Source organism: Lycium barbarum, chromosome 5 (genome assembly GCF_019175385.1).
Source record: "Lycium barbarum isolate Lr01 chromosome 5, ASM1917538v2, whole genome shotgun sequence".
NCBI classification, from domain to species: Eukaryota; Viridiplantae; Streptophyta; class Magnoliopsida; order Solanales; family Solanaceae; genus Lycium; species Lycium barbarum.
Window position 1 is genome coordinate 119548957 of NC_083341.1, and position 72089 is coordinate 119621045.

General features: G+C 34.0%; 5 protein-coding genes, 1 long non-coding RNA gene, 3 other non-coding genes and 1 pseudogene across 10 annotated transcripts; 8 read left to right on the forward strand and 2 right to left on the reverse strand.

Moving 5' to 3' along the window:
- Positions 1 to 2392: 2392 nt before the first annotated feature.
- LOC132641270 (subtilisin-like protease SBT3.9) lies at positions 2393 to 9556 on the forward strand. The gene is made up of 11 exons (XM_060358195.1): positions 2393 to 2584; positions 3122 to 3213; positions 3497 to 3594; positions 3733 to 3888; positions 4623 to 4966; positions 5165 to 5503; positions 5934 to 6001; positions 6119 to 6376; positions 6791 to 6911; positions 8089 to 8275; positions 8740 to 9556. Exons 1-11 carry the CDS (start codon positions 2486 to 2488, stop codon positions 9321 to 9323), a joined length of 2346 nt encoding a protein of 781 aa, XP_060214178.1. The 5' UTR covers positions 2393 to 2485; the 3' UTR covers positions 9324 to 9556.
- Positions 9557 to 10000: 444 nt separating this feature from the next.
- On the forward strand, positions 10001 to 11501 carry LOC132639690 (alpha-amylase 3, chloroplastic-like; annotated as a pseudogene).
- Positions 11502 to 25211: 13710 nt separating this feature from the next.
- Positions 25212 to 29827, forward strand: LOC132641271 (large ribosomal subunit protein uL22y-like). The gene is made up of 6 exons (XM_060358197.1): positions 25212 to 25383; positions 25478 to 25514; positions 26196 to 26236; positions 29044 to 29377; positions 29470 to 29537; positions 29623 to 29827. The coding sequence occupies exons 1-6, from the start codon at positions 25381 to 25383 to the stop codon at positions 29662 to 29664; spliced, it is 525 nt and encodes a 174-aa protein (XP_060214180.1). The 5' UTR covers positions 25212 to 25380; the 3' UTR covers positions 29665 to 29827.
- Positions 26733 to 26861, forward strand: LOC132643118 (small nucleolar RNA snoR74). The gene has a single exon (XR_009583562.1). It is a non-coding gene; the product is annotated as a small nucleolar RNA snoR74 (small nucleolar RNA).
- Positions 27419 to 27552, forward strand: LOC132643119 (small nucleolar RNA snoR74). The gene has a single exon (XR_009583563.1). It is a non-coding gene; the product is annotated as a small nucleolar RNA snoR74 (small nucleolar RNA).
- On the forward strand, positions 28112 to 28258 carry LOC132643125 (small nucleolar RNA snoR135). Its single transcript, XR_009583569.1, has one exon. It is a non-coding gene; the product is annotated as a small nucleolar RNA snoR135 (small nucleolar RNA).
- Positions 29828 to 38053: 8226 nt separating the features above from the next.
- Positions 38054 to 44330, forward strand: LOC132641272 (65-kDa microtubule-associated protein 8). The gene is made up of 11 exons (XM_060358198.1): positions 38054 to 38393; positions 38859 to 39062; positions 40036 to 40293; positions 40394 to 40606; positions 41289 to 41444; positions 41525 to 41684; positions 41772 to 41923; positions 42007 to 42094; positions 42340 to 42413; positions 43378 to 43452; positions 43678 to 44330. Exons 1-11 carry the CDS (start codon positions 38310 to 38312, stop codon positions 43999 to 44001), a joined length of 1788 nt encoding a protein of 595 aa, XP_060214181.1. The 5' UTR covers positions 38054 to 38309; the 3' UTR covers positions 44002 to 44330.
- Positions 44331 to 45274: 944 nt separating this feature from the next.
- LOC132641273 (uncharacterized) lies at positions 45275 to 45887 on the reverse strand. The gene has a single exon (XM_060358199.1). The coding sequence runs from the start codon at positions 45842 to 45844 to the stop codon at positions 45431 to 45433; it is 414 nt and encodes a 137-aa protein (XP_060214182.1). The 5' UTR covers positions 45845 to 45887; the 3' UTR covers positions 45275 to 45430.
- A 5467-nt stretch (positions 45888 to 51354) lies between these two features.
- Positions 51355 to 56404, reverse strand: LOC132641274 (uncharacterized). The gene is made up of 3 exons (XR_009582791.1): positions 56116 to 56404; positions 52776 to 52882; positions 51355 to 51950 (listed from the first exon to the last, which is right to left on the reverse strand). It is a non-coding gene; the product is annotated as an uncharacterized LOC132641274 (long non-coding RNA).
- Positions 56405 to 57458: 1054 nt separating this feature from the next.
- Positions 57459 to 62868, forward strand: LOC132641275 (mitochondrial import receptor subunit TOM20-like). Of its 2 annotated transcripts, none has more exons than XM_060358200.1 (6): positions 57459 to 57808; positions 58791 to 58869; positions 59363 to 59532; positions 59650 to 59697; positions 61337 to 61417; positions 62302 to 62868. In XM_060358200.1, the coding sequence occupies exons 1-6, from the start codon at positions 57698 to 57700 to the stop codon at positions 62425 to 62427; spliced, it is 615 nt and encodes a 204-aa protein (XP_060214183.1). In that variant the 5' UTR covers positions 57459 to 57697; the 3' UTR covers positions 62428 to 62868. The 2 variants fall into 2 exon arrangements, with proteins under 2 accessions (XP_060214183.1, XP_060214184.1); XM_060358201.1 differs by having other exon boundaries at positions 62378 to 62868.
- The last annotated feature ends 9221 nt before the right edge of the window (positions 62869 to 72089 follow it).

Sequence of the window (72089 nt, forward strand, 5' to 3'; positions counted from 1 at the left end):
TAATTTCAATCACTGATACATGTCATGACCAAATAATTTTTATTGAAACTCATCCTTAATCTTGCAATTTTTCCCTAAAAGTTCATTACTAAATCAGGTCTGAGGAAGTTGTCCTTCACATAATTATTTTGGTGTCGTTCGCCCGTTTTACCCCTTAAAATAGATTTTACATTGGACGAAATTATAATTTAATAATATTTCTAATATTTAGGACTTTGAAATCACCTAAATTTTTTATTGTTAAATCTTTCGTTATTTGAATTATGTTAGAAGTCCTAATATTTAAAACTTTGAAATTAATTTAATTAAATATTTCCTTATCTGAATTATGTTAGAAGTTCTAATATTTAAGACTTTAAAATTAACTAAATTTTTACGTATTAAATATTTGAATAAATAATAAAGTGCATCAACTGTTTCCTATAATAACTGCACATAAATAAATTAAATCTTGGACTCTATAACCTATAAAATAATATTACGTTTGTTTACTACATTGGAGAACAATCAATAGTCTAGAGTTTTAGCCGGACTAATGCCTCTTTCTCCCCAAAAGCCTTATGGCTTCTCTTTGTATTATTCACTTCTATATTTACAAATTCTTATTTTCTTCTTAATCCACTTATCGTTAAGTCTTATGCCAAGACATATATATTCTCTCACCATCTTTATCTCTATTTCATATTTTAATTTTGTTAGTGGACTCAAGGTACACACAATATCCATATTAATGAGTACATATTTTTAAAAAGATAATGAAATATTATTAACCAATATATTTGAGTTAAAATGTAGGAACTTAGAAAAAAAGTGTAAATCCTAAAAATGATGAACTTATATCCCATTTAGCTTAGCCAGGCTTATAAGGGAAGAAATCTTGCTCTACAAAATTTCTTAAATGTAGTTCTGTATCCCCCATTGTTCCTGCAAATTTCAATTTAATTATAATTTGATTAATTGCAGATAGAAAAATTCAATACCTTACTTCATAGAAGAATCTAATTGATTAGGTACTCGTCACTATAAATTTGACAAAGACATTATTTATACCAAATAAAAAAATCGAATAATCTTGTCTCAAACACTAGATTAAATCAGAATTGAATAAAGAACTTACAATCAACATCAAGAAAATCGGAGAGGAAACCTATTACTTCCAGCAATTGAAATTAAACATATAAAATATAGATAACATAAGTTGTAAATCTGATAAGGTATTTTTATAAAGATAAGTAAAGGCGTTTAATATGAATTGTCTCTTTAGACAACATTGAAATTGAAATAGTTGAACTCACCTTAGAATTTATAAGAAAATAAAAGAATGTTAAGTCAATTAAAAATCACTATTATTACCAACCTTAAAATCTGCTTCGCAGAAGCAAGCATTTTTTTTTTTATAACTCATCAATATCTGGATGAACCATATAATAATTTTGTTCCTTTGAGATCTTACACGGGATGCTCTTCATGAGTTTGTCCAAATGTAAAAATACCGCAAATACGATGATGGCTAATTGTGACTTTAACAAAGTTCAATTGGTGTTAATGCACGAAACATACACAAAAAATTAACAAAAATACTACATGGTAAACTATAATTGTGAGCAAGGAATATTTATTTAGATGTTAATACAACCACCTGTAACAAATTAACAATAAGAAAAAGGATGAAGATGAGTTTGATTTTCGACTTTACTTTCTTCATAAAGCAATCAAATTATTTATTTAGTTCTGACCCTGACAACAATCAATAAAAATTAATCTTTAATTATATACAATTCATATATAATCTTAAACGTTATTAACTAAAAGAAATAAAGAACGACAAAAATAAAAATACAAAGACAAAAATCAAAAATCAAAACCAAAATATGAACTAAGAAGAAGGAAGCAGAAGAAACGTATGTTTACGGCAAAGTGTATGTTTTCCCTAAAGTATGATCCAGAATACAATACTTAAATAGAATTGGAGTGATCCTTATTATATAAGTAAAATTCTAATTGAGTAAAATAGTAAATAATTATTTTGTCTATTGTAGAGTGTTTTAATGAAGGGCAAAAAGTTCAAATAATATTTTTAAGATCCTTCGTGCTTTTAATATAATATAGATTATATGATTAGGATTATTGAAAAGTTGTGCAGCAAAAAGAAAGTGACGAATGTAACTGACGAATTGTTACATTCGCTAAGAGGAGCACATGCCTTGTCACTCAAAAAAAATTGAAAGACACAGACGATTTTTAAAGGAGTAAAAGTAGGATCATAATTTACTTTTATCCGAGTAAATGGCTAATAGTTAATACTTCAAAAATGAGCCACACATTATTTTTCTCCGTCTGTGTGGTGAGTGTCGGCTATATAAGGCTTGAGGTATGCAAGTATTATCTAATTTAATTATCCAAAGCTGTTTTTGAATTCATCCAGAAGTTGGGTTATCTTCTCCCTTTCACAATTTCTCAAAGAAAGGAGAGAATAGGAAAAAAAATGAATAATCCAACTTCTTCTATTGTTCTTTTATTTTTCTTGTTAATCTTCACTTGCATATGTGAAATAACCGCAAAAGTGGACAAAGCTGATTCTAAGGTATATTTAGGATATTATTAAATTTTATATAAAGTTTTCAGGAAAAAAGTCTTTGAAATTTGTACTCCTTTTTTTCCTTTTTGCTCGCTGTTTTTGCTTTTTAAACTTCATTTAGAAGATGATAATTAAAAGGATAATTTTTCTAAATTATCCTTATTTATCATTTGATCTCAATTTATAACCATTTCCCACTTTCACCATATTAATCTCTCTCGACATGTATTAGTGTGAGCATAAAATTGAAAAATAGAACCAATTCTTCTACGTTTTTAAAATATTAAGCATTTGAAATAATTATTTTTAGCAATAGTTACAAGCAAAATGGAGTGGAGGCAGTATTATTCTTTGTAGTATGTGAATATTGCATGAGTGGTATGAAACGTTAGCTTTCTTATGATTTTGTAAAGAATATTCTTCCATCTGTTTCATGTTGAGGATGGCCATAAGGAACAATTGTCTTTAGCAAAAACAAATGTTACATACATGTAATCAATTATTATTTTTTGGCTCTTGACTGTATACTGTTTGAATCTACAGCTTTACATCGTCTACTTAGGACACAAGCCACACGATGACCATGAACTTATCACCGATTCACATCATGACATTTTAGGTCAAGTGGCTGGAAGGTACGTATATTACGTTAGTATGAATGTCTATTAGTAATAATTAAAACTTTAATATGGTTATATCATTTTTCTTCTACCACACGTAAATATATTTCACACAATCAATGTAATTTAATCAATAACATATAGGGAGTAGTATATGTTAGTTCCTATTTTAGCCAACTTTAATTTCTTAATAATGCTTATCATAGAAATATCTACTTGTAACTATCTTACTAGTGACCTGATTGTAAAAATAAAAATATTTATGCTTTTGCTAAACTCGTGTATTCTCGTCATGCAGTAAGGAAGAAGCCAAAAAAGTAATGGTGTATAGCTATAGGCATGGCTTCTCTGGGTTTGCTGCTAAGCTTACTGATTCTCAAGCCAAACAAATTGGAGGTATTGCTTTTGGTTAAAAAGAACTCCGCTATCATGCATTTGTACCTTATATACTTAGCACAAATAAAATTTATAAAAGAAATTAACTTTCCCACAAAAATTTAAGCAGTTGATATATGTGTTTTAATTGCATTTCAGAATTACCTGGTGTGATCCGAGTTATACAAAATCCTCTTTATAAGACTCATACGTCAAGGAGCTGGGATTTTTTGGGTCTTTCTAAAAGTGATCCCAACAATCTTCTCAACAAAACAAATCAGGGTGATGGAGTAATCATTGGCGTTTTAGATTCAGGTTCAATTTTCTTTTAATTATTCCTCGCTCCCCACCCCCAAGAAAATTTGCACTATGTGATAACCTTATTTAAAAAATAATTTAATCTCTATTCATTGATAGAGTAAAGATATTTCATACAACTAGGATTCATTTGTTCTTATAAAGATTATTAAGTTTGAATCTCAATATTAAGATGTGTATTAAGATTAAGACGATTAATTTTGAATAGATATCTAAATATTTAAGTTTGAATATTGATAGCCTGTTTGGTCAAATTCCAAAATCTGTTTGTTTTTGTCGGAAGTACTTTTTGAGAGTAGCAATTTGCGTTTAACTTACCAATTTGAAAGTACTCTTGCTAATAATAGAGTAGTAATTTGTGCTTGGTCGAGTTTCCAAAAATTGTTTATGCGAAAAAGCTACTTTTTAGTTTCTGGAAAAATAATTTCTGCTACTATTCAAAAGCAATTATTTTTCCTAAAATCTTGGTCAAACACCTCAACTCACTAAAACAAAAAGAAATTTAAAGGAAAAATAAGCACAGTTGGGTTCACAGAGCTTGGCCAAATAAGCTAAAAAAATTAAGATCGTTTGTTTTCTCAAGACGTATAAAACTTATCTTTTATATTAAAAAATAATAAATATAAACTTTAAATAAAATACTAATAAATCTATATCAATAAAGTAGTTTAGAATAATTATATCGTGGTTGGCAAATATTTTAAACTCTAAGAAATACAACTTTTTTATAGGTATATGGGGAGACTCGGAAGCTTTTAACGACAATGGTCTAGGTCCAATTCCATCTAGATGGAAAGCTAGTTGCAAGTCTGAAGGAAATTTCAATGCCACAAAACATTGTAACAGAAAAATCATTGGTACTCGTTGGTACATAAAAGGGCTGATGGAAGAAAAGAGACTAAATCAGACAATGGTCGAAAAAATTTATAATTTATCACCATTAGATGACACTGGACATGGTACACATGTTGCCTATACAGCTGCTGGTTCTTATGTTAACAATGTGGAATATTATGGTCTTAACATGGGGACAGTACGAGGAGGAGCACCACTTGCACGGTTAGCTATTTATAAGGTATTGCTGAAGCTTTGATCTATCTCATTAACAATTTCAACTTTTTAAGAGATCGAGCACACTAAAATATTGTTGTGATTCTTTTGTACGGGTCAAACATATGGAATTTTTTAGAAAAATACATGACCATCTCATCTAGAAGTTTAGAGAACGCACATACTTTTATTTATTTAGTTATATTTTCTAACTTTTGAACAGGTATGTTGGAAAGATAATGTAACTGAATCACACTGTGGTGGTGCTGATATTCTTGCTGGTATTGATGATGCTATAAAAGATGGGGTTGACATATTGTCAGTATCTCTTGGTGGTGGTGGTGGTCCTAACTTTGCTGAAGTTAATGTGGAAAGTCTTTTGGGGATAGGATCTTTTCATGCAGTATCTCATGGCATACCTGTTGTTGCTGCTGGAGGAAATAGTGGACCTGACTCAAATACAATTGGCAATACTTCTCCATGGGTGATAAATGTTGCTGCTAGCAATTCTGATAGAGAAATTGTTACTCCTTTAATACTTGGAAACAACAAGACAATACTAGTAAGCGTTTTGTTCTGTTGCAAGCTATATGATTGTAAGTTAAAAGCGTTAAAACGGAAAGAGATATGCTAAAAAGTAAAAATTAAATATAAGGAAGCAACCTCAAAATGCCTAGTGATATCAATAATAAGTTTGGACTAAGTTTTAATCATACTGGTACATTTACTTCATCTCAAAGAATTGCTAGAAATCTTTAAATCTTGTTAGGGATTTATATACTACTAGCGAAATTAATTTTTTCATATAATATTATTTGCAAACGACTTTAACTAGAGCATCATAGATAGTAAAGATTCATATAACTGACTCTATCTTTATTGGGTGAATTAAAAGCATACCTAGTAAATATTATTGGTGTCGTCTGTTAAGATTTTAATCTCTAAATTGATAATTGCTTGTTTTTCTTTTAAAATTTTTTGACTAATTGTAGGGTCAAGGACTTTTTAAAGGGAATGAGCAAGCCTTTGCTCCTTTGATCACTTTTGCAAATATAACAAGGTAAGTGAAATGTATATATATTACATCATCCAACATAGATTACTACTTAATATGGTCTAATTATTTTAATTTTTACTGTATATTTAAGTTTGTTAATACTTTTTTTTTAATATGCAGTCATAATCAAATTCAATTTATCGCCAATGAAGTGAAAGGAAAAGTTCTAATGCTTTTCTTTCAAAAAGAAGAGGATATGGTTATTTCTTTGTCGAAACTAAGGGCTACTGGAGTTTTGGCGTTTATTGTTGTTACTCACCCTCTTGCTCAAATCACTGACTACAATCAAACTGTTTTTCGTGTCCCTATACCATTTATTTCCGTCGATTTGGAGCAAGGAAACCAAATATTTGATTATTTTGTACAATGTGAATCAAAGTAAGCTCTATTTCTCTTGCCCTTTCTTGTATTTCAATTCTTCTTCTTCTTTCTTTTTTTTTTTTTTTTGAATCTTTCTAAGATTTTCAGAGTGTGTTTGATATGACGAATAAGTTATTTTCTAGTGGTTGGTTTCCGAAAATTATATAAGGGAAGACTAAATACTAATTTTATACTAATAATTACACTATTTCATCAAAACATCATCAAATGCTAATATTATGATCATTTTTTATAAAAATACTTTTCAATCTCCAATTAAATGTGGGTATAATAATTTTGATAAAATTATTCTTTACTAAATGAGTTGTTTTCCGACAAAAAAGTTGGAAACTCAATTCCATCATATCAAATCACCTTTAATTTTTTTGGTTGTTATTATATTAGTGCATATTGATTTGTTGTTTGCAACAGTAACCAAGATCCTACAATTAAATTGGGTCGACCTGAAGTTCGTGAGGGCAACAAGATAGTCTTAAAGGTGCCTAGGTTCTCATCTAGAGGTCCGAATTCCTTTGCCCCCGAAATTTTGAAGGTAAATATATAATTATACGTTGTTTGACATGAAATTTCGCTCAAATATTACACATCGACAAGGGTCCCTTAATCAGTGGCGAATGTAGCATAGATTTTACAGATTCAACCGATTAGTAATTTTGATGCGGAATATAAATATATATTTGAAAATCACAAAAAAAAAAAAAAAATCAATAAACGTTACATTCTCCATTTCAATTTGATATGTTACTTTCCTTTCTAATCTTTTACCGATGAATGACTTTTTATATTTGGCAACTCTCTTATTCTAATAATAAATTACATGGCTTCACCTGCGATACTTTACTGTCCAATAATATGCAATACATCACTAGATGCAGGACACTAGAACCATTTTATATCAATACTAGTTTATGCTGTAATTTTTTTATTTTATTCATTAGTAGCCTTTAAAAAAATACATACTCAATAGAAGCATAGCCTCTCAATTTCTCAAGAGCTAAACATTCCAATAAAAAAAGTACCAATCGTCCTTCCAAAATCTCCAAATATGCCTATACATACACACACACACTCTAATGTATTTCAAATTGAGGAAATGAACTCATTAATTTATTCTAAATATTCCCTTGAATCGATTTTTTTAAAAAACAAATGGTGAAAACCCAGAATGCAAAGGAGTGGATCAAGGAGGAGAGAGAAAAAAAAAAGATTTAGGAAATGGCTATCTAGGTGTATCTATTGAATTCTTGGATCACTTTCCTTTTGCTAATAAAAGAAAAGTAACTAACAAAAGATATAGGCTGAGACTACTGATTTTCAATTGTCCACATGTCCTGCATCTAGTAATGTATTGAACATTACTAGATAATCAAGTACCGGAGGTGACCCCATCCCGGACCACACTATTCGAAGAATATTTTGCTACATTAATCATTTCTATATTTTAAGATTACAAAATTTAAAAATCTCATTTTTTTCTTAAACTTTATGCTAGTCAAATAATGTCACTTAAATTGAAGTGAAGCGAGTAGTAACTTCCGAATTTATAATTTCGGATGCACACTGAATTCAAAACTAAAAATCTTAAAATTGACCCCAAGAGTTTAAATATTTTATTAGCCTATAATCTTAACTTTTACGATTTCTCTTGTTGAATTATTTTTCTCTAATTTTTCCAATTATTTATAAGTTTTATCCAAATATTGTTGTAGCCCGACATTGCAGCTCCTGGTGTAAATATACTCGCAGCAGTTCCTCCTCCCAAAGGAGACAATGGATTCCAAGTCCAATCCGGAACATCTATGGCAACTCCTCATATCTCAGGAATTGTCGCACTCCTTAAAGCTGCACATCCTAATTGGTCTCCTGCAGCTATCAAATCCGCAATTGTAACTACAGGTAATTATTTTTTAATTTAATTTATATATATATATATATATATATATATATATATAGAGAGAGAGAGAGAGAGAGAGAGAGTATATAAAATATTCTCCATGAAATTTAACCTGTTATAGTTCGAAGTTACCGTATCATTAAAATCGAAGTTGCTAAAAGGTTCTACACTATTAATATGCAAAAGTTCAACTATTGAGATGTATAGTCTTTCCTCATTTTCAACATATTTGCTAATATTCGTATTTATTTTGACTTATGGATATAACACTTTTTGAAAAAATTAATTCTAGTTTTGAACTCTACGTATAAACAAATAATAAGAACAATAAAATGGATAGCTGAAATAGCTTCTTTCTCGTTTGATGACATTAAAATTCACAAAAAGAATCTAATAAAAAATTTAATTATGTTCCATTGACATTAAGATTCACAAAAAGAATCTAACAAGAATTTTAATTATGTAGCATGGAACGAGGACACATATAGATCTGAGATCTTTTCGGAAGGAACAGGAGGCAAAATTGCTGATCCATTTGATTTTGGAGGTGGCATTTGCAATCCAAATGGAGCAATGGATCCTGGCTTAGTCTATGATATGGATAAAAATGATTATTTGAATTATCTTTGCAATTTGGGTTATAGTAATGAGAAGGTTCACAATGCAACTACACATTTTTCCGATACGAAGAAATCTATTGTACCAGGCATTATATGTCCCAATGAAGTACCTTCTAGGTTGGATTTGAATCTCCCTTCAATATTTATTTCAAATCTTAAGAATTCAGTGACTGTCAGAAGAACTGTTACTAATGTTGGAAATGTCAACTCTGTATACAAACTAGTGGTTAAACCTCCGAGAAATACTGCAATTAAAGTAAGTCCACATGTCTTGAAGTTCGATTCCAAGACAAAGAAGATTTCGTTTGAAGTCACAATCACATCTACTCACCAAAGAACGAGTAAATTCACCTTTGGAAGCTTGGCGTGGATTGATGGCAAGCATTTTGTTAGAATTCCTATTGGTGTGAGGAAACAAATAGATGTCTAAAGAAAAAGGTAGCAAATTTAACTTTGGAAGTGAGAACTTTTTTGCTACGTAGACCCTATCTTTTGGTAGAAAAGAGAAAGCAAGTGAATGTCAAAGAAATCAAAATATGCATGGTGAGCTTGTTGCTCAGACCCCCTTCCCATTAGTTCTTTTTTCTTCATGTTTTTATTTTTCTTTATGATGTAATTAAATAATGTTGCGAAGAATTAAGAACTACATCAATAGTTATTTAATTATCGAAGTAGTGTTTTATTTTTTGAGTTTATGATTTTCTGTTGTTCGTGTCGCCTTCAAGTTGGTTGAACACTTTGGACACCATTTCATATGGGTATAAAACTTCGTAATATTTCACATCTCAGTTCTAAGTTTATTTAACCTAAAATAATGTTTTACATAAAATGACTTAAAGACATTGAATATTTCCTCAATTTTGTAATGTCAAACCATTAATGCAATAGCTGATTATAGTAAAGAATAAGAGCCTAAATCACACTCTCATCGAAGTTGATAGCTTGGAAAAGTATCTCTATGGTATCTTTGAACATATCCCAACACCCAATACCTTCTATTTTTATGATAGCCATATATACATACGATGATAACAATATCGAAATACGTAAATTCCTGAAGAAAGATGGGTCAAAGCAAACTATCTTGGGTCATCACTAGACATTGACATGGATTTTGACCCTGGAGATTTAAGATTTCTTCGGGGCCACAATCATAGGTGCAACAGATACGGTGTTTCATAATAAAAGTAGTGAAGGACTTTGAGAAAGAATCCAAAACACGAGGCTTAAGAAATATAATTTTGGAGGGCCGCTAGGGCAGCTGTCGAACATCCTCCTTAAGCCAGAAGCTGCTCCTTCTAAGGAGGAATCAAGCAGCAATGATGGGCCTAGTGTGAAAAACAGGCGCCTTGAAGGATTCTATGAGGAGCATGTCATAGGAAAAGAGACTATTGTTGATAACACATTGAGTGTCTCTGTTAAGCAGTGTCCAGAGACTGCTAAGAATATTTTGTATATAGATACCGACTTACCTGGAGATGTAATTCTTCACTGGGGAGTCTGCAAAGATGATGCTAAAAGATGGAAACTTCCTGCAATTCCATATCCAACGGAAACAGTAGTGTTCAAGAATAAGGCACTGCGGACTTTGCTCCAGAGAAAAGAGGGAGGCAATGGTTCTTCGGGACAGTTCACTTTGGATGGAGGACTTTCCGGATTTGTTTTTGTGGTGAAGCTAGATGAAGATACGTGGTTAAATTGTAAGGGAAACGACTTTTATATACCTCTGTCAAGTAGCAAGCATCACTCTAGCACCATACATTTGGAGGAGAGAAAACAAAACGAGGAGTCAAATTCTTCCCAGATAGTCAACAGTTCACCTGAGGAGAATCAAATAGTCTTTGTGTATACTGATGATATAATAAAGGAGATAAGGAATTTGGTGAGTGACATTTCCTCTGAAAAGAGCCGAAAGACAAAGAGCAAGGAAATACAATAAACCATTCTTCAAGAAATTGAGAAGCTTGTTGCGGAAGCTTATAGTATATTCAAAAGTTCAAGCCCAACAATGTCAAAAATTGTGGTTTCTGAAGCTGAGGTTTCACAAGCTGACGTGAAAGTATCTTCAGGAACTGGTACAGGATTTGAGATTTTATGCCAGGGTTTTAATTGGGAATCTCATAAATCTGGAAGATGGTACAAGGAGATGCATGAAAAAGCTGCAGAGTTATCTTCACTTGGATTTACTGTCATCTGGTTACCTCCACCAACTGACTCAGTGTCACAGAGGGATACATGCCTAAGGATTTATATAACTTAAATTCCAGATATGGTAGTTTTGGTGAATTGAAAGTTACAGTAAAGAAATTCCATGAAGTGGGCATCAAGATTCTTGGTGATGTTGTCTTCAATCATAGATGTGCAAGTGAACGGAATCAAAATGGTATATGGAATATCTTTGGGGGTTGGTTAAATTGGGATGAGCGTGCAGTTGTTGCTGATGATCCACATTTCCAGGTATGTATTTCTCTTTAGATTTTTTCATGTTGTTGCAGTGATGCTTGTCCTTCACTGGAGAAGTAGAAATAATCACAAATTCAGAGAGGACGAAGTAGCAAACTGGAATATTTGAGAATGTGCTGGTCCACCACTGGGAGAAGTAGAAATAATCACAAATTGCAGTGATATGAAAAAGTTTACATTAAAATATTTTTGATATGTGAAAACAAGGGTTTTCAAAGGACTGTTGTAGTTGGAAAAGGTGAAAGGTCTAAATGTTTGTGTGTATTGCTCATCGTAATGTGGCACTAGTGATTTTGCTGTATCAGTTGGAACTTCATGGTAGGAGTAACTGAGATTCTTGTTCAAACTAACATTACGGTTCTTTGGCCTTCTCATATGCTGATAACTGAAAAACTAGAACCATGTGCTCGACATATCATTTAAAACACATTTAAATCTTGAAAACTGAATGGAGCACTAAGTATATTTTGTGTGTGTGTGTGTGTTTTTATATAAACACATATGGTTGTAGTAGGTTAGCATTATTCCCATTTTTTATTCTCAAATTTGTCATTTACATTACATTACTATCTCTTTCATTAAGCGTGTGTTCTAGTGCAACGGTGCAAGTGGGATCAAATTTCACTTTAAACTTTTTTATCTGTGTCGCTTTCGTTATTTTCATTTCCATAGGGCTTTGGATTTCTTAGCCTTATCTGACCTCTTTTTATGCTTTTTATTGAGCCGAAGGTCTTTGGGAAACAGCCGTACTACCTTGGTAGGAGTAAAGTCTGCGTACACTCTACCCATCAATTAGAAGCTAGATTAACTCGTGAAATACTCAAATTCTGATTCTAGGTGAAACCCCTAAATTTGGGTATAAACCCTAACTTTAATCTTACAAATTTTCCACTAATCAGGAAGGAATCAAGCAATAATAGTTTATAATCATCAAATCCATGCTTAATGAAGCTAACCGAAGCAATAATTTAAGATTCGATAGCCAAGAAACCGTCTAGGAAGAAACTCATTTAAACCCTCTTTCAAATTAATGAACTAGCATGATTCATGGATTCTTATGGTGTTTAATGATTAAGAAATGAAATACAAGGTTGGATTCTCTTACCACAAGATGTTGCCTCTTCAAAACCCTTAGTAACCCTCTCCAAAAGCTCTTAGACGAAGTGCGGAAATGTTTGGAGACTTAAGGTTTTTTATCACTTAATTGGGCCTCTGGTTCAGCGAGCACCACTTCAGCAGTAGCGGTCCCGCTCCAGGGGTCCCTCAGACCATTACATCGGTCAAGGCGAGAAGTGAACTACGCCTCAACAGCGGCAAGCCTAACCGCCACAACGGCAACGACAATGCAACAGCGATGCTGGTGCCTCTATAGCGGGCACCAGACACCAGAATATCAAAACCAAATTTCACAAATGATCATCCGGACCTCTCGGAATCGGCATATTTTCGAAAAAAGTTTGTTTGTCCAAAAGTCAACTATGAGTCAAACGGTTTCCACTAAAGGCCAAATTTTCTAAAAATCATACTAAAACCCAAAACAATGCCTAGGAATTCGTGCCACCTATCTCCTCGGATCAAAATAGCTCTAACGAGGCTCGAGAACTGGTCAACGAGGGCAAAAGGGGGAATAACGCAATAACGACCAAACGGGTCATTATATCAGATACCAATTAAACAATCGTTCGTCCTTGAGCGAAGAAAGAGAGTAGGAAAACCAACGGTAATCAAGGAAATCATTTATCATAACCCACACGAAGCCTCCACAACACGAAGTATACCAAAATCGCAACTCGCTCACCTTATTAGTTAAAACTTCTTATACTTAGCCAAGGACCCAATTCCCATGTAGCCATACTCGAAATGCTCTCACCACTGATTCCTGAATAACATAACCGCTTTTACCAGAACTCTTTGATTTGACATAACCATACCTCTGAAGCGATCAATAGGTCTCACATACATTTCTCGAAACGGCACAAGCCTATAGACATAACCACAATATAGCCCACTTTGAACTAGTACAATATTCTGATCTTGCTAACCTTTTCTTCACCCTTCTCAAGTTGTTCTTCGAACAACAATGTAGGGGGTCGTATTTTTTTCCGATTTGAATTTGTACTTACCTCATTTCAAAAGGAAAGTGTCTCGGGGAAGTACGATTGTCAATCGTACCAGGAAAAAGGAAAAAATATACTTCTATGTGTATGGTACTCTAAATGGACATTATTTTTAGAGTCGCCACCTAACTTATAGGTAAGTTAGGAAAACCAATTCGAAAGGGTTCATTTAAAACGGTTAAGTTTTAAAACAAACCAATCTGTACCAAAGTTTGGGTAAGGGTTCTGGTGATCACCCGAGGAAGATATTAGCCACCCCAGTATTAAGGATCCGTAAAATACAATTGACCTACGGGTTCTAATAGTATGCCTTGTGAATATAAATTGTTTTTTGATAAAATTGCTTTTGTTTTAGATTTCCGCAATAAAATGTTAGTCATTCATGCCAAATACAACACTTTCGAGAAATAAATGTGGTAAAGTTTTACCCAAAATTGAGCGTTTTGGGTTTCGGACTATAACACCTAGGTTAAAACCCAAAGGCGTTAACCTAAGTAGAACACTACGTAAGCCCACCCGAGTTTTACGAAAAGAGTTTTTTAGATTTTTAGTTTTAAGAAAATCATTATTTGGCATACTATTAGTAACCATATTTTTATATTTTCTTAGATTTTAGCCGTTTTTAAATCGAAATTAGTCTGAAATAGTCCAAGTCCAATTTTGGCCAAAACGGTCCAATCAGTCCGCGGGTCCAAATCATTTTGTCCTTTATAAAGTTTTGATTAAGTCCATCAATTTTTGTCCCAAAAATCATAATTTTAACTACTAATGAAATCTCAATTTTATACAAGTGATAATTAGTCAAAAAGCCGATTTTACACAAGAATTTTCCAAAGATAGTTTTTATATTTCAAAAATGGTTTTGCAACTCTAAATATGCGATGATTTATTAAAGAGCTTCAATAAACACATTTCATCAAATAAGTAATATAAAGAGAGGAGTTGGGCCTACCAAGCCCAACAGAAATAAAATGCAATTAAAATTATGTCTGCTCCAATATTTTTTGCTCTGATGCTAGACTCGTCCATGGTTGAAATCGACTCGATCTAGGAAAGTTAGTGGGCCTCGTTGAGGCCCACCAACAAGTTTGGGTGGACAAAAATGCAAACGGTTATGCAAGACATTAGGATACTTTCACAAATCAGGGTAATAGAAAAATTAAAGCCTACAATAATTATTACATAGCCAAAAAACGAATTTCAACATTATTGCGCCAAGCCCATATATTATAACCAGCAACAACAGGTAACAAGATGGCCCGGATGTGATATAGGCCCAAACAATAGCGCTAACAACTCGGGTGCAAAAAAAAAAAAACGAGTAACAGGCCCGAGCAATAGGCCAAAAACTACACCCCTTAAACTCAAGTTTTTTCTAAGTGTCAAAGCTGCAATATACATGATATACCACTAGTATACCACTTAATTTTCTCTTCAAATTTTCTAGTGTCAAAACTGTGGTATACCTGATATACTATCAATATACCCACCAAGACAAAGAGCAAAACCCCATGAAGGGCATATCTTTTATCCACCTAATGGAAAGGTAAGTCAACATTTCTTGTATACCCTCAAATATACCTAATATATATACTTATTCTCAATTAATCCTTACTTCAAGAAGAACCAAAACTGTGACCAAAATCCCTCAACAACTCATTTTTTAGCTAATCTTAAACTTCTACTTGATTTTAAAAGACACAAAAGACTCCAAAATAACCAACAAAACAAATCAGTGGTCCAACAACACTTAGAGGAACTAATGCAGCTTACTTAATCTCAAATCAAGAACCTTACTGCTAATCACAGCAATAATCAAGATCTAACAGAATCCAAACAATGCAAGGATAGGTAATGCAAGGCACGAAAGGTGTCAAAATGACTCAAAAATAGCAATAACACAGTCAAGAGAGCATGACAATCTTCAGGATGGCTAGGCAAGTATCAACAACAATGGAAGGGTAAGGAACAAAGGGGTACAGAACTAAAGTGAGGAAGAAAAGAAACAAGGCAAAGACCATAATCAACACACTTATAATCTTAGTTTTTAATTCATTTTTAGGGAAAAGCAGCAGCTAAGGGAGACAAGGCAATGAACATGAATCAAGCACAATAAGATGGAGGGATACACAAACAAACTACCAAACACACCATCATATTTCTATTTCCAGTTTTTAAAGAGTCAGCAATCAAAAGAGGGGTAGAACAAGAGGTGAAATGACTTAGAAATCAGACCTGTCCAGTGAGGAACCAATTCAAATGCCAAAAACCATTTTTTCCAAGTCTGTTTTGTTGTCAACAAAGAAGTCATAGAAGTAAATTTACAAGTCTATGGTCATTTTAGCTTAGTTTTAATCCGAGAAAATCCAAAGAATGCAAAAATAGGCAAGCTACAAGTTCATTAAAGCCTTAGCAGGAGCTCAAAATAGTTCACACTTAGTCCTTTTTTTGTAGAATTTGCACAGAAACTACACAGGTAGCAAGTAGAGGTTTCAAATAGCATAGATAGGGACATAATACTGTCCTAGGTCCAATTCAGCATGTTCGACAATGTTTCAATTCAAATAAGCACATAAGGAGGGGTAATTGACAGGACCATCTTCAGGTTACACAAATGGGTACCAAAAGCAAGAATGCAGACATCACACTTAACTCCTCAAGTTGGTTTTGAGCCTCTTTTCTGGGTATCCTACTTATTCTAGGTGAGTTAGGTGCCCAAATAAGTCTTTAACAGTAAGGCAGGTATCAATGACCAAATAACACATAAGATAGCATTTAAATCAACAAGTAAATAGTAAAGGAAGTGACCATCTCAAAATAAGTATCACACTCAGTTCTTCTAAAATAGTTTTGATCTTATTCTAGTCTTCCTCTACTTGGTTTTAATGGCCTATGTGAAGCAAAAAATCTCAAACACACTATGACCTTATATTAGTATAAGAGCATAAGTTACAAAGAGCAATTTTCATGGAAAATACAGATAAGCAGAACACGGGGAAGTATCAGAAATTCAGAGACAACACCACTCTATAAACTGTCCCTAGTCCCTCTTATTTCAATTTTGAGACAAAAGCCAAGTTCTTTATAACTTTCTTATCCTTTATTATTTTTTCCAGTTCCCGGGAATGAAGCCAACAAATGCACACAAAATCCAAGACACTTAGACTCTTCTAGGATCAAAATGGACTACAAATCTTACAATTTTCATGTTTTAACCAATTCTCCACCTAGACAGTCTCAATTTCATCAAATAGGTTTAGGAAAGATCATTTTTATCTTCATATGCTTAGCAAAGTTTAGAAGTGACAATGACAAGGCAAATAGGCACACAAACAAGTGACTTGTCTAATCTTAATCAAAGCAGATAATGTCAAATGGCTTCCAGAAATTCATCTCTAGATCATTTTTAAGTTAACTAATGGCAAAAATCATTTTTTTAGTTTCATTTGTTGTCACAACAGAGTGTCATAGAATCAAATAGCAAGTCTAAAGTTGTTTCTTCTAAACAAATGTTAACTTAAGCAGGTCTAGGTCATATCACAGATTTGCTGCTATTTTCCAAGCGTCTAGGTTCTGGTTTTGGTCCATTCTCAAGTTGCAAAGGTCACAAATAATCACTTAGGATCACCTTAGCACATATCCAGTCTCATAGAACATTAATAGGATCCCTAAATGAAGATTTATACTAAGACTTATTCAGAATTTATACACAGAGATCTAAAACAAGGAGTAGTAGTCACACAGGGGTCTTATTAAGTTACAAAGAGTGATTAAGACAAAATCAAACAAGTTCACAACAATCAGGGAGAGTATAAGTCTATCTTAGGTGCAAACATGTGTCAAATAGAGTCATAGTAAGTCATAGACAATAGGAAACTCACATAGAAACACTTATGAGTCCAAAGGAAACTAAATTGTGGCCATAAAGGGTAGTCAAGACAGGATCAGTAAATTTACAAAAGAGAGGAGCATGAAACTACCTTTAGACTTAGAACATTATTTTCAAACCTATCAGGACTACAAACAAACAAGTAAGGGTGAACATCATGTGTTTAAGCCACAAAAAGAGAGGTACAAAGTCCAATACAGATACTACACTATTTCTTCTTAAGGCTACTTTGATTTTCAACATTATATTGGGCATGACAAATTCCGACTTTAACAGGTTTATAGTAGGTGTGCAACTAAAGATAATGCACAAAAATGACCAAATGCCCATATGGTAGTCAAAGAAGATATAGGCTAAGCTTTAGATTCAGTTTTACACCTTCCAAAACACATAAAGTTCAGAAGATAAGCAGGGGATGGAATATGTAAGCTTTAGCATCAACCACATAGAAAGCAAGTTTGAATGAAAGAATAAGTTACAGTAGAACTATGAACAACACACTACAAATTCAAAACAACTAACCTAGCCTTTTATCTATCAATTCTTCTGTTTTCCATGATTTATTTCCTTATTTAGCTCTCAGAACAAATGATCAGTACACACAAAATACCAAATAGGACTCAAACTTTCCAGAATCAGCACAAGCTTTTCAAGTCTTGATTTCCTTTTTTTTCAACAAAAACAGTTTTTAAAAGACTTCAAACCATGCTTAGCAGTTTCAGGATTCACGGAGCCAGTTGACAAGATCTTTTTTTTTTAACCTTTTCAAACACTTAGCAAGGACAAAAAGTGTCAAGACAGTGTATAGACAAAACCAAGCAGTCACAATGAATCACACAAGCTCTACTTATAGTTAACAGTCACACAATTAAAACAAGAAACCATAACCTTATCCATTTTCCAGAAGAGCCATTTTAGATTTTTATCTAGTTCTAAGGATTATAATAGATCAAACTACACACTATGAACCTATTTTGACACTGTGATACATAAAGATTGCCAAAATCTTTCCCAGAAATGTGCAACCACCACTGAAAGACAACAGATTTCCAACATAATCTCATCAAACTAACTTTCAAAGACATTGGACTATTAAAGGTGATCCATAACCAACTGGACTAGTCTAAATAAACAGCAAATGACAGGGAACCAGATTTTTTTTTTTTTTTAAGAATCTAGACTCAACAATTTTGAGAAATCCAAGTTTTTTTTTTTTTAATTTTTTAGAGTAAAACCAATTTCAAGGCCATATCAAGTTTTTGAAAACACATTTGATACCTAGAACCATCTCTAACAAACAAAGCCAACAAGTAAACTTAATCCCTAGCCAACATGATAGGATCATTCTACCAATCCAGTGAGCAGAAATCAATAAGAACAGGATTAGATACACAGATTTCTACAGAACAGTGTCAAACTCAAATAAAGACCACCATAATAGTGCTAAAACCTCAAAACACTAATGTAACAACACTGACAGCCAAACACAGCCAATCCTATCTCATTTCTTTTAAGTTTCAAAAACTCAGAGAAAAGAAACCTTTAACATGATCCAAATTTCAACTAAATCACATTATAACAACTTAAACATCACTAAGATTACATTATCAACAAGCTTTAAGACAAAAGGATAACCAAAGCAGTATCCAAAACCCCAAACACATGTCAAAACAGCATAGGATCATAGATGCACATTAAAACTAAAATTGAATGAAAATAGCTAGAACGGCTAGAACAGGAAGATTACCTTTTGTAGGGACAACCTAAAGATCAAAATGGGGATTCAAACTCCAACTTCAAGCAAATAAATCCCTTTTTATCTTCAAAATCCTCTTTCTAATACTTTCCTTCTTATATTGATTGAATATTTATAGTATTTTTATAGTATTTTCTTAGACTGCTTATGTGTGTATGTATATATATATATATATATATATATATATATATATATATATATATACTCTTTAGGCTTATGCTCTTAAATTCCAAAAAAAAGGATCCTCTCTTCATATTTTTTTCTTTCTATTTATAGACTTCAAATTTAGGGAATCCTAGGAATGAAAAATGGACACCTAACCCCATATTCCTATATATACTCTGTAGGCTTATGCTCTTAAATTTCAAAAAAAGGATCCTCTCTTCATCTTTTTTCTTTCTATTTATAGACTTCAAATTTAGAGAATCCTAGGAATGAAAAATGGACACCTAACCCCATATTCCACCCCACCCCCCTCTCCAAACCCCAGATTTTTTGTATCGTCCCCTAAAATTCGAATTTTCAATAAATAAGACAACAAAAATGACACCTAATTGTACCCTAAAATCCACAAAAAATCCAATAGAAATTAGAACTACTAGGATAGTACGAATACAACAAATTTTGTACCACTCTAATGGTACAATTGTACCAAATAGTACAATGAGGATAAAATCCCCAAATTTATACCTTAACCGTGAAACATCTAGGAAGTTTCCCCTAGATTCTTTATTTTAATGCATATGGTGCACAAGATGGTCAAGGGCTCAAGGCTCTACCCATGGCAACCATAAACACATAAAAAATCCGAGTAACAATCCTAGTATGATTCAATTTAAGTATGAAAAAACGAAATTCGAATGAAAATAAACCTGGAAATCATAAATAGTCATGATTGGGCGTGAAAGCGCTCAAGAAATTGGCCAGAAACGACCTTGGATCGCATGAATTAGTCACGGTTAAGGAAACCCTAGAAAAATCGCAAATCGCCTCACAAAGGAGACGAGGGAGTCGGGTGACAGAGAAATGAGAGTGTGGGGTGTGCAGTTTGTTTTTAACAAACTTCACACCCTTTTTTTAAAAAAAAATATTGACATAGTTCTGGGGCATATTTTAAATGTGAAAGAAAAAGCGGTCAAAATGAGCCGTAATTAATATGTTGTTTAAATTAACAATTTTTCCGGACTAGACAGAGCGGGATGAAAGTAAATAACTCGTATTTCTTATTTTTGTCAATTTTTCAGGAAATAATAATTAAACGCCATTTTTGCAATTTTCTCGGATGAAAGGAAGTATCCTTACTCCATCTTTGACTCGGGAAATTTGAAAAATTAAAATACGCGTCATATGAGGTGAAAACTAGTTGTGAACACACGATCTCTTATAAACGCACAAGACAGACCGAAAACCATGACTTACTCTAAAAAAAAAAGAATCCTTGCTCCACCAGAAAACTCTAAGCTATTTCATCAAAGCTGACCTTCCTCACAGCCAACTTGGCCAGTTCTAAGTCTTCGAAAACCCTCAATCACTATAAAGGAACATACCACCGAATACCTTACCGAGCAAAATCTGTCGAAAATCAAATGATCACTATGAAGATTTCTCGCAACCATAGTACCTCCTCGAATCACTACCATGCCCATTGCAAACCATTATACTAACTGAAAAGTTGCCCCCGGTATCATCAAGTCTACTCACATCAAACCCCAAACTAAACTGAAACTCATTGAATCTATGAAAGTGACTTACTTGGAACTCGTCAGTTCTTTGGAATTCTAAACACAATTCGTCAAGTTCTAATCAAACCGCACTGACCTGAAATGAATGCACTATTCCTTAATGTTATCAATAACCACTAGAACTGATTCCAAATTCCAAGACTAATCACGGTCTTACCACACAAAATAAATCTTGTCCGTCACTCTCGATTCCAAAAGCTGAATCATATCCAAGCTGTCATCTGAGTACCAAGGAGCTAAATCTTGTGAATGCAACTTGAGTTTCTCAGCCTTCCCCAACACACACCTCTGATACAACCCAAACCTTTAGTTGCTAAGAACCTGCTGTCTCATATAACAATCCTTTAGTCATCGAACTTCCCATTGGAATACCTCATCCCATAATATTTCCGAAAGCATCAATCTCGCAACCTCTTGCGCCAGCTAGCATAATAACCTCCAAGTCCTTAATATCCAAAATTAACCTCTTTCAAGGTATACCGTCAAAATTACGCTTAACATAACACTTACCACGAATACGGCTTTGTATCGAGATTACCATGTTAACCCTCACACAAAAGGAACTTCCATAAATCCCTTCTCTTAAAACCACACTAGCTCATCCACCCACACTAGCTCATCCACTGCAAAGTGCTACGAAACTGTCCAATGGTGTACCACACAGGGAACTTCTATAAAACTCAACATGTCGGTTACTTGAAATTTACTTCTCACTAGTCATTGATCACAAGACCTCACGGAATTTCTATTATCACTAATCCATTTCTATAGACTTACTTCCTCAAGATTACGCAACAATCCTAAACTCATCTATTTTATGCCAAACAACGATACCACAACCTAATTAAACCCAAGTAGTCCCAAAGATGTACCTCATTCTTGCCATAATCAATTATCGAATCCACTCAATTGAATACTGCATAATCATAATTCTTGCAAACTAGCCGAATCAATCGTGGGGATAGAATGAAACCACATACTCCGCACATTAGAGTTCCCTTAACGCATCAAATTCTAAAATTGAATACTCTCTAAACGCAGCGAATCTCATACTTTGTCCTACAATTGTACCCTTAGGTATCCCTACCAAGGTTCCCTTGCTCTAGATCCTTTAAGTCAAATTTTGAAATGTTCCCTACAACTCGAATTAATTTAAGCCTCATTGTTGATCTACGACTTCAAACGTTCCCAATTGTCGAACCAGAACACCTCTAGCCCTTTAAGCGATTTACCAACAACTCAACCGAATAACAATACCGGCAATAGCCGAAAATAGCCAATCTAACTCAACAGGTACAAGCTCTCAACCTCAAACCAACACTAGATGCAACACTTGATAGCTCCTTGATTGCTATAACTTCACTCTTCCACGACACTAGATTCATTCCATCTAATCAACCACCGGCTTCCATTGGCCCATGGCATAACCACTTCATCAACTTGACACTGAATCCTTAAGTATATCTTACCGTGTATGACCGTGACATAACTCTCAATAGAACTAATCTCCATTCCACGATATCCTTATCATTCCTTTAAGCGTGAAGACCCAGTGAACATACCCTTTACCTGAAAGGAACCACAAACCACTTCGCATCAAATCACGTCGAATCCCAACTCAAATTCTCACATCCGAAATGAAACCAATCTCATATCACACGCAACCCCATTGTAACAAGCATGTCAGCTACCAATTATTCCCTTCTTGTTTCTTCCATATTTTGGATCTTAGCTCCATGTAAGAATATATTACCGTTGAAACACGGAAGAAATGAAATCTTAGATCAAAATATTATGTTTGGATGATATGAACTGCCTAAAACTTCTAAATAATTTTCACCACTTTTGATTTACCTTTCTGCCTACTTAAACGATCCCGACAATAAAATGTGTGTCACATAATGTTAATCAATTCTTCTTCTTGTTTTACTTTCCTTCCTTTGAGTCCAGAACACTCAAATTGCATCCTTTTTTGTAATCTCCTTTTTGAATTTTTATTCGTCGTCAATATTTCAAAACATGAAGCTAGATAACTTACATAAGATTTTGACATTAGTTTTTTGACGTTAGTTCATACTTAAAGATCTTAAAAAAAAAAAAAAAAAAAACACAAAAATAAGTTGACATTTTGCAACTTATCAAAGTGCTTGAATATTGCAAGGATTGTGCTTCAAGTAGAGAGAGGAAAAGGGATAGAGAAAATGATTGCAGTATCTCAAAAGGGGTTCATCGATCTTAAAAATCTCTTTTTTGCATATGTGTTTTAACAGATGAGATACATGCCTATATGTATAAAGGAAACCCCCTTAGTTTTAGGGTTAAGACCAAAAGTTTCAATTTTTCTTTTCCCCCTTTTTTTTTTTTTTTTTGTGAGTGTGTGTGTTAAAAGGTACCTTTGATTTGTTCAAAATAGGTCGACTTAATTTACCCTATGTTACTTTTTTACTCAAGAAGTCATCGTGTTAGTCAATTAGCTCAAAAATACCATCCAACTAGTCAAATCACTCAAAAATACTCGTTCTTCTAATAGTTGCTCTGAAATAAGTGGAAAAGAGCCAATTTTGATCTGGAATTATTCGAAATGAAGCATTTTTATCCTCCATTTAAAGTTCGGGACAAGTGCTCTTAATACTAAAGTCTTGAGCAAAAAATTATATTAGAGATTATGCGATTACGTACTTTGATTATTTCAAATGACAATATTTTATAATATAAATATTAATTACCAACATCAAATTTTCAATTTAACATTTATTCTACTATTTCCTTTCAAAATTAATATGCCCTCAACTGAAACTTGAGATGACTTAAAGTTACAATAAGTAACATACCAAGGTATAATTAAATTTGATTTCTATTATCATATCATCTACAGAATTAGTAAAATAAAATCATTATTATTGATATAAAAATATAAAATTGTAGTAAATAGTTATGTAAGAAAGGTAGATTATTTCATGTTCACAAATAATAACTCATCCCTAATGCATAAGGAACAAAGAAAATATATTATATGTCATCATTTTTTATTTGTTAAAATCGGAAGTCTTTATACTATTTTATTTTCTTGTGTTGTTATTATATTTCTTACATGTTCAACTCCCTCCTCCAAAGATTTTTTTTAAAAAAAAAAAAAAAACAACAAGGGCAAAATTGCCCATTCAAAGTTCAAGGGCAAAATTGGCCCTTTCCTCTTGTTTTGGAGCAATCGTCAGTACAAAGGATATTTTACACCTTGTTTGGATGGTTGTTACCTGTTGTATTGTATTGTCAGTTTGAATACAATGTTCATTTTGATTGTTATTTAAATTTAATTGTATTGCATCGTTAAATACATCTTTATGTGACTACGAAAAGTCTTATCTTATGTAACGGCCGATTTGGTATGATCCTGTTGTTATCTTATTTTTCTCTTCTTATTTTGTCTTTGCTTATTATCTAATAATCTTATTTTATCATTTATCCTACCTTTTTATAGTAGTTCTACCTTATACCCTACTTTTCTTGTCAGTTTATCCTTCAAATTGCTAATGTGTGACATTATGTAACTATAAGAAATGATGTAATCTATCCAAACGTTGTATTCATCTAAACAAGACATTACAATACAACACAATACAATATAATATGATACATTATGAAACAATATGTAACAATCATCCAACTTAGTTGTTTGGCTAGTTAGAGGGCATTTTGAGCTAGTTAACTAATGACAAGGGCATTTTAAGCTAAAAAAAAAGTGTAAAATTGACCTATTTAGAATAGTTCAGGGATTTTTTTTATCCTTTTCCCTAAAAACTATTTCTATTAAGGCATATTATAACAAAATAATTCATAAGAACCATAAAGAACTATGTTCCAATATTTTCTGCATTCGTTCGGAATTACTCTCTCCGTCCCAATTTAAGTTTCTTATTTTCTTTTTTGGTTTGTCTTAAAAAGAGAGTCACTTTTTATATTTAAAAAGTTGACAATTCAAACATTTTACATGACAAGTTTAAACCACAATATTCAAACAACATTTTAATCTATTACATGCATCTTTAATCTAGAAACATAACATTTAGAAACCTCTTTTTATTCCTTAAATTTTGTGCACAGTCAAACTAAGAAGTTTTGAGACGGAAGGAGTACTATATTAGAGGCCATTTGGATGGGCTTATGAGTTACGATTTATAAGCCAAAAGCTATAAAGTAGGAATTCTAGCTTATAATTTTTAAATTATTTTTGTCATTTTAACTTAAAATAAATGCTTAAAAATATTTTTTTTATTTTACACAAACACTACAAAAGTGTTTAAAATTTTTTTTTTTTTTTTTTTAACTTAAAAGCACCTGAAATAAGTCGATCCAAACAGTGCATATGGAAGAGAGAATATTTCAAGGCATATGGAAGAGGTGTAAAAGGTCCAGTGCCCTAACAACCCTGACTTGTTCACCTCATATAAAACTTAGCGCCACCATAATTCACTCAACTACAAAATCCACAACTTGCTACCTATTTTCTTGCCGAAGGCACTATGGTAAATTATATTCTTGATTATTATTGTGTCATTTGTGACTGTTTCTTTGATTTTATTATGTTTGGACATTTGATTTTCAATGATACTAATGTAGGTGCAGTACTCTAAAGAGCCTGATAATCCCACCAAATGTAAGTATATTCTTTCTTGCTTGGCTTCTTTTGTTTTTTTGTTTAGTGTTTGGTGGAAATTTAAGGGTTTTTATGCATCTTTTACTACCCCTTTGTCCTAATTTATAGGTGGCACAGTTTGAATTTCGAGAGCCAAAACAGTTTAATTGGCCGGTGAATTCGGGTATGGAATCTTCAAAGTTTTTTTTTTTTTAAAAATAAAATTTGCATATTTGGAAACTAGTAAAAAGTACTATTAAGTCAACATAATTGATAATTCAAAATGTTTAAAATATATATATGAAAAAATTATGGAGATTTGTTTGAATCTTGAAATCCAAAAGGTGCGACGTAAATTGGGGTGGAGGGAGTATTTGATAAAGAACGTATGTTCGTTTTATGGAACAACATTTAGGGAGTATATATTTAGAAATTAGCCAAGTTATAATTCTTGCCGTACAATAGACCCTTGTGGTCCGGCCCTTCCCCGGACCCCGCGCATAGCGGGAGCTTAGTGCACCGGGCTGCCCTTTAGCCAAGTTATAATTCTTACAGTTAGAAATATGTTTGAAATGTTATAAGTATTAAACAAAGAGCTGCTGGATCACTGAACACTTTTGTGTTGTCAGTCTAATTTATCTTTGTTTTTAGATTGTAAGTATAATGCAAACTAATATTCACTTTACATGTCTTGCTGTGCAGCCTGCAAAGCCCGGGGTGCTGCTCTCAGAGTTCACTTCAAGGTACTATTTCCTTTTCTTTCAACTACATTAATTGTTAAAGTGAAATGGATTCAATTAGGATTTCGCGTAAGTTAAAAAATGAAATGGAGCTGATTTGCTGCTAGTAGTACATGTTCTTGTGCGGAGTTCAATAAGTGGGGTCTTAAACTTAGGTGTGTTCTGTAGGGAGGAAAACGTTTTTCAATATTTCTATGTTCGGTTGGTCAAAATTTTACAGAACATTTTCTCTAGAAACAAGTTCCTTAAAAATGTGTGAAATGACTTCCTTAGTGGAAGTAGGGAAAACAAGTTTCACATGTGGCCTCCCACGTTGATTGTGTCCTCCCCGCCCTCTAACACCGCCAGTGTATCTATCTAGAGTGTATACAATTGCTTTACCAAACACAAGAAAATAAGTAAGAAACTCACTTATGTTTCAAGAAAATATTTTCCTTCATACCGAACATACCTTTAATTACCAAGAAGATGCTGTAAGAGTAAGAGGACAACCTGATTGATAAAAGCAGTGGCCTATTGCCTTTAGTGAATGGGTTGCCCATAAACTTCAGGGAAACAAATTTCCATTGTTATTGGGTGAACCTCTTGACTTCTTATGATAGATGGTTCAGTAAATGATGATACATGTGCTCTAAGGTTATAAAGACTTATGTTTGTTTTGGACTATTTATCAAGTTCAGATTACAGACATGCAGAAATTGTGTCAGTCTTGCGATGTTATAACACGAGCTTTAATATTCTACTGACTCAAATATTATGTTGGGATCTAAGTATCATATATGATAGTCTGATTAATGAGGTTAAAATGCTTTATTGCATACCATAACTCATTTCTTAGTCTTTTCAATTTTAAGTCTTAGTTGATAATGAATAAGTGGGTCTTAAACTTAATTTTTTTTTGATTAAGCACCGGGTGTCCGGGTCTCTTTGAGCCCCGACTAATCCCAGGGGTGCACAGGCCCTCGGCAAGGAGTTTCCCGCAAGTGCACCACGGGTAATTCAGGGTTTTACCCCAGTCCGATGGCCCTCAGAAATTGTTTGCACCCAGTGGGTTTCGAACTTGAGACCTTGAAAGGGAGCACCCCAAGGCTCAAGCCAATTACCACCAGGCCAACCCCTGAGGGTTGGTGGGTCTTAAACTTAATTACCGAGCAGATCTGGTAAGAGTAAGAGGACAACCTGAAGATAAAAGCAGTGACCTATTTATTACCTTTAGTGAATGGGTTGCCCGTAAACTTCAGGGAAAACAAATTTGCGTTGTTATTGGGTGAACCTCTTGACTTCTTATGGTAGATGGTTCAGTAAATGATGATACATGTGGTCTAGTGTAATAAAAGACTTATGTTGGCTGATGTTTGTTTTTGGACTATTTTCAAGTTCAGATTGCAGACATGGAAAAATTTGTCCGTCTTGCTATGAGCCTTAATATTCTATTAACTGACTAAAATTTTATGTTGGGATCTAGGTGTCGTATATGATAGTCTACTTAATGAGATCAAAATTCTTTATTGCATACTATACTTTATGTTTCCTCATTTTCAATTTGTTTGTCTTAGTTTGACTGGGCATGAAGTTTTAAGAAAGTAAAGAAGACTTTTAAATCTTGTGGTCTTAAACTAAAAATATATATAATATACTAAAATGCCCTTTAATCTTGTGGTCTTAAACAAGCCATGTGGGATGGTGGAATTAAAGCCAAATTAGGGAAGAGGCGTTCTTTTGAAACAGATTAAAACGGAAAGACAAATAAATTGAAACAAAGGGAGTAACTCATTTCTAGTGTTCTCATTATTAAGTCTTTTGCCCTTGTTGGGAGGATAGAGCGTTCTTTCTGTTGTCATGCTGTGTACCTTGTGGTTTCATAATATAAGAAAATCTAGTGCAGAGATTGTGTGTATCGGCTTTGTGCTACATAGTGCACTTAGTACGAAAGAGTTCTCTGCCACACTGATATTATGGGCATGATGGGCAGCTGTTTTTCATCTCTGTTGGTTGAAAATTTCAACAATCATCTTCCCAACACCTCTCAATATATGTGTGTCCTACAATGTCTATTGCTTCTTTACAGTACACTAGGAGTAGAAACGGGCAGGTTGGATTGGATATGGACTGATCGAAATGGGTTTGAAAATATCAACCCGCCCATATTTAACACGGATAAAAAATGGGTTAACCCATGGATAATATGGATATACATAAGACCCATCGTTTCAGGAATAGTCAAGTGAAAACACAAGTTAAAAGTCAAAATAAGCTTAGAGCCTGTTTGGATGGACTTATACCTATAAGCTGCAAACAACTTATAAGCTAAAAAAAATAAGTTGGGGTAGTCTAACTTATTTTTTTTGGCTTATAAGCTGTTTTCAGCTTATAAGCTGCTTTAGATAAGCTAAGTCAAATGGGCCCAATTATTTTTTTGAGCTTATTTTAAGCACAAAATGACTTTAAGCTGGCCAGTCAAACACTCAAAAAAGCTGAAAACAGCTTATAAACAGCTTATAAGCCAATCCAAACGGGCTCTTAGTCTCCCAGAAAGCAACAACTCATGAAAAATAACAAACAGACAAATGGGTATTAATAATATGGATATCCATATTATCCGTATGTATATAAATTTTTAGTGGATAATATGGGATAAAATCCATATTTGATCCATTTTTTAATGGTCAGTATTCCAACCCATATCTAATGGGTCGTATTGGATGGTTACTTGTTTTTTTAGCCATTTTGCCAGCCCTACAGTGCACATGTTTTGAGTTGATCAACATTTCAACATTACGAAGTAATTGACACATTTACAAATTAATTAGAACACACGGGAAACAGCGCACGCTATCAGGAAGCTTCCTCTGGTTAAGGCGAAAAGGTATTTGGAGGATGTGTTGGCCCACAAGCAAGCCATACCATTCACACGCTTCTGTCGCGGGGTTGGCCGAACTGCTCAGGCTAAGAATAGGCACTCAAATGGTCAAGGACGTTGGCCAGTCAAGTCTGCCGGATTTATTCTTGATTTGCTCAAGAACGCAGAGAGCAATGCTGAGGTGAAAGGGTTGGATGTAGATTCACTTTATATTTCTCATATTCAAGTTAACCGAGCACAAAAGCAAAGACGCCGAACTTATCGTGCTCATGGAAGGATTAACCGTAAGTTTGATTTTTATCTGCTATGCATTCCATTATTGACACTATTTTCTTTTTTGGCTGACACTAAACTATGTTGTATTTTGATATGTTAGCTTACATGTCATCTCCCTGCCATATCGAGCTAACATTGTCCGAAAAGGAAGAATCTGTGAAAAAGGAGGTATTATATTTTTGCTTGTGAAGATACCTTTACTTTTTTAAGTCAATTGTAATCAAGACTAAACACCTGTTTGTTCATCTTACAGGCTGAAACCCAATTGGCAGCAAGCAAATCTAGGAAGGCTTAGTTAAGTTTGTCATTAGAGTTATAAGCAGTCACGTTATAAATCTTCACAAGTGTTTTTTCCAATTTTCTAATTCCCTTTCAGAACAAGTTCCTTTTTTTTTTTTTTTTGCGGTCTTTGTGTCGCTTTCAGATCAGTTCTTATTGCTTCCTTCTATGAGTGTAAATTTTGGAGTACTGATTACCTTTTTATGTCTCAAAAAATTAGGGCTCGTTTGGTTGGGAAACAACTTATCCCGGGATAACTATTCCACCCTCAAGGTGGGATAAAATAAGGCTACAATCCCAGGATAACTAATCTCGGGATTAGTTATACCGGATTTTTATTCCAACCAAACATGGGATAAGGAGGCAGTAAAATTTTATCCCGGGATTATTTTAGCTTATCCTTCACACCAAACGACCCCTAAAGCGTACTTGTTTACAACTTGGACAAAACAGTTAGTTCAGATATCTCTTTCATGTTGACTCCATCTCTTTGCTAAGTTGGCCCGAGTTTATATATAAGGCTAAATAATTCGATTAATAAGCTTTGCTACATATGTACATAACAAGCAAATGCTTCACTTACCAATCCATATTGTCGTTACAAGACTCTTACATAGTGTGTTTGGTTTTAAAAATATAAATGTGCAAGCCAAATAAAGGAGTGAAGTTGAGTTCGCAATCTTGTGTAGTGTTGTTTTTGGAGAAAAAAAGATATAGATGAAATACAAATCATACAAATAATTTCAGAGGCACACTGTCACTGATTGGTTGGAATAGCAAAACTATAAATGGAAAAAGGAAGATTAGTGCAGAGAAAATGTTCCTAACTGCTACAAAGAGTCCTATATCACCCAATTTCGCCATCTTCTACGTGCAGCTAACTTCAATGAACTTAGATTTAAACAAGAAGGGATGACTGAAAATAATTATGGCTCAGTTCCAAACAAGTTGAGTCGACTAATAAGAAGGGGTGATTTGTACAAAAATAAACAAATTCGGGTATCCACCTCAATATAGACCTAGCAACTTAAACCTTTGAGAGCAAAATCGACCTCAAGTAAGCTTACATCTTTGAAGAGTATGTGTATTTGGAATCCAGAAGAATCCAAGTTGACGAAATACTGGATTGCCTAATGAATCTTGGAGTTGTTGATGACAGATAAATTGTCATCACAATTACAACAATATTAATGGTATATGCTTAACGAGTGTTTACATTTGTTCAACAATTTTGAAATGATTCCGGAAACAGTCGAAGACGAAGGTTGGTTTAATGGGGGAAGAATGAAATAATTCAACCCTTTGTTTAGAGTGTCTGCACCCCGTTTCATGTTTTGAAACTTTTAATAGGTTTATATGATATTTTGAGACTTGTTGGTATGGTTGGATTGAACCCCGAAGAGCTCGAGGGTATTTCGGAGCATTTGGAACAAGTTGAAAAGGCTGAGAATTGCTGTCACCTGGTGCGTCGCAATCGCGAGCACCAAGATTCGGCTGCAGAGTGTCGGCAGATGGGTCGTGAATCGGGAAGGAGGCTACACGACCGCAAAGGGGAAACTTGAGCCTGGTCCGCGATCACGAAAAGAGCATCGTAATCCCGATGGAGGGTTGTTCAGACATTAAAAGTTCATATCGCGATTCAGCTTCATTATTCACTTATTTTTTGAGCTTGAGAGCTCGGATTAAAGCGATTTTGGAAGGGTTCTTCACCTACGTCTTGATGGCAAGTAATCTACACTTGATTTTGATTACCAAAATGGAGCGTAAAATCAAAAGATACATATTCCCTTAAATTGCTATATTTTTAAAACTATTGTTATGTAATTACTTGAAAATCCCTAAAAATGACGGAGTAATTAGGGATCTTATTTCGTCATATGGGGTAAAATTCTCATAAAAGAACAAAGTTGTTATGAAATATAGAATGGATGTCCACTACACAAATATAATGTCTCTTCCATTATCTTCCACCATATTAATGGTTCTTCCATTATCTTTCACCATATTAATGATTCTTCCATTATCTCATATATTGAATGCATATGTAACACTATAAATAGAGGCATAAGTTTTCATATGTAATGTACTTGAAACACATTTTGGAAAAATAATAAAATCTCTCCTCTTTGTCACTCTATGTTTATAGTTTTCATCCTTTAATATTATTACTCTTTTAGCTTCATTTTATAACACGTTATCAGCACGAGACTCTGCCGTTCCGAGCAAATACTTTAAAAGCCTCGAAGGTATTGACTTTCTATTTCCCTTTACTAATGGCAAATCTTACTAAACGTGAATTTGTAGCCTTAGATATATCCGGAAATAGCTATATGTCTTGGATTCTTGACGTCGAAATTCACCTTAATGCGATGGGTCTGACGTCAGACACCATCAAAGATAAAAATGAGGCATCAAACCAAGACCGTGTCAAGGCAATGATATTCTTTCGCCATCACCTTGATGAGGACTTGAAAATGGAATATCTCACTGTTAAAGATCCTCTTACTCTGTGGAATAATTTAAAAGATAGATATGACCACCTGAAGATGGTCATACTTCCACAAGCACGTTTTGATTGGCTCCATTTAAGACTACAAGATTTTAAATCTATTAAAGCATATAATTCTGTCATGTTTAAAATTATTTCTCAGTTGAAATTATGTGGTGAAAATATCACTGATCATGATATGCTGGAGAAAACATTCTCCACTTTTCCTGCCTCGAGTATGCTCCTGCAGCAGCAATACCGAGAAATGAAGTTCAAGAAATATTCTGATCTAATCGCACATCTTCTAGTGGCTGAACAACATAATGAATTATTAATGAAAAATCATGAAAGCCGACCCACTGGTACTGCCCCATTCCCTGAAGTGAATGAGGCAAATTTTCGCCATTCTAGGCGTGGAAGAGGTCGTGGCCCCAGTCGTGGTCAGGGAAGAAATTTTAATCATGATTCTCGTCTTGCACCAAATAATACCCTTCACCACAGCAGTGTAAAAGGAAGGATGAAAAGTATGAAACTGGGCAAAAGAAAAATTCAGAAAATAAATGCTTCCGATGTGGAGGAAAGGGGCACTGGTCACGTACCTGTCGTACGCCAAAGCACCTAATTATGCTGTATCAAGCCTCTCTCAAAAGGGCAGAGAAGGATGTCGAAGCAAATTTTATTTCTGAAGATAATGTTGAGCCCATGCATCTAGATGTGGCAGATTTCTTTGAACTCCCTGAAGGAAAAATAGATCATTTGATCGGTGATGGATCTGTAAAAACTTAGATATTTCATACGTGTCGTTTGTATGTGGTTATGTTTCCATGTTTATGTAAATGAAGTGTGTGTAATGCTTTGTTTAAATAGTAATATATGTAATAAAATATGTGTAATGCTTTGCCTAATCATAATATCTACTTCGATATTCACTTTATCTATTATTTCATTTTGAAGAATCTATGGAAATTCCTCAAATTTTATTTGGATCAATGACCAATCATGAAGATATTTGTGTGATTGATAGTGGAACAACACATGTCATATTCAAAGATGAGAAATACTTTTCTCACTTGCGTAGAAAAAGGGGAAATATTAATACAATTTCTGGCAATTCGTAATTGATTGAAGGCTCCGGAAGAGCTACTATATTTCTGACTAAGGGGACGAAACTTGTTAAAGAAGATGCATTATTCTCTTCTAAATCCCCAAGAAACTTGTTAAGTTTCAAAGATATCCGCCGTAATGGATATCACGCTGAGACATTAAACGAAATAAATGATGAATATCTTGCCATTACAAAGAATGTCTCCGGCCAGAAATATGTTTTGGAGAAATTGCCAACTTTGTCTTCTGGTCTGTATTATGCAAAAATTAGTACAATTGAAGCACACTCGATCGTAAACCAGAAGTTTAATGATTCAAGTACTTTTGTGCTTTGGCATGACCGAATAGGTCACCCTGGATCAATAATGATGAGACGAATTATTGAAAATTCAAATGGGCATCCACTTAAGAACCTGAAGATTCTTGAAAGTGGTGAATTTTCATGTGCTGCTTGTTATCAGGGTAAGTTGATAGCTAAGCCATCACCAATGAAAGTTGACATTGAATCCCCTGATTTTCTAGAACGTATACATGGGGATATATGTGGACCTATTCATCCACCTTGTGGGTCATTCAGATATTTTATGGTCCTAATAGACGCATCTTCAAGATGGTCTCATGTGTGCCTCCTATCGTCTCGAAACCTGGCGTTTGCGAAATTATTGGCACAAATAATACGCTTAAGGGCACAGTGTCCGGATTATCCCATTAAGGCTATACGCCTCGATAATGCCGGAGAATTTACGTCTCAATCTTTTGATGATTATTGTTTATCAGTTGGGATAAAAGTTGAACATCCTGTAGCACATGTTCATACCCAAAATGGCCTTGCTGAGTCATTTATTAAACGACTACAATTGATAGCAAGACCACTACTTATGAAAACACGGTTGCCCACTACCGTCTGGGGACATGCTATCTTACATGCAACATCTCTTATTCGTCTCAGACCGACTCATTATAATAAATACTCCCCGTCACAATTAGTATTTGGTCATGAACCAAATATTGCTCATCTCCGAATCTTTGGTTGTGCTGTATATGTGCCTGTAGCACCACCACATCGTACTAAGATGGGCCCCCAAAGAAGGTTAGGTATATATGTTGGGTTTGAATCACCCTCTATTATTCGCTATCTTGAGCCATTGACGGGAGATTTATTCACTGCCCGATTTGCAGATTATCGATTTGATGAAACAAATTTTCCACAATTAGGGGGAGAGAGAAAAGAAATCAAAAGAGAAATTGTGTGGAAAGTTCCATCACTATCTCATTTTGATCCACATGCCCCCATATGTGAACAGGAGATCCAGAAGATCATTCACTTGCAAAAAATAGCAAATCAAATGCCAGACGCCTTTACTGATTTGAAAAGGATAACTAAGTCACATATCCCTGCAGAGAATGTGCCTATCCAAATTGATGTCCCAAAGGGAAAATCTACTAGTGTCATAACCTCTGAATCTCATGCACGCCTGAAGCGTGGTAGGCCATTGGGTTCTAAGGATAAGAATCCTAGAAAAAGAAACACGAAAAATGATCAAAATGACACTATGAAAGAATATCATGAAGATATTCAAGATTTGACTAATCCTGATACTCCTGAAGATATTAGGGAACCCGAGACTCAAGTAAATAAAGAACTATCATTGAGTTCTTCTGGTGATGGGATAAATTTGAATCGATCGAAGATTATGATGGATAATGTTTTTGCATATAATGTTGCACTAAATATTATGAAAGACATTGACGATCAGGAACCCCAATCTGTCGAAGAATGTCGACGAAGATATGATTGGCCAAAATGGCAAGAGGCAGTTCAATCAGAATTGAATTCACTTGCCAAACGTGAGGTTTTTGGACCTGTAGTCCAAACGCCTAATGGTGTAAAACCAATTGGCCATAAATGGGTTTTTGTGCGAAAAAGGAATGAGAGAAATGAAATTGTGAGATACAAGGCACGCCTTGTTGCACAAGGATTCTCTCAACGACCCGGTATCGACTATGAAGAAACATATTCACCCGTTATGGATGGCATAACATTTCGATATCTCATCAGTTTAGCTGTACATGAAAACCTTGAAATACATCTGATGGATGTGGTTACAACTTACCTTTATGGCTCACTTGATAATGAAGTCTATATGAAAATTCCTGAAGGATTTAAAATGCCTGAAGCAATTAACTCAAAGTCTCGGGAGATGTATTCAATCAGATTACAAAGATCGTTGTATGATCTAAAACAATCAGGGCGCATGTGGTACAATCGCCTCAGTGAATACTTGGTAAAAGAAGGTTATATAAATGATGCCATTTGTCCATGTGTTTTTATTAAGAAAACAAAATCAGAGTTCGTTATAATCGTTGTTTATGTTGATGACATAAACCTAATTGGAACTCCAGAAGAGCTCCAAAAGGCGATTGAATATTTAAAGAAAGAATTTGAGATGAAAGATCTGGGAAAAGCAAAACTTTGTCTTGGTTTGCAGATTGAACATTTGACAGATGGGATCTTTATCCATCAATCTGCTTATATCGAAAAGGTTTTAAAACGATTTTACATGGACAATGCGCATCCTTTAAGTACTCCAATGATTGTTCGCTCACTTGAAGTGAGTAAAGATCCGTTCCGACCTCAAGAAGAAAATGAAGAGCTTCTTGGTCCTGAAGTACCATATCTTAGTGCAATTGGTGCACTTATGTATCTTGCTAACGCTACAAGACCTGACATAGCGTTCTCTGTTAATTTGCTAGCAAGATATAGCTCTTCTCCTACACGAAGACATTGGAACGGAGTTAAGCATATATTGCGATATCTAAAGGGAACTAGCGATATGGGTCTGTTTTATACTAACAAAGATAGTACAGATCTTGTTGGTTATGCAGATGCAGGTTATTTATCGGATCCACATAAAGCTTGATCTCAAACAGGCTATCTGTTTACATGCGGAGGTACTGCTATATCATGGCGATCCACAAAGCAGTCCATTGTTGCTATTTCTTCGAATCATGCTGAGATAATAGCTATTCATGAAGCAAGTAGAGAATGTGTGTGATTGAGATCAGTGATACATTTCATCAGAGAAAGATGTGGCTTGAAGTGTGATACAAAATTACCCACAGTATTATATGAAGATAATGCTGCATGCATAGCTCAATTAAAAGGAGGATTTATAAAAGGAGATAGAACGAAGCACATTTCACCAAAGTTATTTTTCACACATGATCTCCAGAAGAAAGGTGATATTGATGTGCAACAAATTCGTTCAAGTGACAATCCTGCAGATTTGTTCACCAAATCTTTGTCAACTTCAACTCTTGAGAAGATGATATTCAAGATTGGAATGCGAAGACTCCGACATCTGAATATTGGTCTTCATCAGGGGGAGTGAAATACGCGTTGTACTCTTTTTTCCTTAACCAAGTTTTGTCCCATTGGTTTTTCTTGGTAAGGTTTTTAATGAGGCAGCTCTCAAAGCGTATTACTAGATATGTGTACTCTTTTTCCTTCATTGAGGCTTTTTCCCACAGGGTATTTCCTAATAAGGTTTTTAACGATACACATCATCTATGGACATCCAAGGGGGAGTGTTATGAAATATAAAATGGATGTCCACTACACAAATATAATGCCTCTTCCATTATCTTCCACCATATTAATAGTTCTTCCATTATCTTCCACCATATTAATGGTTCTTCCATTATCTCATATATTGAATGCATATGTAACACTATAAATAGAGGCATAAGTTTTCATATGTAATGTACTTGAAACACATTTTGGAAGAATAATAAAATCTCTCCTCTTTGTCACTCTATATTTATAGTTTTCATCCTTTAATATTATTACTCTTTTAGCTTCATTTTATAACAAAAGTCAATTTTTCAGCCCACTGGTCCAAATCTAGAGAATCTGAAGAGGACCTTAATACCAAGTACCAACCATTACACAATGTTGAAGGTTATTCATAAGAGTGGCTGCACATGTTTCTTTAAACGGACGTTTCTGACCATGATGATTTGAGAATTATTGAGTTTCACTGTATTGAAAATTTGTAAATTCGGAAACATTATATATGATGAAGTCACATGTTGAAAGATGCGTCATATTAAGTTTATTAGATAAACAAACTCCAAATTATTCGTTGAGATGGTTCTAAAGCTGGTTAGCATAAAGGTGGACAAGATGGAAAGTCATGCTAAGAGATGAGACATCTTCAATCTTGAGTTAATGATGTCTAAATTTGTTTAGCCCTTATCAACACTCATTACAAGTGTAATTATTATTCAATGACCTAAGGATAGTACTGAATAAGGTGTATTAGTAATGTTGATATTAGTTATACTGACATTATTTTTTATCTAACTGTTTGGTTTGTTGTACTAAGACTTAATATATCGATAACCCCTTAAACTTGCCACCAAAATTACATTTGGACACTCGAACTAAGATTTGTTCCAATTAAACACCCGAACACACCTATTAGATATTTTCAATTTAAATTTAAAAAAAAAAACTTTTGCTCGTGTTCTCAAATATCCATTACGTAGATAAGTTAACCACTTAAAATATGTCTAACTCCTTTAATTATATGCATTCTCCTCAATAAGCCTTACAAAATTATGTTAGCCATGTTGCAAAACACTGCATAAAGTACGTTCCAACTTTTGGATAAAGATTGCTTAGGAATGAAGTTTGGATAAAGCTTCAAGGAGGAATAACAATAGTGCAATCTAAGCTCTGTGCATCTGAATGAGAAACTACATCTAACAGATAAAGACATGAATGCATATTGTTTCCATAAAGTTCAAAAAGAAGTTAACAAAGAACTTTCAGAATTAAAAGCCATAGAGAACCAACCCTTGAACCCAAAGCTTCATCATCACCTAACCTGACCAACCTTGTCTTTTAAGCAACTATTTCATACCCAAAGATCCCAATCATCATTGTCTTTTTTTGTCATATAATCTATTCTAAGGACATTAAAAATTCAATTGATTACCAGAGAAAGACCCTTCTGAGGAGCTCTAGCCTTGTGCTCCCTCCACTTGGAAGCAAATCTTCTCATATGGGATCTGTTCAAACACCAATTGGAATAAGAAGTTCAGCATTGCTCGAGACATCATGCGGATATTTGCTGCAAGAATTACAGGCATGTTCTCTTTTTATAATGTGCATGCATCATACTGTTACTAAAGGGTTGTTTGGTAGGGTGTATTAGGTAGAACAATATTGTATAAAATCTTAGTGCAATGTTTGTTAGCAAACCTAAGTCTAGTACAACTAATACACGTATTACTTATACACCATAGTTGCCATCGGTATTATTCTTATACATAATAAACAATGGCATTAACAATACTACTACTATTCTTTTATTTACACACTCTATTCAGTATTATTAAAAAATTATGCAATGCATGTAATTTTATTTTATTTTTGGTTACTACAATGCATGTTATTTTTCATACAACCTAAATGTCAACATAATTGATCCCAGCATTACTATCTCAGCATTACAAATCCCAGTATAACATGTCTTCGAACCAAACGACCCCTAAGTGCATTGGTGGACTAAAGGAACTTTTTTTGTTTTTGTTTTTGTTTGGTAAGATAGATGATTTGGGATGAAGTTGGAGACGATGAGTTTGAGAGAGAAAAGGTTTTAGTGGACATTGAACAGGAGTGCCTGGATGTTTACAGAAGGAAAGTTGACAATGCAAACATCTCCAGAGCGCGACTGCATCAAGAATTGGCAGATTCAGAAGCCGAGTTCACCCATCTCCTTTTGTTACTCGATGAAAGATCACTCCCTGGAAGGGTAACTTTCTAAACTCCCTTATCCAACATGAAATTTTGACAACTAGGAAGCTACAAAACCAAGATATGAAGCTTAGAGAGTGAGATCACAGCACTACTAAAAAACAGGAATTAGCGATGAATAAATTTTGTAGCTAAACAGCAAAAATCTGTCGCTAATTGTATTTAGCTACTGATTATCAAAAAAATTCTATTGGCAACCGATTAGCGACAAAGTTCGTAGCTAATTCGTATTTTTTGTAATGACCTCTACATGCATGCAAATATATAGTAGGGTAATGAATCTATCTATGAATGTCATCAGCAAATTAAAGCAGTGAAATATGTTTAAAAGTCGGGCTATATATATTTCTTGCTACGACTATTTGAGGAATTCACAGATAAAAGAGCTAGTATATCAGCTTCGACCCTCGTGATTCTTTCCGTTACCCACTGCTGCTAACATGTACTAACATTGTCTTGTCAAATTAAGAGAACGTGAGTTTTCAATAATTGTGGAAAACCTACCTTCGCAAATCATTTCCACAAGTTGGTACACAATCAAGAATGCTAATCAAACTTAAATCATACAAATAAACGAAACTGGAGGACAGATGCACAGTCAGAAGAATGAAAATGTATAAGAGCTGATCATGACCAACAAACTCTAAATCCATCCATGCAATGTAACTTGCTTCTAGTGTCCCAACGGACATCAGTTCCTAGAGTATCCGAAAATATTGACAAAAGCTCATGATAAAAGGTGCACCAGTCTAAAAACCAGCATAAATGCAGAACAGATCACAGAGAGTATTACTATCTCTTAGCATCATGACATGAGCATGACAGGATGTTAGTTAGATCAATGATCTGAGAGGTATAGATGAATCATTGGATTTTCTTTCGAATAATTGAAACACATCATGGGATCTTTTGCATAAGAAATACTCAATGATTAAACTTAACTTAAAGAGGAGTAAATTTGTGTCCGGCAGCCAGAAAAGATGACTGGAACACTAAAAGAACAGCTAGAGTCAATTGCACCTGCTCTGAGAGAGATGCGAATTAGAAAAGAAGAAAAGGTGAAACAATTCAGAGCTGTACAAGGACAAATTCAGAAGATTTCTGCTGAAATAGCAGGTCAATCAGAGTACAATGATTCATCATCAAATGTTTTAGTAAATGGGAATGATCTATCACAAAAGAAACTAGAGGAGTACCAGAACGAGCTTAAGCGACTTCAAAATGAGAAGGTACGAATGAAATACTTAAGCTGAGAGGCCATCAACCGAAAGGTTTTGAAATTTCTTGTTTACTCATCTATCTTCTTCTCTTTTTCCCTTTTTTAAAAAGATTGAGAGACTTCAAAAGGTTGAAAACTACATTAGCATGATCCGGAGCTTAGCAGCAATGCTGGGAACAGATTCTTCTTTGATCATTACAAAGGTTCATCCAAGCCTGAATGAGTTATCTGGACTGTCGAAAAACATTAGTGACAGTATATTGGACAAACTGGGCAGCACAGTTCAGTCATTAGAAGCAGATAAGAAAACACGGATCGAAAAGGTAATCTCATCAACTCTGCACATTCCTTAACTAAAAGCAAGTACACTCTTATTCGGTACATGTAGTCAACAAATCATGACGATTGCGGATTTAGTATTAGGAAGCCATTGAGTAAGAAAATTGTAAAAGAAGCATAATTCAAGTGGGGAAATTCTGTCATTTTATTTGTTTTAACAGTACAGGCATAACTTTTGGAAGTTTTGGTCAGTTTCAAATAAGTTATGCATGTACTTTCAAAACAAATAAAAGGACAGAATTCGCCCCATATTAGACATGGGTTGGATAACTGACTTTTTAAAAAAGGATCAAATATGTATACTGTCCATATTATATTATCCACAAAAATGGATATCCATATTATCAATGCCCATTTGTTTGCTTGTTATTTTTCATGAGCTCTTACTTTCTAGGAGTCTAAGCTTATTTTGGCTTTCAACTTATGTCCTCACTTGACTATTCCTCAAACCATGGATAATATGGATATCCATATTAGCCGTCGATTAACCCATTCTTTATCCGTGTTAAATATGGGTGAGTCAGATATTTTATCCCTTTTTTTGTTTAACCCATTTTGACCCTCCCATATCCGAACACCCCGTTTGTCACTCCCAGGCATAAGAATCAATACAAATCAATAAAATCAGTAGAATTAGTGTCCTAACTGGGCTGTGCTTATTTGTAGCTTCACCAACTAGGGAAAGCATTGACAAACTTGTGGAATCTCATGGACACACCCCAGAAAGACCGTGTAAGGTTCTCCAATGTAACTGCCTTGATATCATTGTCATCAGAAGCTATTTCCACTCCTGGAAGCCTTACCCTGGACATAATCCAGCAGGTCAGTGTGTTTATGACTATTAATTATTTATCCTCCGGTACCACGAGGTAAGAGATTTGAAATTCTTTTAAAATTCCAAGGCTGAGACAGAAGTCAGGAGACTGGATCAGCTAAAAGCAAGCAAGATGAAAGAGCTTTTCATTAGAAAACAAATAGATCTTGAGGAGATTTGCAAGCGATCCCACATGGAAGTTCCCTCACGGCTAGAGATGGAAAATATAATGAAACTAATGAACTCTGGTTGGTTCAATTTAACTGTTCCATTTTTTTAATTATTAAGGTGATATACTGTTTTTTGAAATTGAAACTGACCAAAACCTCCAAAAGGGGAGATTGACCATGCTGATCTCCTCGCAAGCATGGATAAACAGATATCACAAGCACAAGAAGAGGCATCTAGCAGGAGGGCTATAATGGAGAAGGTAGAAAAATGGATATTAGCTCGTGATGAGGAGCGATGGTTGGAAGAGTATAGCAGGGTCAGTTCCTTCACCTATAAGACTCGGTAGCCCATTCGCTTTTTTTCATCACATGTGCTCATCTTAAACATCCATATTTTCAGGACGATAACCGGTATTCTGTAAGCAGAGGTGCTCACAAGAATTTAAGAAGAGCAGAACGGGCCAGAGTCATGGTTAACAAAATACCAGGTATCAAAATATTTCTGCCAATGGCTTGCCATCACCAAAATCAGCCTAGTAATGGGCAGCCATAAAGCCTTTACAATTACTTAAACAACTACCTGTTGAATGAAAGATGAATAAATCAATGTACCAAGTTATGCCTCTACAAGTTAGACAGATCCATTATTTTATAACAAAGCTGAAAACTTGATTAGAGTCTTCATCAAGGATTTGTTCATTTTGTTGCCTTCTTTTTTTAATTTTATATGCAGCTTTGGTGGATATGCTGATAGCCAAGACTAAAAGCTGGGAAGAAGAAAGAAAGAAACCTTTTCTATATGATGAGGTAAGAAGTTAGTAACTAATATCCCCAAATAAAATACTTTTATTGGTTAGTACAAAGAATTACTCGCAGTTACATAAAGGTTTGGGCTAACGTCTATCATTTGAAGCTAAGAGAAGCTGAATTGGATTTATCCAAGATCTTTTTAAGTTTTTATTCCTATAGACAATACAGAAGTCAGAAGACAATGCTGATAGTATAAAACATCATGACAGTTCAGTGGCATCTCCAACCCTAGTCTACTTCATCAATTATATATATGTTTTTGCATAGGTGAAAAAAGAGAGGGAGGGTATTCTTTATCTGGTGAGAATATAGACGATATTTTCGGTACAGACCAAGAAATGGCCTACAAAAAGTATGCCTGCTTTCAACATATTCTAAATGAGAAAAGACTCAACAAGAAGCATTGGAAAAATTAATAGAAATAGAATCAACGTTAGCATCTTAATGAACTAACTATAGGCCACATTAACCATGTTGAGTTCAAAAGAAGTACTCTCTCCGTCTCAATTTATGTGACACTCTTTCCTTTTTAGTCACACATTTCTATATTTTGTGACAACTGACTTTAAACTTCCTATTTTACCCTTAATGAGATGATTTATAACCACACAAATATCTATGGCTTATTTTAGATCACAAGTGTCAAAAGTCTCCATTTCACTCTTAGACTCTAAGAAGTGTGACCAGTCAAACACCTTCACATAAACTCGAACAGAGGGAGCACAAAGTCAATTGGTCAGAAACTTGTGATGCAATGAAAAAGATTGCAGAATTTAGTCAAATTTATTTCCAGAATGTTACTAACATGCGCCTGTTAATAGGACATGTTCATCAACTTAAGACTCAAATGCTACTAGGAAGATACCAGCCACAACAAGCCCTAGAAAGAGATGATATAAACAATATGCCCTTGGCCCTCCGATTATATATTAACGAATATATCATTTGGCCATATTCTAAGGTACCGCTGCTTGCAATGTTGGAAGAGTATAATTTGCAACGGAAAGAAAGAGATGAAGAGAAACAAAGACAACGGGTAAGCACTGCGACGCATATAAAGAATTTCTTTTCTTATTCACTGTTCCACTTTTGTCTGTCTCTATGTACATTTTTAACTTCCAATATTTTCAACAACAAAATCTCAATCCCAAGATAATTGAAATATTTCCAATCTATCCAACATTCACATAAAATAAATGAACAGTGAATACCTCAACTTAATCATTACCTCCTTTTACAAGATGTAATGTTGCTCTTGCAGGAAAAGAAGAAAGCGCAGAATCAGGTGCCAGTTGGGCAAGAAAATCTCTTTGTCCTAAGGCCAGGCACCAGCAGCAAACGTCTTTCTGATAGAAGCGTAAATGGAGGTTTCAACAATGCTACACCTGTGAATAGAAAGTCTTCTTTGGGTATACAACAAGTGGGATCAATGCCCATTAGCACACCACATCAAAGCATTTCTTTGTTTAAGGAAGCAAAGAAAGAACACCATACAAAGATCCTCTCCCGTAGTCATTTTGTTTTTCATCCAGCAGATGATTCAGCTTCAGTAGTCTCATCATTTTCGGGCCCCTTTTCACCTTAGAGTTTGTGTGTGTTAATGATCTTGAATTTATTTGAGTTCACTAATTTGACGAAATCAGAAAATTCCTTAATAGGAAGAAGGTAGAATCATGCAAAAGGATAATTTACATTGTCTAGGATTTCTACAACTATGTCACCTTATTCAGAAGGACACAAATAGACAGGGGGAGCAACTTTCAGTGAAGTATTTGCCAATAAAAACCCATGTGGAGTGTCTTGTTACAAGCATCAATACATTCACTCTTTGTTTGTTTTTGCTCAAAGGCTACTTTGTTAACCCGTTATGCATATTTCTTGGAACAAGCACATAAAGATGATGTGTTCTTCACCCATGAGATCTTTTTGGAAAGATCACATTAGCCTGTATTAATCAGCAGCATAAGTATTAATGAACAACCTCCCTTCTTTGGAAGGTGTTAATTTGAACATGTAAGAGAAAAATAACACAAATTTTTATTCATTGATCATTGGCGATGTGAAGTTGTTTATGTTACTCATTCGTGATATTTACTCATTCGTGAATTTACAACATTTAACTCACATTAGGAAGACTTAAGTCAGGCGAACAGTATTGTATGCAACAGGATTAAACTGCAATCATTCATCAAATCAGTGAGTTACTAATGCAGTAAAAACATTTGGCTCTTTTAGCCTCATAAAAGGATCAACTTAGTCTTGAACTTCGTTTTGAGAGACAAGCACCACATCTAGGTAAGGGCTTACATAAGTAATGTAGTGATGGTTACAGGCTTTCTTTATTACTCCTTTGTTTCAATTTGTTTCAAGAAGAATTTCACTTTCTATATTTAATAACTCTTACACCCAACATCGTTCATGACATATTTAAGAGTTAAGACACATAATTTAAAGGGCATTGTGGTACATTTGAGTTTAAGAACTCATAATTCAAAAGTTTCTTTATTTCTTTAACTATATAGTGAGTCAAACTAAGACAAACAAATTCAAACGTATGGAGTAGTTTATATTCGTACAAAGCTCACACCCGAGGTTACAAGTTAGCAGTAGTAGATGAAGTGATAATCAGCAACTAATGCTGCAAAATCATAGATCGGCCTCTGTCAATACATAAATCATATGTCTAGGAAAATAACAATTTCTATTCAAATTATTAATAATAAGTTCTACCATGGATGTGAATAACCATTCAAAACAGCATATAAAACACCGAGTTTTGAAGGATAAACCTACAAGAAAAATAGGATGTGGTATATAAAAAGGTAATATAAAAGATAAAATATGATTATTAAATAATAAGTAAGCACAAAATATGAAAAAATAAATAAGGTAATCAGTGTTACATAAAATGGAACTTTTCGTGAGTAAGTAAATAAAATTTAAGTAACAATCAAAACAAACATTGTATTTAAACTAACAACACAATACAATCCAATACAATAGGTAACAAGCTGTTACGTGCACTTCTGAAAGAATGCCTCGATTCGTCGTGTTCCAGTAGGAACTGTCTTATCCGTCGATGATCGAGTACGATTCTGAACCTTCGGAAATGGATCAGACGGCTGTGAAGAAGGCAAGGGAAGCGAATCGAGAAGGAAATCACTCGTAGGTTGATGTCTTTTCACAGCAACTCTTAAATGTTCGAGTTTTACAGTCTTTCTCTTCTTCTCTAACGCGACTTGTGCAGATTTCTCAGCTAAGTGTTCGATGAAAAGCTCGGTAGAGCTAGCGATGAGATGTAAGGCTTCTGAGTTTACTTTGTTGATGTCTTTGTCGAGTTTCATGATTTTCTTCACTCGGCTTATCGGAATTTGGAGTTGGTGAGTCCCTTCGGTGGTGGGGTTTTCTTGTTGATTTTCTTCGGCCATTGTTATGGTGAATTATGCTAGTTGTTGATGAAGAGAATTGAAGTGGAAATTTGGGTTTTAAGGGTTGTGAATTTGGCGGGAAATGAATTTTTGCTTTGGCGCCAAAAAGTTTTTTTTTTTTTTTTTCGGTTCTTCTGCTATTTCGAGGATTTGGAGAAATTAGTAAATTCCATATGTGCCATTTGGGGCTTAAATTTGAGAAAATTGCACTTTTACCCTTCAAATGGCCCTTTAGCAATCAGGTTTATGCTTCGGGGCATAAGTTATTTATTCATGTGAGGCATAATTTGTGAGATATTATGATGCGAAAATATAAATTTATGCCACGTAAAAAAATTGTTTCTTATGACGGGCAAAAATTAAAGACCAACACAAGATTGGAGTATAAGTGTCAATGACCCCTTAAATTTTGATTAGTCTTAGATTGCTTTCTTGTAAATCTTTTTAGAGTTAGTTGTTCAAGAACAACATTAGAAAGAGAAGTAATTGGCACGGTATGACAATTATGTCTGACAAGTGTATTTGTCCGTGCTTTGCGCAGATTAAGTTTGCGAAATAATCCCTTTTTAATATCTGAATATAATAGATATCTTAAAAATTATTTTGACATCCAAAACAGATTAATTTTTTAGTTTCAACCTGTTTTATTATTAACTAAGTCTTATTTTTCATCACTTGTTACACAAATGAAACTTTATTTTTATAGTTTAAATTTCCTCAAAAATAAATATTTAAAGAAAGTAATGAATTCCAAATACCTAATTTTTTTATGTGCATGTGTTTAGCAAATTTTACATGATTTTTCCATGGTACATATGACATATACGTAGATATCTAACATATCTTTTCCTTTCATTAGGGATTTTAAATTTAGTGTATTCATAATTTTTTTCGTTGTTTTATTTATATAATTTAAATAGAGAGACATGGACATTGAGAATTCATATAATCAATTGTAATTTATTACGAATTCAAACAATTATTATTGTTGTTAAATATAAAAGACTAAAGATAAGGTAAAGAAAAACACAAAATAATACGAAAGAGATCTTGACAGAGTTATCTTCTTCTATTTAAATTGTAATGATCTATATCAACTCATTTCATCATAATTTATACAGCTTCTCTACTCTATGCATATTACAAACGTTTTTGAAAGACTATATAAAACATTTTCACTATCATATCAGCATCTTCATCCTTCACTTCCCAACAACTCTTTCCAATAGAGTTTTACTTATTATCATTACCTTTATATCTCTCTGGACTACCTCTAAAATTGATTTAAAGAAAAAAGTATCACTATCACATTAGTGATTACATAAGTGCAAACACAAATATATCAAATTAACATTATAGAGATCAAATGAGTGATTAAATTATAAACCACTATGAAGATGCCTATGATGATCACTTACATAAAAGCTATCAGAAATTTAGCACAAGAATTATAAAATATCAACCAATGTAACATCACAAAGAGAAAACAACTCCATAAACAAATAGATTAAGATGTTACCATCGACAGAATGAAAAGTCAACCAAATATTGACACCATCATAAACATAAATCATTGTATCCCTTTCTCTTCTTGCAAACTCTGTTAGAAGTTCTATGAATTCAGATACATTTTTCTTTAGCAATTACTAATTGAGTATGTGAAAAATGAAGTATCAATGAAAAGTGAGAAGTATCAATAATTATTTGCTATATATAAACCCTTGTCCTTTGGCATCTCACATAAGAATATAGCATACCATTTTGTAGATTTATAATGACTAAATGCATTCTAACTACAATTTAACTCCAATCTTGCTCACCAGGATTATTCCTTTAGCTTCCCTACTGAGAATAAACCGACAGCAAGGCTCCAAAATATATCACATCCTTTACATAAGTCATAATCCTATCCTAATGTAACATAAAATAAGTATTGAAAACAACTTAGTAATCTCTTTAAAGAACTACGCATACCTAACAAAAAATATATACATACAGGGTGCAAATGAAAAATCATCAAATTAGAAGGTCTAATACTCTCCAACTTTCGGGCATGAGAGGAGAATTGCAAACTAAAGCATCACAATAGCACACGAATTAGGAAAAATGAGGGGAGCTCAAATAACCAATATAAAAGAAGATAAAACGGCATAGACATTAACATGCATTAACTCTTCAGTTTAATTAGAAAATAAAATTGAATATTAATTTCCTTAACCGATAGTGTAGTGGGCTAGTAAATGTCATCAGTGAGACTTTAAGAGAAGGAAAAGTGGAGTATTAATTATTTAGTCATTTAATGTTGTTATAAAAATACATAAAATTTAGTAGGAAAAACAAACAAAAAATATATAGAAAAGCCAAAAATGAGAAAAAAAATAAATACGAATGCTAGTTATAGATAGGTGTCACATCAACTTGTTTATGTCTAACTTTATATTATATATAGATTGACGATAAAGAATTCATTCTTTAGCATATGTTATTTGATAGCACTAATTTAATATTTATGTACAAGATTTGGCACTTAATTACCAAAATCATTTTCCTTAACAATAGGAAAACATATTGAGTGTCCTCTGTTTTCCCTAATATTTTCACCGGTCTTTTGAATATTTTCTATCAAATCTCTCTATTCCCTTTTTCGGCTAAGATCTCCTGACTTTCACAAAAAATCTTACAATATTTTCTACCAAATCTATCTACGTCTTTTTTTAGCTAAGAATTCTTCATTGAGTCTGTGTTGGTATTGCAGTGCCAATTTTCCTTTGTTTTTCAAGTTCAACACAATTTTGTTGTTGGATTGGAATATTCTATCATTTCCAGGTTCTCCATTGATTTTTTGCCGATCAGGATCTAAAAACATCATTGAAATTGGATTTGAATTTTCTCGATTCGTATCTGTGATTTGTCTCGACTAAGAATTGGGTTTTGTTGTGAACATCTTAAAGAGCTTGTATATCAATGTTGGATGTGTTTGGAGACGATTGGAGGTGAATATCATATTAAAAACTTGAGGTTGAAAATGACGTCATTTTTATATTCGTATAGTATCATCTATATACCTCCACGTGTATCAATGAATACACACCATATATATGTGCATCCATAAAATTTTGTGTAATATATACTTATATACATGATATCCAATGTGATATACACATATCACAGTGGCGTCCATAAATATTTGTGTGTGATATACACTGAACACAATATACAATGTGATATACACATGTGGCAGAGCTTTTTCTAGGTCTGATTTTTGAAGCAAGTCCATGTCACTTTTAGTCTTCCTCAAATTGTGTATATAACCTCTTCCATAGGTTTTCAACCAATTCCAACAATATCCACTCAATCCAAAAGGAGAAGGAGGTTGAAATTTGCAGAGAAAATTGAGTTTCCTGTTAAATACTCAGTTATAATTGGAGATAATTATACAAAGTCAAATTTTTTGGGCTTCAAATGCTAAGCGTAATCTTTGGCCAAAAATATGCCAACGAATTCTTAGGGTTGTATATAGATGTCAATATCCCTTATTGGAAACTAAAAAAAAAAAAAAAAAAAAAAAACTTTTAGCTAAAGAAAATATTAGGGGGCCTAATTACCCGATTTAACGAAAATTTTGTTTTACAAAAATAACAACAACTATTTACAAGATATATACAATTTGGTAAAAACAGTAATCCGATAAAACACCTACAATTGGCATATAAAAGATATACAATTATGTTATTGTATGTCGTGTATATGTCATTGTCCTATGATACATTGCATATACAAAAATAAAATCCATATGATATTCACTATTTTATTTGTACAGATTTCATGCATACTTGTACAGCTGATAGCTTTGCAATGCTTTAGTGCAAAGGAACACTAAACAACAACATTACCACGAAAAAAAAGAAAGTAACAAAGTCAATTCAAAAATATCTTTATCATAAAAAATCAAGGAGATGCTATATTTTAAAAAATCTTGAAATGTTAGGTAATTAAGTACAAATACCGATAAGAATTGCAATTAAGCTCCCATAATAGTCACCCGTATAAAAATCCCAAAATCGAAATTGAACATAATTTGACGTGATCATTGAAACAGATCATCAAGCTAGCTAGCACCAGTCAGATTAATTTACATGCCATTAACACTGTTAGTGTACACAAGTTAGTGATATTAATAAGAATTCATTATGCAATTAGTTTTTTATATGAGCTTATACAAGTGGAAACAATAAATTTCACGTCGAGACAATAAGATTAAGAAACAAAAGTAGTAATTGGTTGCAGGTATAATGAGTATTATAGTCTCTATGATAATCCTCTGATTCTTCTAACAATAATATAAGAGACGTTGAACCCAAATTTTATTTAGATTTAAGGGCTTGAATAACTTGGTCTTGAGGCTTCTTCTCGAACTTGAATTTGAATTTGAATTATTCGCCACGAATATTTGCATGGTTTTTTACAAATAACGAATATATATTCCATGAACAAGTAATTTGGTCCCGAACTTGATTGCTTGAACTTGTAGCTTGTAGAGAAATCTGCGGCCTTTGATGCACGAGCTCTCTTTTTGCTTCGTGTTCTCAATTATGGTCCTTTTTATGAGTTATTAGGACCCTTGTTTATAATTGTAAGGAGTGGTGTAGATGTTTGATTTAATTGGTCGGTTTGACCTGACCAATCACATTCATCGGTGACAAGCTACAATTTGATTGGCCAAAACATGTCATCTACACACTTAGCATAATTTCATCGGCTTATTTATTTGACTTGAATTTGTCACGCCCCAAATCTGGAGAGGTGTAGCTGGCACCCGGTGCCTCACTTGACCAAGCATACTACTCTGTAACTCTGAATGACACCCAATAAGCAACAAAGGCTGGCAAGGCCGCTCTGTCTACCTGCAAGCAGCAAAACTCAAACTATGTATATACAAGGGCCGACAAGGCCTCTATACTGACATTTTGTACCTATGGGACATGTCTTCAAGCCTCTAAAGAAAATGTAATTGTGTTGTGGTTGGGACAAGGCCCCGGCCTACCCATACTGTCTGCATATCTATAAAAGAACTCTAACTCTGGACCTGGTAACTCCGGATTGTAACACCCCGTATCTTGGAACTAAGTTTAGACTCATATCATTAGAGTTTTAGTGAAAAAACTGAAGGTTTGAACGTTTTACGAAAATGGTTGATAGGCCTATTTCGGGCAGCGATAACTCCTTGATTATTTGGGAATTTGGGAAAGTACCCTTAATGAAAGTTGTAGTATGTATAAATACCTTTCTAACGATATAAGGACCAAGCCAATTAGAGATCGGAGCAAGGCGATATGATCTTCTCAATATGGCTAATAGTAAGGCACTTAAAATTCGATAGAATCGGCTAAATTTTCGATACGTCTATCTTCCAGTCCAATTCGGTGAAAATCCGTTGGGAATTTGAGGAAGCTTAAAACATGAAAGTTGTAGCCCTTTGAAATATCTTTCCAACGGTATATTGTGGAGCCCAAACAGAGCTATGTACAAGAAGTTATGTCCATTTTACCGAACACTGTGCAGAACCGACACCCGTCGCTCTTTCAGGCGCGTGGGGCAACGATACACAGGTGACGACTCAGATATTTAGGAGCACGTATCAGCTACTGGTGAGCCCCAAATTCCTTCGGAGCGTTGTCAGCTATCCAGTCATTTCAGTTTATAGACAGCTTTATTATTCAGTGCTCTCATAGGCTTCATAGACACGGTTCAGACAGTCAGATATTTATTATGTTAGCCTTGATGGCAGTTGTTCAGTCGTTTTGGTTTAGCCATGTTGGCTACTTTTAGATATATTTCAGATTTTCTATGTATTTCCGCATTATGATTTCAGTCAGACCTTTAGTATATCAGCATGTGTTTAGTTGTTTCCACATTCAGTTATGTTTTGATATCACATGTTGATTCAGTCAGCCAGTTGGTTCACTTGGTCACATGCAGTCAGGCACCGGGTGCCGTGTTACGTCCAGGCCCAGGTTCGGGGCGTGACACGGATGAAGGGAGCTTACCAATCGGCTGAACTCTGATGCTCGCTACTGAAGCGTTGTCTCTGGCTACCTGTCAGGACCTGTGGGAATGAACACATCGTTACTGGCAAAAGGGATGTCAGTACGAAATAATGTACCGAGTATGTAAGGCAACTGAATAACTGGAACTAAAACTAAAACTGATAAACGAAATAAACTGAAACCAAGGATACTCTAAAGGTAAACTTATCTGCTCTGACTCATCTTTTACATAATATAGTAATCTAGCTAGCCGGCATATATAGGGCTCGGTGTATCTCTCTGACTAATAAGTCAGGCATATCTTTCTGACTCATAGGCCCGGCATAACTCTTCAGCTAATATGCTGGGTATATCTCTTCGATTCATAGGTCGGGCATAACTCTCCAGCTAATATGCTGGGTATATCTCTCTGACTCATAGGCTGAGCATAACTCTCTGGCTAATGTGGTGGCGTATCTCTCCGACTCATAGGTCGGGCATATCTGTATGTACAATGGTGGTGCTATGTAACTTGTAACCTTATCTCTTCTACTCTTTCTACTGACTTATAACAAAACATAAAATAAATAACGGTTCCCGATAAGGGAGGAATATAGTATAACTGAGCATAATACAGTGATGGAAACTCTGTGAACAACTCTTACTCGTTACCTTCTGTTTATATGACCTTCTGTTGTCGAACTCAATAGCATATCTGTTTATAACTATGTTATTACTCTTTTAGCCGTATGGCAAGAGTATATACTGAATGAGAACTCCCGACAAGGGATAACTATAATATAACTGAGACGTGATAATCATGGCGAGGAACTCTATAGCCAATTCTTTGAAATTTCGATTATGAAAACATGCCAAACAAGGAAAAGGGTATAGCTATTACATACCTCTTGTCAAGTGCTCGCCTATGACAACGTACTCGGCTTGAATAGCGCTTCAACCTTATAATAATCTGTCCAATAATCACGTTGAACTCAACTCGTCACATCTTAATCTACAATGATAATGATGCTATCGTTAAGCTACGAAAGATACAAATATCGTACAATGAACGATAAGCTTATTTTATATTAAAATGAGCAACATCTCCCCTGATTTTACTACTTTCCTCATGCCTGCAATAGGCATAATAATGGCTATAACCAGCCATGTAACACCCCAAATTTTTTATGAAATATTATATACGTTATTTTACTAATTATGTAAAGCATATGTTGTTAAACATTCTTACCCTTTCTTTATATTTGTGTTCTTGTGTTATTTAAAAGATGTTTTATTTAAAGTATTAATGTTCCCTTATTTAATTCACAAGTATATTTGTAGTTAGTTCTTTAGACTTTGGAAATTTTCTTAGTTTAGTAACTTGTGAAAAATTATTCTAACCTTAGTGAGATAGAGAGAGTTTGGTAAGGGCAAAATTGAGAATGACTAACAAAATATCTTGTATGGAGGTTAGTATATTATTTAACAATCTTATAGTTATCCTCTACACTTTATAGATAAGATTGGATATTATATATGTTGAAAGTCCTTCCATCATAAACAATACTTATGGCAACCCTTTTCTCCCAAAATATCTCTCTTACTCCTCCTTCCAAACATCCATTGGAGTCTCTCCATACTTGTGGTATATATATACTCTTGTACAAGCTAAGGGAAATTGGCTAAGGAAGTCGACATATTTACTTGATCGTTGCTTTGGGGATTTATAACTTCTTGATGTTTGTTTGAGCTTTAAAAGCACTAAAGCTCCAAGGTTTGCACCTAAACTTGAACTTTTCTTTCAATTATTTTGTTTGAGATATTGTGAGAAGCTGAATTTTGGTGAAATCGTATCGACTTTAAATTGTTGTTATATTAATTTTGTTGCTACTTTAATAGTTTACCTGCTTTGTTGGTTGAGAAAGAATATCTTGAGACACTTCAATATGATAACGTTATCATTGAGGGTGTAATTTGGTAATTGAGTTATGAGTATGTTAAAATTACATTGGTGTTATGTGAAGTATTTTTGTAAGACGACTTCATTCGCCCACATATACGCATTGCTTAAGCATTATCGCATTCTTCTCGAGACATTGTCCTTCTTGTGATAGTGACCTTGTCACTTATAATGACATACCTCATGGTATTGTTCGGATCTTGCCCATCTTGACTTTGGATTTACATTTCATCTTGCGATGGACTTTTGTCCATTTTCGATAATGAGTGGAAAGCTACTTTCAACATGGATCATGATTCTCTTGATTATTAGGTGACGACCCTTCTTGATTTAGGATTCGGTCCTTCTTGTTATTTGATTATGCTTGATGTGATGGCATGATGTATGTGTTGGACAAAATTAACTAATTGAATGACTTTCTCGAATTAGCTTGGGAAGCTTTCTTGACACTAGAGATATGAATATTGGTATTTGGAACGACTACTTGGGTTGATATTTGATTCTCTTGAATATCGTGTATAGCTTACTTTGATAAATCTATTCCTTGAATTTAGTTCTTGGACTCATTTTTGATACGTAGCTCACTATTAAATTAACTAATTGGTGGACCCTTTTGAATTAGCTTTGGAAAGCTTCTTGACATTTGAGATATTGAATATTGATATATTGAACTATTTTATTATTCGATATCTGATTCTCTTGAAATAATGTACCTTCGTTAAGTACTTGATGATGATTTTGATATGCTCCTTTCTAGAATTTATTTTGTACTCCTTACATAGCATACTTTTTCATATGAAATGTTAGTTAAGTTTATGTGCCACTAAGCTTTATGCTTAGCGATAGTTTGTTACTATCGTAGATGATGTTCCGTGAGAGACTCGAGGATGGCCATTTGAAGTAGACTATTTGGAAGCTTAGATCAAGATCACATTTGCATAAGCATGTTCATTTTGTATACTTTTGGGGACTTACATGTGATCCATGTGACACACTTAGATATGCACTTTTGAATGAAATTTGGGTCATGATGCTAATATTTTGTAACTTGGTTTTGATGAATGACTTGACTATTTTGGGAGTGTCCATGCCTAAGTCTTGTAATATTTTAAATTCAGTACTTGTGTTGAACTTCGGAAAATTAACTAGTTTGTATTTGAGATTGGGAGTTGAATTTCATGCATGGTATGAGCCTTGGATGTTGTAGCATGAAAAATATTTCTCTACTAAGTGTTTGATGAATTCTAAAGTGTTGATTTAACTCAAAGTAGGTGTTGTCCATTTCTTTTTTAGGAGAGTTTTTTTTTAGATCTTGCTATGTTGAGATGTTATATTTTGAAACTTGTTCACATGGGCCTATTTCCGCTACCACATGATAAAATCATTATTTTAAATTTGTTTCTTCTAAATTTTGTAGTACACTTGAATTACATATATATTTATTATTTTGTTCTATTCGTGAACATGTTGTCAAATAAATTTTATCCTTAAATTTAGTTATTAGTCTATTTTACAAAATAGTCTCGGGGCGAATATTTAAATTAGTGAGTATGGATTAATTTCGTTAAGTAGCATCCTCCATAGGAGTTGCTACAAGCCAACAATTTAATAACAAAATAATGAGCGACAAGCTCAATTTTCATATTACTAAAAACACGTTTCCAACTTCTCTTTTCTTTCAAACCGAGAAACACAACCAACAATACATAAATAAGCTCTTCCACGTGTAAACCAGCCATGAATTCAACTTAGAAATAAGCTCACAACAGCTCAACAATGGCGCAACAAATGAGCAGCAAGCTCGGTTTTACGACTAATAAAGCTACACTTTCAAACCCTTACTTCTTTCTTATACAGGTCCACAACTTTAACAACAACATACTCACGTTCTCTTATCAATTCCAACCATAAAGTGCTGTAAATACACCTTCAAAACAGTCCAGCAAGTCACTATAACTCAAACATGATTTTTCAATCAATATCTCACAAGTTCTAACTTTCACAACTTAGAAAAGACTTATAGAAGCTCAAACATAGGAAGAAGAGGTAAAATCTTACCTTAAAATAGCATGGACAACCCAAATCCAATTTTACTTCACATTGAAGAAACCCTGAATCAACTACAATAAGAGAACTCAAGTTCTACAAGCACCACAGGGTTCTCGATGTAAGATTTACGTAAATCTATCCTTTGATTTACTCAAATACATATGAAAGATGAGAAATATTACCTCAACCAGCAAGTTTGATTTACTCAAATACATATGAAAGATGAGAAATATTACCTCAACCAGCAAGAGCAAGCCTATTCTCAAGCTTACTTCAACTTGAAGGAACTTCCATCTTCAACACAACAAGAAGAAGCTAAGTTCTACTAGCACCACGGGATTCCCGACATTTGATTTAGCTCTTGGATCTTGTGGGAACTGTTGGAGAGGTTTTTAGGAGTGTATAGGAAGTGAAAATGACTTAAAATGAAGCTCCCACCGATTTATTCACTTGGTGAAAAGTTCCACCGCCTTAGTGGGTCCTAAGGGAGCTGCTTCGCAACATTTTCTTAAAACGTACATAACCTTTTGTACAAACTCTGATTGACAAACAGTTTGTTGTGTTAGGAATTAGATTTGATGAACTTGAATTTAGATACGTTATGTATTCCATAACTACTTATACACTAGAAGATATAACCCCAGAAAGTTGGGTCAAAATCCTGTCCAGAATTCTGCTTAATTTTCCTTGAGTTTCGACGAACTTAATTTCCTTGATTCGTTTAGCCCCGAATGCTTAAGAGACTTACTTAACACTTGTTTTAAAACCATTGATGTCCATATAAGGGTTCCCAACCTTTCCGATTTTCGTTACTTTACTTACGACGCATACTAGCGCGAAAATATGAGATGTAACAGGATTGCCGCACATTTGACACATGACATGATTTTATTGGCTCATTTATTTGATTTGCGTTGCCACATCATTTGACACGTGGCATGTAACTGGGCAATAGGCTCATCTTTTGGAATCCAACTAAATGGACTAACCCAACTAAAATTAGGCTTAGTTTAAATCTCTGTGTTGAAATAAAATAATTAATTCAAATATATTAGCTCACAATATTTAGTGGACTAATATGTTTTATATTTAAAATATAATCTAAATATTTTATGAGTTTACATTCAATAAAATTTATATGATTACAGAAAATGTAAAACAGGCAAAAAAAAGTTCTTTTTTCCTCGAAAAAGAGTAAAAAATGACCTTTAACATACTAGTCTTAAATTTTTAACTTCATCATTTAAAAAAAATATGTATATACATTTCTTGACCTTTATATTTCGTCTTCTTGATATTATTCCTTATTATTTATGTGAGATGTATGTGTCTAAAATTAATACATTTTTATTCTTACCCAAAGGTATTTGATTTTATGACTTCTTTAGCATTTTTTGTGTTTCATTTAAATCATTATTTTTTTTTTCTAAATTTCTCTAAGCATACTTTTATCATTTTATGAATTTATTATCATTATTTAAATATTTTTTTATAATTATCTCCAATTTTTTCACATAAATCCATCTTTTTTTTTTTCTTATTATAAAAGAGTGGGTAGACGATGATCTCATGCTCAAACCCACTTTCTATTTTTCGAAGATTGGGTTGAGACGATGGGATGCCCAAACCTACTCTTCTACAGTAGTTAAAATAAAAAATAAAAAATTAAGGGCAGGGGGCCATTGAAATTGAAATCCAATAGTGGATAAAGACAAATTGAAGCCATTTTGGAAAGAAGACATTTGGGTCATCATAGAACGTTTGTGATAAAGCCTTCATCGGACAAGCAGAGAAGTACGAAATACTCCTAACAAAGAAATGGATATGAGTGTGGAGAATTCGGAAATAAACATGGAACTTATCTTTCAAACAGAACAAACTCGATTGAATGCTGAAACAAACTACTCCACTAATCCCAATGACGCTCAGGTTTGTCTCCCTTTTTCTCAATTATAGCTTATATTGTCTGTCCAATAACAGTTAAATATTACTAATATAATCAAGATAGGGATGGGGTGGGCGTGGAGATGGGGTTGTGGGTAGGGGGTGTGAGAGGGTCGCGGTGATCACTTATGAAACTTGTTTTTTCTATTGAGTCATTTTCTTCATTTTTAAGTTACTTTTTTTCTACCGAACATGAGAAAATTGCAAGATATTTTCCAAAAAATGTTTTCCTTTATACATACCAAACACACCCTTAGATTCGATATAAATGTAAAAAAGAAAAAGGGGTTAAATCGTATAGAATGAATATCTTTAAAATTGTTAGCAAGGATTCATAACAAGAGTAAAGAAAAATTTAATGGAAAGACCAAGTGAATGTTAAAACATAATTTGCTAAAACAGAATGATGAATCATAACTTTAAATTTACCTTGTACGAATCGAGGAAACAAAAATAAAAGAAAAGACCAAGGAAACGTTAAAACATAATTCGCTACAATGAAATGGTGGATCATTACTTTACGATACATATAAGTATAAGTTTCTTAATTGTTTCTTGAGTTAAGAGTAATTTGGAAACAGCCTCTCTACCCCTCAAAAGGTAGGGGTAAGGTCTGCGTACATCCTCGACAGACTCCACTTGTGGGATTACACTGTGTATGTTGTTGTCGTAGTTAAGAGTAATTAAAGTTGGTGCGTATACCAGGTGGAGGTAATATATTTTGTCTATAATCTGCAAGTGTTCTTTCTTTCTTTCATTACAATCTAAAAATTACTATCTAAGAGGACTAAAGATTGCTTTAAAAATCTGTATGTTTTATCTTAGTTGTTCTGCTATGGGTTTATGTGCCTTTTATGTGGAAGGAGGAAATGAGAAGCCTTTTTTGGGATTTTTTAGTTTCTAATTTCATCCGTTCGTCAATTTATATTACTGACTTGTCCAACTTGATTTCTGCTGAAATTTGCAGAATTTAACACAATGGGGTATGGCATTGCTCCAGCTATCACAATATGGAACCCTGCAGGACTCAAAGAAAATGGTTAAAGGTAACATTAGCCATTTTCCATGATATTATTTCCCCAAAGTTGTACCGATTAAAGCTGCTTGGTCAATTATGTTCAAGAATCACAACCCCAAAAGTAAATGTCGAAATCATATAAGTAAATATTGAATGGCTCATCCTTCCTTTGAGTGCTAAGAAACTGAAGCCTTACATGCGTAACACTATGAAAACAATGCAGCTTCCTTTTGTCACTTTTGTCTATCCATATTATCTAAGAAACTTGTAATATGGACGCGGTAGCACACTAGCTGTAATTTATACATGATTCTAATTTTTCAGGTTGATGTGATCGTGAAAATTTTGTTAGTGTGTCTTGATAGACATGTGAATGTTTTAAATGTTAATCATGTGAGTATGGATGTCGTGCAGAACCTTCAAATTTTCTCTCATGAGCACTGAGAGCTTCAAGTTCATTACATGATTCATTGATAAATGATTATGAAGTACAACAAACTTAACTGTTTTCCATCTTAAAGAGGCTATTTCAAAGCTAGAGGAGGCTGTAAAGATTGATTCACAAAAACACGAAGCATTATGGCATCTTGGAAAAGCACACAGTGCTGAAGCATTTTTGGCGTCTGACCCCATTGAGGCACAGAGTAACTTTGAGAAGGCAGACCTGTATTTTCAAAAAGCATTAGATGAGGTAAACTTTTTTATTTTGAGAAAGTATTACCCGAGGTAGATTCCTCTCCCCTTGCCACCCCAAAAAATGCTTGAAGGGAAATGACAATAATCTTTGATGGTGTCATTTTATCTTCAGGATCCTGAGAATGAGATGTACCACAAATCCTTGGAGGCCAACACTCAGGTATATAATGTCAATTAGCTTGTCCAAGATTATCAGAAAAGAAAAAGCATATTAGATTGTCATTCTTCTCCTTATCTTGACATACAACTAATGGATTGTGGAGACCAGTTTAACTGTACAGGCAGGCAACAATTCGGATGCTTTGTTTGATCAAGTGCACAATTGTATGCTGTGCTTTTTCGAAGTGTTAGCGCTCATGCTTTTAAACATTGTTTGTCTCAGTCTGATTATCAAATCAAATTAGTCATTCCTCAATCTTATACTAGTGGAGTCGGTTATTATGAATCTGCTGTGATTATGCTGCTCTATTCGTGCTGATGTCTTTCCAAGATTAAATAGCTTGTCTTTGAAGATTAATTACGGATTTTCACTTTTTTTTTTTTTAAAGAGGTAGATTGCGGATTCTATAAAACTAGAGGTTCTCTAGATCTCACACTTGTGCCTACGCAAACATACAAGTTTCTAACTAAACTGAAAGAACTTTTAGCAAATGCTGGATCTAATATAAGCATAACTACATGTCAACCTTTTTCAACTAGTTGGTACCATCTATATGGCTCCTTTGCTCGTATTGTATTCTATTCTTAGCTAAGTCCAAATATATTCTGAGAGATTATAGTTTTTTTTAATAACTTTACTCGTAATATTAGGTAAACCTCATCGTGTTTTAACAGCTTCAATCATCATCATGTTTTATCCACTATGTGTGCTACTTGCACGCTCTACCGGATGTGATCATTAGGTCTTGCTTGAATGCATTACGAAAATGCAACTGCATAGTTTTTATTGGCAAGGCAAGGACACATTAAGTAAGAAGAGAAGTTCTGTCTTCATATGATAACATTCATTGAAACAAAATGAAAACCATCATTGGTTCATTCTGTTCCTTTAATTTCTCTAGGGGTTCACTGTGCACATGTTTGTTAAGGATGCTAACTTGAGATACAAACATAATGATTTATTTGATTGGAAATTCTGTTACCTGCTAATGCCCGTCATGTGTACATGCATCTGTTTGGCATGTAAAACGGGAATTGATAGGTACATACAATTAAGCATCGCCGGAGCATAGGGGCTTCAGTTTTATATCTACATCTGAAACTGTAAAACCAACAGCAAATTTTAGATGAGAGAATTGGCTAATGCTCTATGTTTGATCCAGAATAGCTTTTATCATCCTGATTTTTTTCAAATTTTTGATGGTGTCTGTACACTTGTTGGAGAGAGGTATTTTATGTAAACATAATTGGAGGATCGCAAATGTAAATTGGGAAGGATGCCTATTTACTAAATTTTTTTTTTTTTTTATCAATTTTAATGAATGATGCGATCAATTTTTTACCCATAAAAATATGATGTAAGGAGCTTATAGATTATTAATTCTTTCTTCTTTTACTTAACCAATTGGCGGAACTCCTTTTCTTTAACCTGGAGGGGAGAATGTAGGATAATGATTAGATGGATTCCATTGGTTTTAAATTATTGGGATGTCAATATCTTTAGGAATAGTTTAGCATATGTTGGTCTATGCAAATTATGCTAACTTTTCAATATTTCTCTGTTCTTTAGCTTCCCTAGTTTTGCTTGTCTCATTGGTTCTCACGGATGACAAAACTTCTGCCATGCCATTACTTTTTAGGCAACACTATTGCACATGCAACTCCAACAAGGGAAAGTTCAGCAGGCTTTTGGAGGATCTTCAACTTCTTTAAACGCAAAGGTTGAATATACTTCTTTAAAACATCATTCTTACATGATATCTTTCAAAAGATATTTCTAGTTGGAGAACTGATTCATAAACTGCTGCTTCATCTTCTGTAAGATTTACTCGATATTTTATGGGGTTCAAAAGTTTGCATCGAAAGCATCAGATAGAATTTTACTTTGTGTTCTATTAGAAGTTACAGAATAACTTCTTTCCTCTTAGTTTAAGTAAGGGTCAGCTGGACCTGCACGATTTACAAATCAGGGAAGCAAACCCTTCACGAAGAACAGTTTAGGCATCATTAGGAACTCTGTTATACTAGCGGAACCTCTCTTCAGTACATGAGGCTGTTTTGTCCAAATATTTGTGCTTGTTTTACGGACTCCTCCTCATATAGCTTTTTATGTCAAATGAAAGTTATGAAACCCTTCTACCCTGAAAAGAAGATAGGTATTCTGTAATAAGTAATATCTGGCTGGAATCACTGATTATAGATACACAAAGCTCTTGCCTGCTTCATGAACCCTATAAAAAGTTTTAGATTCTTTCCTTAAATCTGTAGGTCCAGCAAAGGTTAAATCTTTCTACATTTCCGGTTGGATAACCTACTTGTTCGTTTACTGGGTTCATTCACGAAATCTTAAAGAAGCTCTACCAAGGATTATAAGCATTTGGTATCTCCAGGTTTTGAGTTTATAGGGAGAAACTTCACATTTTCACATTTTCTTCCACTCGCCCTTCACTTTTAACAAAATAAGTGTTCTTTTACCGTACTGCTGTTAGTGCTACTTTTGTTGGACAGTCGTAGCTTTTCTACTATTAGTGCCACATTTTATCCTAGTTAGGAAATATGCAATCATCTGATTGTTAGTATTTCTTTTCTGGTTATTCTGTGTTAGAGCTCTGTTATAAAGGCAAACCATGATCTCATGTATGATGTCTTTGGATGGGTACTTCTTGGTGCTGGAATTGTAGCATGGCTGGGAATGGCAAAATCTCAGGCCCATCCATCTCCCCCAAGATGAGCAAAATAAGATCAATTCTGGCTGCCTTCGTGGAAGTTCCTGCTATGGACAAGATTCTTTCTGAGAGTTGGGATGTAAAATTACACCGCTGGATCACCTAGAAGACTCACTCGATCGATTTACACTTGCCTCTTTTTGTACTTGGGTAATCAGCCACAAGATATATGACTTCCTCTGTTAAAGCATTATTAGCTTTTCTGCTTTTAATTAATTTTGGTGGTCATAGACCATTTAACTGTTGGTTTTCACTTATAACGATTGATTGTATGCCTTCGTGCAGATTTAGACCATGAATCTGCTATAGTATCTCCTGATACTTGTGGTTATTCTGCTTACAGTGAAGCTTCATTATCGTTAGATGAACAAATCAGTAGATGAACAATATGTTTCTGTATTTTTAAAACTTTAACATTTATTTGATCTGAATCATCTATTATGACATGTAGATGAATAAACCCCCAATCCTATTCTGTTTCATCTCTCTTGTTTATGGCGTCCGCATCTAACAGCAATGCCTGATTGCATGTTTTCTGCACATACTTTCTACTATGTGCTATTTATATATGTATGTCTAATAATCTATTAATTGTTGATTACTGCTGTGTTCTATAATCTTCATGCCTTCACATCAGTCCTTTATCATTTGTAGTTCCTAAGGTTTATTCCACCTACCATTAGTATTTGTACTTTTTCCTTATTTACATCCTACTTGTAGATATGAAAATTCCTGCCTGTCCAATTCACGAGAGATATATCAAATGACTGTTTCTTTAAACCTGTTATAAACTGAGGTCGAATGTCAATTTTGGAAATTCAGATGGACAAACATAGAGAATGTTACCCACATATACAATCAGAAAGAAATGGCCAACTGGAAATTGGTGGTGAAGTTGTTTCTTTTTTCTTTTCTTTTCTCCCGGTTCGTGGGAGGTGTAGAGATTAATTCGGAATCTAGAGCTAGTGAGTTTAGAATGAGTGTGACCTTATTTAAGGTTTTTTTTTTTTTTTTTTTCATCATATGAAAATATAGTAGGAGCTGGAAGTGATGTCGGGGTGACTGAGTATCCAATTTAGCTTCCAAGGTTTTCTTATATTGTTTTATGGAAACAAGTACAAGAAATTGTCATTGTCCACCTGAAGAAACTTTGCTTCATTGCTTCACAGCTATCAGAGTGCATATATATTCATATTGTACTTACAAGGCTAAGAGGAATATATATTCCCTATTCAGTTAAGGTCCAGTAGGGCATATCTGTTAAAGTATTAGTTAAATGCTAGTAGTAGGGGTGTACATGAACCGGGTTGGTTCGGATTTTTTAAAGACCAAACCAAACCAATTGCATCGGGTTTTTAAATCTATACACCAAACCAAACCAACAAAAGTCGGGTTTTTCAATCTCGAGTTTTTTCGGGTTTCTCAGTTTTTTCGGGTTGCTCGGGTTTTTCGGGTTTTTCCCGGTAAAGTCTTCATACAAAATATATAACTTGTACTTCAAATATTTCTTTAGTCCTAGTAAGATACGACTATCTAATTAAGATATTTATTAAGAAAATAACACAACGTGATGAGAGATGACATTGTACTAAAATATTCAATAAAAAAAATTAATGAAATTGCATAAAATAAAATTTTCATAATCTAAAAGTACTAAGTCATGCTACAATAAATACAACTAATTTATAAGGCATGTAGAAAATGATCATAATCTTAGGGGTCGTTTGGTTCAAAAATAAATTACGCTGGGATAAGTTATGCTGGGATTAATTACGTTGGGATAAGTTATGTTGAGATTAGTTATTTTGGAGTTATTTTTTATTGACTGTTTGGTATGTTGGACTAAAAGTATTATACATTGGATAATTTCTAAAAAGAAGAGGTTTCTTCCTTAGCCCGGGATAACTTATTCCACCGTGTGTCAGGTATAAGTTATCCCAGCACTATTTTTACTCCTGGGATAACTTATCCCATGATTACTAACCAAACGAGAGATAACAAATTGCTAAATTCTTATCCCAGGACTATTTATGTTTATCCTTCATACCAAACGACCCCTTAAAGTACTAAGCCATGCTAAAATAAATACGGCTAATAAGTATTAATTACATGACTAGATATTAAAGAAAAAAAATAAAATTAAGTTATGTATTTTCACTTTCTAAACTAATATAAAACTAAAGAATAGATATCAAAATTATTGTCATTCCAGTGTTAGATATGAATTTCTTCTGTTAGCATTAGTAGTGATTTGATTTTTGTTGAGTTTTATTTGAGTTACTAATATCATTGAGCGACAAAACTTATTAAATCATTCAAAATTCTAATTCCAAGTTTGAAATAATATGTTAAAAGACAAAAAACTATGAAAAAGTTAAAGAAACATTTATAAATAAATATTTCTATGTATAAAATATGTTTGAAATTTTATAAATGTAATGTCGGGTTGGTTTGATTTGGTTTGACTTTTTTTAGCTAAAACCAAACCAAACCAATAGTGTTCGGGTTTTTTTTTTTTAAACCAAACCAAGTCAAACCAAACCACTAGTCGGGTTTTTTTTTCGGTTTGGTTCGGATTATCGATTTAGTGCGGTTTGTCGATTTGCTTTGTAAACCCTTAGCTAGTAGTATCTTTTTACCAAAGAAGCATCCCTTTGGGCCTTTTCTCCCTTACTGAAGCAAAGTAAAAGTGTTGGGGAGATTATATAGTTGCAGTCTTACTTTTGACCCAGTGGAATCCTGCACTGTTGGCAACTTAGGTTCTTTCATCTTTAGCCTAAAATGAATTAAATAGTGAGATGACTCGTCGTGAGTACAGTTTTTACACCGTTATTTCCCAATAGTGTGTTATGGTCCCCAACTTTTTACCTTGGTTACCTTTATCTTTCATATCTATGTTCTGTTCTGAGTGATTTCTAGACTTTTGTAGGGAACACTTATAGAAAGCAACTGCAATCGGATCCGGATATTAAATCACATCATTCCCCGAATCAACATCAAGCAGCGGAACCTGCTACGATTTACGTCATCACCTTTAGTGATCACATGTCGACCGGTACAATCACTAGCTAGCTGTAATTCCATGGAAATGTGTTCTCTTCACAATTCCAAAAATTATTATGAAGACATTTAATCAGCCAATATAAATAACTTCAATTAATAGAAAAATCTATCTGCACCTAAAACAAAGAATACCGCATCTTGAAAGGAGTCTTTTTCAATTAGACGGAGAAGCAGTAAAGGAGCCAGGATTTTCAGTGTGGGGTTCAAAAATATGAAGAAGTAAATACACGTAGAAGTCATAAATCTACTTTATATACAGTGTAATTTTTCGCTGAACAGGGTTCGGATGAACTCCTTTGATTACACTTGGCTCCGCCCCAGCGGAGGAGGCATAAACAGATCAATCGCCTTTGTTCTGAAGGGCAAGCGAGCTCCTTTTTTTTTTTTTCTCCCAAAGGCGGTCATAGTTTACATACTGTCTCCAACACTATAGTCAGAAGCCCTTACAACAAGTGCTAGCTATATTTATCCTTTTGGGATCAGCTGCTTACTGCTCACCGAAACATCTAACCTATTTCAGTCGAATTCATAGTAACTTTTGTTCAAATAGTTTAATTATGATAAGAAATTTATTAGAAATGTACAAATACTAAATTTAGAACATTGTTATTAGCACTTGAAGTAGTCCTAAAATTCAGTACCAACAAAATTAAAATTCTAGATCCGCCTTACATGAACACATTCACTCAAGACAAATAAAAAGGCAACCTGGAGCACTAAGCTCCCGCTATACACAAAGTCCGGAGAGTGGTAAAAAACAAATGTAAGATAAAAAACAACACAACTTTTAAGAGTAATATAACGGAATAGATATTTTGTTGGACGGCGTCCTGAAAAGGAAACTTGGGATCTGTTTAGCAATCAACAAACTACTCATGGATATCTTTGAGGGGGAAATCTTTTCTAAGATTCATGTGAGTGAATATTGTTATCTAACTCATAATAGCATGTTCCAAGAGCTACTTTCTTTTAATGGAATGAAGTGCATTTCAAGCTGGCACATTCCCCCATGATTCGATACTATTAGTGGAAACAAATCTAGTTTTACAAACAATCAAGTTTTTTCTCAGTGACTTTTAATAAAATATGTACAGTTTAGGAAACTGGCCATCCATTTCGGCTAAATTTTATAATCCATCTTCTCTTAGGCTGCACCCAGAAACGTCTTTGCAGAAGAAAAGATTGTATATATATTATATTTGGCCGAAAAGATAACTTGCTTTAATTTTATATTCACTGATTTCCTAGTAAGTATTCTGCTTGATTTACAGAATTACTTTGTGATAGTAGACGCATAAGCTGAGATCATCGAGTGCAACCACAACCATTGTTCAGAGGATTTAAATTATATATGTTGATATTTTAATGATTTTTTTTACATAGTTAAGCATGCACTTTAACTTGTTGTAGCAAGTTCTTTCTATTTTTCATGTTATCATATACTCCCATATCATGGTAGATTTGAAGAATTACCTATTATTGTAAGTCAATTTTATGTGATAGTGTGAAAAACCTCCATACGATTGTGACTTGTGAGTGCGTGCATAAAATTACTCTTGTCCAAATACCACAAAGGTTCGTGCTTTTTGCTCTCGTACGACTATTGGTGGATTTCATCAAAGACTTTTCAATAATTTAACATGCCATTATGTGTTTCTTTCGTCCAATAGCTAAGCTAGACTTATCCTTTGCTCATCATTATGTAACAATGGTGTAAGAAGTTAGTGGAAGAAGCTTTTATATATTTATTTGCAATGTAGCTATATTCTTTTAATTAGTATAAAGTTGAGATCAGAAATAAACGGCATTTCTTTTTGTAAGATTTTGCTGGTGGAACCTAGCCACGCGTCTGCTATCACTTTCGTAAAATTTTGTATTCAAGATCATGTTACTCAAGATTATGTTATTGCTAGTTCCAAATTCCATATAGCAATGCTATATATATGGTACTTTATGTGAATCGTACCATACCAATGATGATATTGCATTAATTTAGCGTTGGACTTTGATTGTATTGGAGGATTTTGGGGACGTGCTAAGCAACATTGAACTACAGGAATCTGGAGAGGATAATTAATTATATGCTCAATAATTTTAGATCATGGGATGCTTTCATATCCATGGATGGACATTATGTGACTTTTCTTTGGCTTGGCTTCTGTTTGTGCTAGGGGTGTCAAATGGGCGATAGGTTTGGACTGAATTTGGACGGGTCAAAAGTTATTTAGTCTGTAATTGCTGGGCTAAAATGAGTTAAAAAACGGGTCATAACCCAACTCGTCCGGTTCTTACTAAACTTTTAATTTCTTTATTTATTTTTTAATAATTTGTTAAAATACCTAATAAAACTTCTGTTTATTTATTATGGCAATATGAAACATCGATCTCAAATAAAAAAGAATTTAAAAATATTTTGACAATGTTTCTCTTGGGTCAATTTAGGCTACATAACAACCCAGATTTTAGATGGACTGAATTGAGCGGGTTAAAATAGGCTAAGCTAATAATTGAATGAATCAATTCCCCACTCAAACTTAAACGTGTAGTACGAATTATGTTTTTATGAGCTAATTTTTTCACCCCTCTACTAGAGTAATTATCAAATATTAAGGAGAGTACTTTATTATTTATCTTTAGTAAGGGAAAAATAGAGGTGCAGATCATCGAGGGTTTTAAATTATAATATATATATATTTCCACTAGGTTAGGGACAATATTTAGGACGAAACTCTTTTCTAATAGGGTGAACTATTCCCTTTAATCTTTCCCTTCTTTTTGCTTGGGTAGCAACGAGCAAAAAAAATGGAAACATTTCTTGATTAGCCATATCTGTAAATCTATCTTGTAAAGGATTTGGTTTTCTCTTTAAAATCCATGTGATAGATTGCCCCGCAGTTAATTTCCTTTTAAATTACTAATTGAGAAGTTATATCAATTAAAAGTTGCCTTTTTGTCGAATCAAATGGTCTTTTCCCCCCTTACTTTATACAGTACGCTTGCAATTTACAAGTTATTTTAACATTGGCAGAAAGTTTCGTAGCATAAATTATTAACAAGTGAAACTCTGTTGTGTTATAAAATCATTCTAAAGAGTTAGTACAATATATCAAAGATGAAGCAAGAACAATAAAGAGATAAAGAGAGACAAGAGATGAGAGCTTTCTTATTCATCCCAATATATTTCAAGTGTTGTTCAAGTGTATACAATATGAATCCCTATGCCTCTATTTATAGTGGTGCATAGAGGCATACAAAAGGGTAACAATAAACATGTCATTCAAAATATGAGATAATGGAAGAACCATTAAAATGGTGGAAGATAATGGAATAATCATTAAGATGGTGGAAGATAATGGAAGAGGCATTATATTTGTGTAGTGAAAGTGGGAATTTATTTCTAGAGTGGTGGACATCCACATTTAATATTTCATAACACTCCCCCTTGGATGTCCATGTCTTAATAGATGATGTGCCTCGTTAAAACCTTATTAGGAAAAAACCCCGTGGGAAAAAGTCCTAATATAGGAAAAAGAGTACACATATCTAGTAATACGCTTTGAGAGCTGCCTCATTAAAAACCTTACCAAGAAAAACCCAATGGGACAAAACCTTGGTTAAGGGAAAAAGAGTACAACACGTATTTCACTCCCCCTGACGAAGACCAAAATTCAGATGTCGGAGCCTTCGCATTCCAATCTTGAATATCATCTTCTCAAGAGTTGAAGTTGGTAAAGATTTAGTGAACAAATCTGCAGGATTGTCACTTGAACGGATTTGTTGCACATCAATATCACAATTCTTCTGGAGATCATGTGTAAAGAATAACTTTGGTGAAATGTGCTTCGTTCTATCTCCTTTTATGAAATCTCCTTTTAATTGAGCAATGCATGCTGCATTATCTTCATATAAGATTGTGGGTATTTTATCACATTTCAAAACACACTTTTCTCGAATGAGATGTATCATTGACCTCAGCCACACAACTTCGCGGCTCGCTTCATGAATAGCTATTATCTCAGCATGATTTGATGAGGTAGCCATAATAGACTGCTTTGTAGATAGCCAAGATATGGCAGCGCCCCCACAAATAAATACATAGCCTGTTTGAGATCTAGCTTTATGTGGGTCAGATAAATACCATGCATCGGCATAACCAACAAGATCGGGACTGCAATTGCTAGAATAAAATAAGCCCAAATCGATAGTCCCCTTTAGATACCTCAATATGTGTTTAATTCCGTTCCAATGTCTCCTTGTAGGAGCACAACTATGTCTCGCTAACACATTAACTGAAAATGCTATGTCAAGCCTTGTGGTATTGGCAAGATACATTAGTGCACCAATTGCACTAAGATATGGTACTTCTGGACCAAGAATTTCCTCATTCTTTTCTTGAGGTCGGAACAGATCTTTATTCGCATCAAGTGATCGAACAACCATCGGAGTAATTAATGGATGTGCTTCATCCATATAAAATTGTTTCAACACTTTCTCTGTATAGGCAGATTGATGGACAAAAATGCCATTTGTCAAATGTTCAATTTGCAAACCAAGGCATAATTTTGTCTTTCCAAGATCTTTCATCTCAAATTCCTTCTTTAAATTATCAATTGCCTTTTTGAGCTCTGCAGGAGTTCCAATAAGGTTTATGTCGTCAACATATACAACAAGTACAACAAACTCCGATATTACTTTCTTTATAAAAATACATGGGCAAATTGCATCATTTATATAGCCTTCCTTTAACAAATATTCACTAAGGCGGTTATACCACATGCACCCGGATTGCTTCAAACCATACAATGATCTTTGTAATCTGATTGAATATATTTCTCGAGACTTTGAACTACATGTTTCAGGCATCTTAAATCCTTCAGGGATTTTCATGTATATTTCATTTTCAAGTGATTCATATAGGTTGTGACAATATCTATTTCTATCTAAATATGTGACATCTTCTGGTGTCCGGACAGCAGGTCCAATAAGCTTTACGCTTATCAAGATGCGTCATTTCACTTGATAATAATTTCTACATTAGCATGCTTTAATAGACGTAGAATTTAGATCCTCACAATCTTTTACAATATTGCGCTATATTGTATCAAAAATATTGTCGACGGTATATCATTTATATCGGTTCGCAATGTGACATAACTTATTGAGATCTCATCACTTCCATTATTTTTAGGTACCTAAACCTCTCATGAGGTTTCATGAAGTATTATGTCGTAGGCTCTTCAAGAGCACATTGCCTCTTTATAATGATCATTGACCATTTGCTCCTCTTTCTTTTCAATGATTATTGCGTTTGGAACCGATTAGTCTACCACGTTTCATGCATGCTGTAGACTATGTCCTTCAGGGACATGAATTTAATAGGAGCATTTTGCAGCTGAAATTAGAAATTAATTTTGGGTCAGCAAATGCTTCTAGCATTTGAGTTGAATTATCCTTTTAATGAGGATCACACTAATGATAATTCATAACATATTCCTCAGCTGCTTATTCTCTCCCCCTTATGTTAGAAAAACTAACATATATCCCATCTTTTTTGGGGGAATCCATCTTTGTGCATCATGGTAGATTCATTAATCATATGCCACACATAAAAAACTGTTAGATGGAAACATTTGGTTCCTAACCCTGAACCAATTGTGAGGAGAAAATTTATCATAATTTATTGGTCTGAAGTATACAAGTGATGTTGTATACAATATATCATATTTCAGATCACCACATAAGGCTTTGTTCTCATAAGTAATGATTTAGCTATTTAGTAGAGGCATTTAACGCCAAACCAGCTTAGATATAAACCAGCATTAACAAGATGAATTCTCTTGATTACATAATCTGAAAATTGTGCTCTCAACTCAATTATTTTGAGCAAGTAACTTTGCATATGTCAAACTGCGGGTTGACAATAAAAAAACATGTGACCGTCTTATCAATGCATCTATTTAAGACATCACATAACAGGTGAACGGGCCCATATTCACCTTTTATATTTTTTCAGAATTTAGGAAATTCAATCCCAACTTTAGCCAGTATAATCAACTTATAATGAAAACAAACAACAACAATAAATTATTGAAGTATCTTCTAGTTCTTCAATATATGTCAAATACTCAATCTGCACATCATATTTGAATCGGGATGATCAAATCGCTCATGCCGACTAATAAAATTATTTATACTAGTAAACTTCAAGTTTACCATGTCATGTGCTATTTGTTTTAGTAAACTTCTGGTTTACTATGACATGAATTTTATATCAATATAAACTTCTGGTTTATTGTTCATGTGATTCATCACGCTTATATTTGTAGTACAAATCGGGCAACCTTTCATAAATATATTTCTTACCCGTAGTAACTTGAAGATATTCAATCTTCCAATCATTTTTATCAGTAAACTTCGGGTTTACTACAACTTGTATTTCGATCATAACAATTTATTTTTTTATATTGCGATACAAGAAGAATGACATAATAATAGATAAACTCTTCAGGAGCTTTCAATATGCTTTTCCATAATCATATATTGTTTGGACACTGCTGGGTCATGATTCTTGTGCACAAATAATTAAGCTCTTCTGGAGACCTTG

Coding starts and splice junctions, on each gene's coding strand:
- LOC132641272 (XM_060358198.1), top strand. CDS start 38,310: ATGGGATCTGTTCAAACACCAATTGGAATAAGAAGTTCAGCATTGCTC. Junction 39,063..40,035: donor AAAGATCACTCCCTGGAAGG/GTAACTTTCTAA, acceptor TGTGTCCGGCAG/CCAGAAAAGATGACTGGAAC. Junction 41,445..41,524: donor CCCTGGACATAATCCAGCAG/GTCAGTGTGTTT, acceptor TAAAATTCCAAG/GCTGAGACAGAAGTCAGGAG.
- LOC132641271 (XM_060358197.1), top strand. Junction 25,515..26,195: donor GCCTGATAATCCCACCAAAT/GTAAGTATATTC, acceptor CTTGCTGTGCAG/CCTGCAAAGCCCGGGGTGCT. Junction 29,538..29,622: donor AAGAATCTGTGAAAAAGGAG/GTATTATATTTT, acceptor TTCATCTTACAG/GCTGAAACCCAATTGGCAGC.
- LOC132641275 (XM_060358200.1), top strand. CDS start 57,698: ATGGATATGAGTGTGGAGAATTCGGAAATAAACATGGAACTTATCTTT. Junction 57,809..58,790: donor CTAATCCCAATGACGCTCAG/GTTTGTCTCCCT, acceptor TGAAATTTGCAG/AATTTAACACAATGGGGTAT. Junction 59,698..61,336: donor CCTTGGAGGCCAACACTCAG/GTATATAATGTC, acceptor ATTACTTTTTAG/GCAACACTATTGCACATGCA.
- LOC132641270 (XM_060358195.1), top strand. CDS start 2,486: ATGAATAATCCAACTTCTTCTATTGTTCTTTTATTTTTCTTGTTAATC. Junction 3,214..3,496: donor TTAGGTCAAGTGGCTGGAAG/GTACGTATATTA, acceptor CTCGTCATGCAG/TAAGGAAGAAGCCAAAAAAG. Junction 6,377..6,790: donor TTTGTACAATGTGAATCAAA/GTAAGCTCTATT, acceptor TGTTTGCAACAG/TAACCAAGATCCTACAATTA.
- LOC132641273 (XM_060358199.1), bottom strand. CDS start 45,844: ATGGCCGAAGAAAATCAACAAGAAAACCCCACCACCGAAGGGACTCAC.